The 72,089-nt window shown below is 42.8% G+C and overlaps 1 long non-coding RNA gene across 2 annotated transcripts; it reads left to right on the top strand.

The window, feature by feature from the left end:
* The first annotated feature begins 23,155 nt into the window (after positions 1-23,155).
* Positions 23,156-59,317, top strand: LOC128346510 (uncharacterized). 2 transcript variants are annotated; one of them, XR_008317000.1, is made up of 4 exons: positions 23,156-23,449; positions 50,356-50,438; positions 50,689-50,812; positions 58,544-59,317. It is a non-coding gene; the product is annotated as an uncharacterized LOC128346510 (long non-coding RNA). The 2 variants fall into 2 exon arrangements; XR_008316999.1 differs by lacking the exon at positions 58,544-59,317 and having other exon boundaries at positions 50,689-50,872.
* Positions 59,318-72,089: the final 12,772 nt, after the last annotated feature.

Genomic DNA, 72,089 nt, shown 5'->3' with positions numbered 1-72,089 from the left:
CATGCCAAAAACATTCTTCCATGACTGCAACATTTAGTGTGTGTGTGTGTGTAAAAACAACAACCACCAGGAAACCAGGAATCAATCCCCCTCTGCAGGGAACAGAAGTGGATGAATTATGGGCCAATTCATCAGTAAAGTCAGGCATCACTGAAGAGGAAATAATTAGAAACCAAGGAAGCTATTCCTACCAGGGGAAAGCCTCTAACTATAGTCACATTAGCCCTAAAAAGCACCTTGCTTGGGCACACTGGACTAAGTTGCACAATATACTTGCATTTTAAGTGAAACATTACCACAACATGGACCCGGGAAAAGATGGGGGATCATACATAAACAATGAAATGCAATTGGCAACAACACGGTATGGATTCTCCAGACAGAGTGACTGAATGAAGGATGGCGATTCTTTATGGCTATTATGGTTAAATGGCTAGTGCAGAAGAAGCCTTGGTTTAAATTCATGAGGGGAAGAAGCATGGAAGAAACAAGACTGTTGTATAGGAGATTTTCATAGCTATGAATTAGGTTAAATGTAGTTTTCATTATTCTGTTTTTGTTAGATATTTCAGTGGCTTTTCTATTGCTTTCGGGCACTGCATTGTGCATTGTATTACTCTTACTCTTCCATGAACCCATTTTCTGACACCAGTAGAAATTGTTTTTCAGCATGTCTCTCTTCTGTTACATTAACGAGAGAGGCCATTTCTTTGAATGTTGCTTCTTTGTGCAAAAGTGTCAGACAGTCCAGTTAGCACCCATTTCACCATTTCCAGTCCAAACAATGCAATCTTCAAAAATTTCGTTATTATTTTAAGGAATGGAAATACTTACATTTCCCCTGTTTTCATTTTCTATAGCTGTTCTTCCTCAATTTAAGAATAAAACATATACAAAAAAAGAAATGTAAGGCTGTGAAAAGTAATTGCATTTTCTAAATATGTCTTCAGGGATGTGTATGGCAGTCTGATCTTTTTCTGAAGTTCTTTTTAAGATCTGAAGATGTAAAGACTATTTTTATCTCTTATTTTTAAACTCATAATGAAGTACATTTAGACAAAATTTTCTTTCTGTCTTTCTTTCTTTATTTATTTATTTTAACTGTTTGGCATATATAATAGACATGACTAGTTGCATATGCCCTAATCATACACAGGGCTGGTTCAAATGATATTCTATCCACCTGCCCTGACACATGCAATGAAAATGTGCAAGTGCTATGGGTGTGCGTGTCCTTCCACCCTTACCATGCATAGGGACACTTCACCATAATCACATTTATATGTGCTAGAAACACTAGTTTAAGCTAGGGATGTGCACGGAACTGGCAGAGGGGCAGCGGCTTGAGGGTGGAGGGGTAATACCTTTAAGGACTGGGGAGGGTGCACTTACTCCCCCCCCCCCGCTGCATTTTCCCCACCAATGCTGCAGTTTCAAAAGGTCCGGCGGGGTGGCAGCATACCCCCCTCCTGCCCCGTTGCCTCCTCGGATCAGAAGTTCACAGCGTGCATGTGCACTTCAGGCGTGTGCGTTCACACATCGCGCTTGCTTGTGCGCACACCTGACGTGCATGTGATCAAGTGTAACGTGTGCAAACACATCTGACGTGCGCATGCGGGGGAAATGTGCATGCGGGGGGGGGATAAGCACACCCTTTCCAGTCCTTAAAGATATCCCCCTGCCTTTGAACTGGTTGAACCGCTGGTCTTTTGAACCTATTCGGAGGCCCATAAAAGGGCTTCCAAATAGATTTGTGCACATCCCTAGTTTAAGATAGTATTAAAGTGTTTAAACAAGAGTGTGCACATCCTTATCATGTGTGGTGGGCACCAGCGGATGAAATATAGTCCAAACCAGCCCATTATGTTCAATTCATTTACAGATGTATGTATATTGTATGCACATGCAAAGCTGTACACACGTACAGTTAATCACACATTATGATCCGTGCACATGCAGTAGTACACTATCTATCTGTACCTTGCATTTGAGGGTGCCTGTACCCAGTAAGCCAGGTTCCCTTTTCAAATGAACACATGTACAGTCATTCACACAAAAACATGGACATGTATACAGATACAGTACATACAACATAATGTCTGAATTAAGCTGTCTAAAGCTGACAATCCATCTTGTATTCTTGTGTGAACCTTTTCTCCATTCCAGGGTGCGCACACAAAACTTTTCTGTGTGGCATATCGGGGAGGAGCCATGGCTCAGTGGTAGAGTCCTTGTTTCACAAACAGAAGGTCCAAGGTTCATTCCATAGCACCTCCAGGTAAGGCTGGAAAAGATCCCTGGGGAGCTGCTTCCTGTCAATGTAGACAGTACTGAGCAAGATGGACCAAGAGTCTGACTCAGTATAAGGCAACTCCATATCGTCACATTGAAGGTGCTCTGGTGTCTCTTGACCGCAATTTTGTGCCCGCAATTGGCAACTGCTTCTCACAGGTCTTCTCTCAGATACAAAATACATGCATTATATAATCCTCATGATAAATTTGCACATGGTTTAAGTTCCATGACAATCAGACACAGGCATCAGCATGCAGTGGAAAGCTTCCTAATGACAGTTTCACATCTGTCTAGAAGCCCTCCCAATCCCAGATAAACCAGGGCTGACCATTTTCTAGTTCTAGTCCTGTATCCCAAGTACTCTGTGCTGCTGCTCAGAATCTAAATATCCAGTCTCCCAGTTAGTTTATGCATTCATATTCAGCAATACAGAAAGCAACGGGCAGCATCCTGACTACGTTAGTTGAGACGAAGTCTCACTGAAATCAATGGAATGTGAGCCAGTCATTATTTCAGTCATGGTTGGTCATTACTGACTAGCTGGGATGCTGCCCCATGTTCTTTCCGGAGGTTCATTTCAGACTTCTCATTTTATTCCAGAAAATCACATCCACACACTGCAGATTTGTTCCTTCTTCAGTGTGTTTTTTAAACTGACTCTGTTAGAACAAGTAGATGGAGAGTGTGTGTGTCTTATTTAATCTTAACCACATCTAGGAGGGAAAATGTGTTTGAGCTCATTCTGACGAACACAGTCCACATAGTGTTAAGGGAGGGAATATGTGTTTGAGCCTGTTCAGACGAAGCCCCCTCCCCCATGACAGGCAATTGAGTTGGGAACATGCTGAGAGCATGCCCACCATGTCATTAAAGGACATACCAATGTGTTCTCAGCCCATCCTTTAAACACCTGTGAGGTGTGTTTAAACAGTGTTTTCTAGTGCATATAGAGGGGTGATTCACATGGTCATCCCTCACACACAATTAAAGGACGTGTCAAGAACGCATTGGCATGTCCTTTAATGACATCACGACGAGTGCCTTCTCAGTGCCCCCCCCCCATTGCAGGGGGTGTGGTGTTTGTTTGAACTGACCTTTTGTGTCTTTTGCCTATATGTGTGTTTGTGTGTATGTCTTCTTCAAAGGACAGGAACAGGAGGAACTGGCAAACATTTTTTCCTCACCAATGATGCCACTAAACATTTTTTATTGCCTCTCATCAATGCAAATAGGGAGTTTTGAGAGACTTCCAGCTTTCTATACCTCATAATATTATTCATTATTGTAACTTTTTGTAAACAAATCAGATAGTTTGGTTCCAGAATATGCCAAGGCTCCTCACATTCATACCGAAATCTTTCACCAGGGGCGTTTGATTCCTTACAAAGCTGGATTTGTAGTTGCCTGCATTTCAGATGTGAGTGAACTTTACCACATTATATGTGGCTTTCCAGTTTCCAGTGTGCTGGTTATCCACAAGAGGGCAATATCATTCTGAAATTCAGCATCCATTATAGTCTTAAACACCCCACAAATCTACAGCATGTTTCAAAGTGCTGCACCTTTCTATTTTGTTATTGTTACTTATACTGTTCCTATGATGATGACAATTGTTAAAGTAGAAACAATCATAGTGGTAGTAGCAGTATCATGTTAAAAAAACATTTCCATACAGTGTCATGCCAGGGGAGCATTCCATTTAGCTTAGGAAGTATGAACATCTAGAATACTTTTACCATCTATAACCAGAAGTTGGGTGGCCTCATAAAGGTCTGTTGTCACTATTTAATCTGAATGTAAACTATGGTAGGAGCCAAGACGCCATGAAATTAGTGTGTAGGAAAATCATCTGCCAATCCTGACCACCTCTCATTCTTACCACACCCTATTTCAGTTTTATGAAGCTCAGCGTGTTGCTCTTGCTTCACATGATTTAATGTATACATCTGTGAGCTGATTCTTATTTACTGAAAATGTTTAAAGTTATATACAAGCAGTGGGTGGAGAGGTACTAAAGCCAAATATTGTTTGATTGGGTCCGTACTAGTATAGCCATCGTAGAAAACTAGTTTTATTTTCAAAATAGCCGGAGGCATTTTTAGCTTTACAACTCTTGTTATTTCTCTTGTTCAGCTCTTTCAAGGAAGAGTAGTCTTTCTTTTACACTCACTTACAGAACTGATGTGAAAAAGAAAAGCTACTCTTCCTTGAAGGAGATGAAAGAGGAAAATAGCCTTGAAAAAGAGCTGTGAAGCTCAAAATGCTCCAGGCCACTTTGGAAATACAATAGATTTTCTACTGAACCTTCAGATATTTTCCTCTGGCTTTTGTCATGGATTGGTGCGGTCCTTCCTGGAGTACTCACAAGAATAGTCACTGTTTTATACCACCACAATAGCACAATTGCACTATTTATGTTCAACACATATACAGTCTGTGTACAGCTGTATGCACATTCATATCCGTACGTATTTACAGTTGTTCACACATTATGTTCAGTGCATGTAGAGTAGTACATTTCCTAGCTATATGCTATCTTTGGCCCTATTCAGACATTGAAGCGATTCTCATGACTAGCAGGAAGCAGGCTAAGGGAGCCCAGCCCGGTTTCTGCTGGTTGTGAGAACTGCGGTGAACCGTGCGGCTCCCAGTGGCAAGCCCGCTTACAGAGCAACCCCTCCGTAAAAAAAAAAAGTGAGACCTCTGTTAAGCTCATTTTTTTTATTGTGTGTCTGTCGTGGCTGCTTGCAGCTGCAGCGGACACACTCAGGAGAGGGGAGGAAGCGGGGAGGGGACCCCAGGAATGCACCGCGCACTCATGTGGTGCATCACTGGGGCTCCAGGGGTGCTTTTCTTCACCTGACCCCCAGAGCTGCCAGGCAAGACACGGCGAGGTGCCAGAGCACCAGATTCCAGCTGCCGCTCATTAGGGCGGGTGATCCGCCTGCCTGAGGAGGGGTAAGTGATAGTCTGTGGGGAGAGCAGGTCAAAGCTGAATGCCTTTCGGCTCTTCATACTGATCATGTGAAGAGCTTTAGTATGTTGTACAAGGGTACAGATGTCTGCACACTCAGAGGCGTAACTATAGGGGGGCAGGGGGGGCATGTGCCCCGGGCGCCATCTTTTCTGGTCACGTGGGGGGCGCCGCCATGACAAAAAAAAAGTTTTTAATTTTTTTTAAATTTTTTGTTAATACAAATGTTTCCTGCTCAGTGCAGCAGCACTGCAGCAGTCAAGGGAGCGCGTCGGCGCCCCCTCCCCCACGAGCGGTCCCTTCCGCGCCACCCCCCCCCCCCCCATTGCTTTGCTGGTGCCTGGCGGCCAGTCAGTGGCCTGGCTTGGCGGCAGCGGGCGCTTGTGAGGAAAAACCTAAGTATAATGTAGTATGTTGGGGGGGCGGGGGGGCGCCATTTCAGTGCTTGCCCCGGGCGCCGTTTTCCCTAGTTACGCCTCTGTGCACACTTGTACATGTGTTTGTGTGAATGTCTGTACCTACATGAAGAGTTTGTGGATTTGTTTGTGCAAAATAAAATCATTCATCCTGATCACCTGCAGATGCCAAATTTTGCATGCCTCTCCCCTCTCCTGGCTGATTGCAAGATCTTTTTAAGGTGGGTCTGTTGGTTGGAGAGGAAGGACTACTGCAGCCATTATTGGGTCTTCTGTTGGTGTACTGTTCACCCCACTGCCCAACAGAATCCCTAACTGAGCTGACTGACTTGGTTGCACAGCTGGCATTGGAGTCACCCAGGTTGACAGTGGTTGCGACTTCACTGGTCACTTTGGGACCACTTTGTCAGGAGCAGCTCAGGAATTTGTAGTAGCCATGACAACTGTGGGCCTGTTGCAAGTGGTCTAACCATACAAGAGGAGTTCCTGGACACCTCCCTAATAGGCTCTGCAATAACTGTGGGATCCAGTTCAGCTCAACTCCTAGAAGTTTTATCCGCAAAAAAATCAATAAAGGTGTCACAGCAGGTCACCAGTGGCTCTAAATTCTGATCCATTCTTTGTTTATCTCAACGACCTTAAAACAGTGGTGCATATGTTCTTAACATATGGGTTTGTCTACTACAATGCACTCTACACTGGGCTGCCTTTGTACGTAGTTCGGAAACCACAACTGGTGCAGAATGCGGCATCCTGTTTTGTCTCTGCAGTCATCCATAGAGACTACATTACTCCTATTTTAAATGAACTACAAAGGCTTCCAATTATTTTCTGGGTAAAATACAAAATGCTGGCTATTACCTACAAAGCCCTGAATGGCTTGGGCCCAGGGTATTTAAGTGAGTGCCTTCTTCCTCATGAACCCTGTTGCCTGTTAAGATCATCGGGGGAGGTCCGGTTGCAGTTGCCACTGGGTCACTTGGTGGTGACCCCAAACCCGGCCTTCTCTAGGGTTGCCCCAAAGCTCTAGGACACACTCCAAAATCAAATCAGAATCTTCCCATCTCTATTCAACCTTCGAAAACACACTTGTTTAATCAGTTTATGATATTTTCTGATGATATTTATGATATGATGTTTATGGTGATATTATCATCAGTTTATGATATTTTACAGTTTTATTTATGGCAATTTTAATCTGTTTTATATTATTTTTGTTTTAGTTGCTGCTTGTTTAAATTGTAATCTGCCCTGAGATAGATAGATAGATAGATAGATAGATAGATAGATAGATAGATAGGAAATCCTACACAATTAAAAATTGTTCTTTTAGTTCTCTTTTGCATGCACATTAATAAAAAAATTCTATGACATACATTTCATTTCTTGAACTTATCTGTAAGTGTAATCTATGCAAATTGACTTTGTCCAGTCAATGACAGGCCACACTTCCTAGTAATTTCATAAAAGGGACTTGTGTTTTTAAATATTTCTATAGTTTTTGTTTCTTGTATGTCTAAATTTGCTATATCTTTTGAAGAATTTCTTTGTTCATTTGTGTGAAATAAAGCCATACTTCCCAAATTCCTAGATACCAAATTTTGCATACACAATCCTGCCACTGAAATTAGCTGAATGTACTACCTTTTACACCAGAATGTGCATGGGGGAAATTTACATTTTGTATGTATTTTTTTAGAGTTCTGAAAATAATCATTCTAATCAATAATTCCAAAATAGCATCATGCCCAAGAAAAGCAGAAGATTTTTCTCATATTCAAATGTACTATGGTTTAAATTCACCATATACCGTGTTTCCCCGAAAGTAAGACCTAGCAGTAATTACCGCTGTACCGCTAATATAAGCCCTCCCCCAAAAATAAGACCTACCGCTAATCCACCTTTTTTTAGGGGTGTGCATGGAACCGCGGAGCTGCGGTCCGGCACTGGGGTGGGGGGTTCCATTAAGGGCGGGGGGCCTTACTTACCCCTCCTGCCGCTTTCCACCTTTGGTGCCGTATTTAGTGTAGAAATCCGGCGGCAGGATACCTCCTTGCCGCCCGCTTCAATATTCGAATGACTAATCTGTGGTTAACATTCAGGCGGCAGGATACCTCCCTGCCGCCCCCTTCAAGCCCCCTTCTGCCCCCTTCAAGCCCACTCCGCTTGCTCTTTAGAAATGGGCGGCAGGATACCTCCCTGCCGCCCCTTTCCCTGCTGGGCTGCAAAAGTCTTTAAGAAGCCTTTTACACACGCTCGCACAAAAGGCTTCTTAAAGACTTTTGCAGCCCAGCAGGGAAAGGGGTGGCAGGGAGGCGTTGTAGTTTGTAGAACATGAATACCGTACATGTTGGTTTGATTGCTGAACAGGCGTTAACGTACCAGTAGTTTGTACCGTATAATTGTTGAACAGGAATAAACGTACTTTACTTTTTTGAACTTCAATAAAAATAAGACCTACCCAAAAATAAGCCCTAGTGCATTTTTTGGTCCCAAAATTAATATAAGACAAAATATTATTTTCGGGGAAACACGGTATATGGTCACTATTCACTAAAATGAATAATGTTTGAAGTAGAAATCCTATAAATTTCAAACTGTTCTTTTGCTTCCCTTTTGCAAGCTCATTAATTTTTTAAAAAATCTATTGCATATGTTTAATTTCTTAAACTTTCCTAGAAGTGCAATCTATGCAAAAATGGCATTGCCTGATCAATGATGGACCTCATATAGAGATAGATAGATAGATAGATAGATAGCATGTTGAGTCCCATCCAACCTGCAGGGCCCATCATCCGGCACTACATTGACCCTACCTGGAGTATACCTCCCAGCATACTTTGCTCATTCCTCCCAAGAACACTCCCCACCACCACCGCCACGATGAGGCAGCATAGCAAGACTGAGGGGGATGGTGGCCTTTGGATATCTAGAAGCTGGACTAAAGCCTTTTGGATGTCTAGCAACTGATGTTGTTGTACAGGAAAAGAAAATCTGAAGCTGCAAAGACATAATTACAATGGGAACACGGAATGTAAGAAGCATGAATATGGCAAAGCTCAACACAGTGTAAGATTAAATGAATCGACCACAGATTTATATCTTGGGCATCAGTGAATTAAAATGGATTGGAATGGGACACTTTCAGTTCGAAAACCATACTGTTTACTACTCAGGACACGAAAAACAAAGAAGGAATGGTATTGCTTTCATAGGAAGGAAGGATATAGCAAAAACAGTACTTGGATACAATGCGTTCAGTGACCAACTAATATAAATTCGATTTCATGGAAGACCGTTTAACATGACAGTTCTTCAAGTCTATGCCCCAATGACTGATGCAGAAGAAGAGGAAGTTGATGAGTTTTATGCTCAAATTCAGTCTGAAATTGACAGAACATGCAAGCAAGATGTGATGCTGGTGGTTGGAGACTGGAATGCCAAAGTTGGAAAAGGTAAGGAGGAAAACACAGTCGGCCTATATGGCCTAGGAAACAGAAATGAAGCAGGAGAATGACTTATTAGTTTCTGTCAAGCCAATGATTTCTTCATTGCTAACACATTCTTCAAACAACCAAAGCGGCGCCTATACACAGGGACATCACCAGATGGAGTACATAGAAATCAAATTGATTACATTATTGGTGCAAGGAGGTGGAAGAGCTCCGTTATAACAGAAAAGACATGGCTGTTGGCCGATAGTAGAACAGATCACGAACTGCTCATGTGCAAGTTCCAAGTCAAGCTAAAGTGGAAAAACAAAGATATCCAGTTTCCACAATATGATCTTGAGAATGTACCCACCATTTTCAAGGAGAACATCAGGAACTGCTTTGAAGTTCTGAGCCTCATTGATAGGGAACCAGAGGAACTGTGGAATGAAATCAAAGAAGTTGTTAGGAATGAATGTGAAAAGAGACTGCCAAAGACCAAGACACAGAAGAAAGCAAAATGGATGTCAGAAGAGACGGTAGAAATTGCCAAGAAGAGGAGAGAAGCCAAAATCAAGAAAGATAAAGACCTCACAAAGGAACTTAATAGGGAATTTCATAAAGCTGTTAGAAGAGAGAAGGAACAGTACTACAATGATATCTGTAAAGACCCTGAAGATGGAAATAGACATGGAAAAACAAGGCAAGTTTTCCAAAATATCTCTGAACTCAGAGGGAGGTTCCAACCTTGAATTGGAATGTTAAGGGATGCCAAAGGACAGATAGTAACTGATTCAGAGAAGATCAAACACAAATGAAAGGAGTATACTGAAAATCTGTACAGCAGGGATGTCAACATTCGAGATACTTTAGAAGATATTCCCTATACTTGCAAGAACCTCTAGTACGGGAAGATGAAGTTATATCAGCACTCTGGCCATTACCATTTCAGAAGGCTACAGGAATTGATGGAATAGCTACAGAAGTATGGCAGGCAACAAAAGAAGTATCAGTCAAGGCTCTAAACAAACTATGCCAGCAAATTTGGAAAACAACACAGTGGCCAACAGATTAGAAAAGGTCAGTCTACTGTACACACCCATACCAAAGAAAGGAGACTTAACAGATTGCACAAACCACCACACAATATCCTTAATGTCACATGCTGGCAAAATCATGCTCAGGATCATCCAATGCAGATTAGAACCCTACATGGAAAGGGAAATGCTAGATGTTCAAGCTGGTTTCAGAAAAGGCCGAGGAACAAGAGACATCATTGCTGATGCACACTGGATAACTGAGAAAGCCAAAGAATACCAGAAAGAAGTCAATATGTGCTTTATTTACTACAGAAAAGCCTTCGATTGCGTCAACCATGTCAAGTAGTGGAATGTCTTTAGGAAAATGGGTGTCCCGGAACATCTCATTGTTCTCATGAGAAACCTATACACAGGACAGGAAGCCAGTTCAGACGGAACAAGGTGAAACAGACTGCTTCCAGATCAGCAAAGGAAGAAAACAAAGCTGTCTACTTTCTCCTTATTTATTCAACTTATATGCTGAACATATACTGAGAGAAGCTGGATTGGAAGAAGATGAGCATGGTTTTAAAGTTGGAGGAAGAAACATCAATAACCTGCACTATGCTGGTGACACCACTCTGATAGCTGAGAATGCGGATGATCTGCAAGCTCTAGTAATGAAAGTCAAGGAGTACAGTGAAAAAATGGGCCTACGACTAAATGTAAAGACTAAACTAATGACAATGAGTACCACAACCAGCCCCAGAATTGATAATGAAGACACTGAAGTGGTGGATAGCTTCTGTCCTATAAGTGGCTTGTTTTATGGCAGAATATTACAAAAACTTCTGGAACTGAAGCCCTTCTTGAAGCATCATTCCACCCCCATGTGGAGGAATCTGCCCATTGTCGTCATTAAAAAGGGTAAACATCGCATCCTTTTTACCCCTTTAATATTTCTGGAATGGCTTTTCCTAGAGTTCTGAAATTGGGCTCAGATGTAGGACAGGTCAGCAGGACAATGTGTATTGATTTTGAAGTGGATCAGTCAATCTGTTGATTTGTAATGATTTTTTTTATTTTAAAAAGCTTCAAAACAGTCAAAGTCCTATAAGTGGCTTGTTTCATGGAACTAAAGCCTGCCCTTGCCTTTGGTATATCATTCCACCCCTGTGTGAGGAATCTGCCCCTTGACTTCATAAGAAAGTGCAACACACACACCCCACCTTTTGCCCAGCCATTGACATATTTAGAATGGCTGTGCTTAGAGTTCTGAAATTGGGCACACATGTAGCCCAAGATGGCAGAACTCTGTTTTGTTTTGTTTTAATTATTATATCAAGGAAATTGGTCAATCCTGTGATTTTTAATGATCTCCCCCCACCCCATCTATAGTAAAGCTGCCAGAAAGAGTTATCTCAATCCATAGAGTACTTCACATCCAGTGAAAGAAAACGTATTAGGTTCAATGTCCAAAATTACCTAGTTACATCACTGAACACCCTCCCCAAACTATAATTCCCTGGATTCATTGGGGAGAGCACTGCTCTAGGTAGGCCCATGCTTTGCACTGTTCAGAAGGGGAAGCACGGCACCCCAGTTTGAGAACTCAGAGAACCCATTAAATCTAGGACCAAAAAATGGAAGTACTTTTTCACACAACACATAATCAACTTGTGGAATTCTTTGCCACAAGATGTGGTGACAGCCAACAACCTGGATGGCTTTAAGAGGGGTTTGGATAACTTCATGGAGGAGAGGTCTATCATCAGCTACTAGTTGGAGGGCTATAGACCACCTCCAGCCTCAAAGGCAGGATGCCTCTGAGTACTAGTTGCAGGGGAGTAACAGCTGAAGAAAGGGCATGACCTCATCTCCTGCCTGTGGCTTCTGGCATCTGGTGGGCCACTGTGTGAAACAAGATGCTGGACTAGATGGGCCTTGGCCTGATCCAGCAGGGCTGTTCTTATGTTCTGATGAACCAGAGCTTCTAATATTTTTCTTTTAGTAATTCTGAAACTGGGAAGCAGGATGGTATGTCTGGTCACAGCACTCATCATTGGAAAAGTAACTGTAGTATATATATCCTGTCTCTTTAAGATTAGGTTGTGTTTGGTTGGGTGTGGCTTAGCGTTCTGTTTTCTAAGTACAAGCTGCCCAGAGTTGTTGTGTAGTATTGTCTGAATAAAGATGGCTCCGGTACCTACTTTGTCTTCTGCTCCTTCATGTCCAAGGTCAGGCCAACAAAGTGACTGGTTGTGAGTATGTCTAACAACCTTGTCTATGGGGAAGATACTACATGGTGTCAGAAGTGGGCCTGCACCTTTAATAAGCTTGAAGTATTCTGCATGGGAAGCCTAGACTTGGAGAAACACAATAGTAAGGGAAGTTTTTAAGCTCCCTTCTGAGTTATGTTTGTTTGGCAACGTGGGGTGGGGATTGGAGAAGATGGGAACAAAAGTCTCATCTGTATCTGACTGTGAGTAATTCAGAGGATAAACCGGAAGAGTATAAGATTGCAGTTATTCTGCATGGTACTGGTGATAAGGCATTGGAAATATAGAACAACATGCAGAATGTTTATGTCGATTCTGCCAGGAAGACCCTGGAAGAAGACTTGAAAGCTTTTAGAACTTATTGTGAGCCAAAGAAAAACTCAGTGTTTGAACTTTATCCATTCTGGCAGATCAGATATGTTGAAGCAGAGGGAATTGATAGTTTTGTTTCCCAGTTAAGAAGTAAAGCACAAGATTGTGAGTTTGGAGCCTTAGAAAACCTGATGATAAGAGATAAAGTTGTTTTCAGTATTTCTAATTGCAAACTGAAGGAAAAATTGTTAGGGCATTCCTATCTTACGCTCTCTCAAGCAATAGATATTTGCAGAGCTAAAGCCCTTACTCATGCACAAGCACTTGTGATGGCTGCTGAGACTTCGATGCCCATGCATGTAGTAAGCCAGAAGGAAATGCAAACCCTTTCATTGCAGAAGGCCAGGAAGCCTTCAGTAAAGCAATCAGCTTTAAGAGACAAGTTTTCAATGCTGAATTATTCTTGCAACAGGTGTGGAGGCATGCATAAGCCTAGGACTTGTCCAGCTTTTGTAGCTATGTGCTATGAATGCGATGGGCAAAATCATTTTGCAAAGATATGTACATGGCGACCTCAACAAGAAAAATGTTTAAATTCCCTGTTTGTGCGGATGGTAGCACAACCCCAAACTACAGGGGATTCACCATGGTTTACTGCTGTTGACATAGGAGGTGTGACTGTGTCATGTAAACTTGATACTGGAGCTGAGACAAATACCATGCCTGAAAATATAGTCTCCTCATTACCATCAAGTGTGCAGAGAGTACCGGTGGATGTGATCCTGGTGGCCCTTGGGGAGCCAGGATCAAACCTTGGGCACAATTACATCACATTGCAAGGCTGGTTCTCATGACACTAATGTTTTGTATCACAGGAGATGATGAGCCACCTTTATTAGGCAGGCAAACCTGCATTGCACTTGATCTTGTAAGGAAAGTGCATGAAGTGACTCCTGTAGTGGCCACTAAGGATGACCTCAGAAGACATACTCTAATGTTTTTGAGGGGTTAGGTCAGTTCCCAGGATCTTGTCACATTTATGTAAATCCTCAGGTAGGTACCACTGATGATTCATGGGTTTTGGAAGATACCATATACTATACTGCCCAAATTTAAAGATACTTTAGATCATCTGGATAAGATGGTGTTATTTCTAAGGTTACAAAGCCAACAGCATGGGTCAGTAGCCTTGTCATAACATAAAAAGGGGGCGGGGAGGATGGCTCACTTCACCTTTGTCTTGATCCTAGAGATTTGAACAAGGTTATTAAAAGGCAACATTCTTCTTTCCAACTATAGAAGATATGCAGAGGAATTTGGTGGGAAAGAGGTGTTTTTTAAAAAAAATTAGATGAAAAAGATGGTTATTGGCTGGTCCAGCTTGATAAAGAATCTTCTGAACTGTGTACATTCAATACTCCATGGGGTCGTTAACATTTTAACAGGCTACTCTTTGGAATTAAATCAGCAAATGATCTTTCCAGTAGAAAAACTATGAGGGTTTTGGTGATATATTGGGGGCACACATTATAGCAGATGACATGATGATAGTGGCTTCAACAAAGGCAGAACATGATATAATTCTTAAACAAGTTTTGACAAGAGCATGCCAAAGAGGTATAAAGTTCAATCCAATTAAAGTGAAGTATTTGATAAAGTCAAGTACATGGGACAGGTGTTATCAAAAGATGGTATGCAGCCTAATGTTGACAAACTGCACGCAATAAGACAGATGCCTTCACCAGTAGATAAGGGTGTTCAGAGACTTTTGGGGATGATACAATGAGGCTCTCTACACGAGCAATGTGGAGAGCTGAGAAGGGTTTGGCAGGCAGAGCAGGCTTGGCCAGCTCTCCCTGCACATGAGCTTTTTGGCTGCTCACACGATTACCGACTCTATCATGGAGCCGGTGGGGGAGGTGGGGCTTGGGCACTGCCTGGCCCCTGGAAGTCCCAGGATGCCCTGTGCGAGTCTGTGGGGTATTCTCTGGGGAGACCCCCAATGCCAGGAGGCTTGTTGTTGCCTCTCGGTCAAGAGTCTGTTCATGAGTCATCGCGGTGTGGACCCGTGCCATGGCAACTAGTGATCAGGAAAACAGGGTTAGTGGAGCACTCACTCCTCTAACCTTTAGAGGAGGGAGAATTAAGCGGGCTAGGCATCGGGCTTTCCAGCAGTTGTGAGAATAGCCTCAGTATCTTTCTCAGTATATTCTTAATGTATCGGCTCTGACAGCACCCTTGAGAGCCCTTTTACGAAAGGGTGTTATTTGGCAAAGGGACTCAGTTCATCAACAAGCCTTTGATAATCTGAAGTCTGTGATTGCAATCGCCCCAGTGCTTCCATTTTATGATCATAAGGAACAATTATATGTTCAGGCAGACGCATCCAAAGATGCCTTAGGTGCATGTCTGTTTCAGAAAGACCAGCCCATCTCATATGCCTTGAGGGCCCTGACCATGGCTGAAAAGAATTATGCACAAACTGAGAAGGAGCTCTTGGCTATTGTCTTTGCTTTGAGAAAGTTTCATCAATATGTGTTGGGTGCACCAATTCTTGTTCAGTCAGACCATAAACCCTTGGAAACCATATTTGCTAAACCCATTGGACAAGCTCCAGCTAGACTACAATGGATGCAGCTGCAGCTTCAAAAATATGACATCCATATTGTTTATACTGAGGGCAATAATATGTTTATAGTAGACACATTGTCGAGAGCATCTCCATACAAGTAATTGAATGATAATGATGTAGATCTAGATGAGAAGGTTGTTTATAGGCTTAAAGAGACTGATCCTATGGGTGATCAGTTACTCCATTAGTAGCAAGAGTGTACTAATGTTGACCCAATTCTTCAAGGTCTTGGTTCAGCCTTTCAGCAGCTGGCCACGGAAGCAGAAACAAATTAAACTTCAGCTCAGAGTGTGTTGGCCCTTGAAAGATCAGATTAGGATTGAGAATGACTTAATGATTGGTTCAAAGATTATTATTCCACAAGGTGCACAAGGGAAGACACTGAAATTATTGCACCTTTCACGTCAAGGGAAAAAAGCTAAAGTGAATAGGGTGGGGAGCTAAACAGGGCCAGATTAAGCTAATGCGGGGCCTGTAGCATATGTTATAAAGGGGCCCTAAAATTTAAAAAATGCACATAAATATTAGCAATAGCAATAGCAATAGCAATAGCACTTACATTTATATACCGCTCTATAGCCGGAGCTCTCTAAGCGGTTTACAATGATTTAGCATATTGCCCCCAACATTCTGGGTAATATTAAAACATAAATTATTTACTTGCATAGTAAAGTGATTCAATTTTTTCATTTGCTATATTTTGGAGTATGGGAGACCAAGTCACAAACTCACACTTACTACAACAACAGTGAACATTTATATACAATTTTTCAATCAAAATTCTCAAAGTGGAATACATAGAAAAATAAAGAGTGGATTGATGATTCTCTGTCTCCAAAGGGCTCACACTCGAAAAATTAAAATTGGTAGGCACCAGCAACAGCCACTGGAGAGATGCGGTGCTGGGCCTTCTCTTAAAAGGCACATTTAGCAGAAAAAGGATATTTTATCTAACATGGACCAAATAAAACAGGTAAAGTTTTAACTTTAATTCCCCATTGGAAGCTGGGCGTGTGGGGCCCTCAAAAACGTGGGGCCCGTAGCAAATGCTACATTTGCTACTACGTTAATTCGCCTCTGGCAGCTAAAGTGGAAAAGTGTCTCAGTAAAGAAAAGCTAAAGCCTGCTGCCTCATGTACTAGCCAAAAATGAATGCCTACATAGAACAGTGAAAAAGGAATTGCCCACAGCGTCAGACACTGAAGCTTAATAATCATAAGGAACCTATGATACCTCACGAGATTCCTGATCTTCCTTGGTTTAAGGTAGCAGCAGATATATTTGAGCTAAAGAGCCATTCCTACCTTCTGGTAATAAATTACTACTCTAAATATCCTGAAGTTCTTCATCTCCTTGATAAATCAGCCTCTACAGTTGTGGCATAGACAAAAGCCATATTTGCCTGTCATGGTATCCCAAAGGAGATTATGTGCCTTTTGCAAGTGATGTGATAAGACAGTTTGCTGAGGAGTGGGGCATCATCCTGACTAATTCAAGCCCCAATTATCCTCAATCAAATGGGCTGGCAGAGCATATGGTTCAGACTGTCAAACATATGCTTAGGAAGGCAATGCAAGATGGTACAGATCCTCATTTGGCTTTACTTTTTTAAAGGAATACACCAGTCACGGGCTTTTATTTTGCACCAGATCAGCTGTTGATGGGGTGACTTCTGCACAGCACATTACCAGCTACATCAAAAGTATTGGCCCCTACGCTGACTACTGGAGTATCAGCCTGTTTACGTCAACTTTGACAGCAGCAAAGGTTGTACTATGATAAAGGGACTGCTCCCTTGCCACCATTTTGGGTCAGTGAAAAGGTTTACATGCAGACAAAGACTGTCACAGTTGGGAAGGATGAACTGCAGGCATACATAGTGAAAACCTCTAATGGAACAATATTGAGGAGAAATAGGAGACATTTAAGAAAAGATTGTGCTTTATCTACTACTGGGTCATGTGATGACACATTTGGTGTTTGTGATGACCATCCCTGTGCAAAGAGTTCAGACTTGGCACCCCAGAACTGTATACGATCACCAGTTCGGAATGAAGAGGGCAATTTGGAATCAGCACCACAGAGTGGTGGATATCTATCTGAAGCTTCAGAAGAGTTGGAGGTACCTCCAAGAGACTGTATTACATACTAGAAGGGGCAGAGTTATACATTGTCCAACTAAATATGATGATTTTGTCATGGGGAAGTGGTAAAGACTTGCCCCCAACAGGAGTCATGTGCTTGAACCTCTGGCTCTAAGTATTTACAGTGGAATCGACAAACAGTTATATTAATCTAAAGGCAGGGGAAATGTTGTATACATGTCCTGTCTTGTTAAGATTAGGTTGTCTTTGGCTGGGTGTGGCTTAGCTTTCTGTTTTCAGAGTACAAGCTGCCCAGAGTTGTTGCAGTCTTGTCTGAATAAAGAAGACTTCTATACCTTCTTTAGGTAGAAGAAGGTTTACCTAAATATACCTTGTCTCCTGCTCCTTCAGGTCCAAGATCAGGCCAACAGAGTGACTGGTTGTGAGTCTGCCTAACAACCTTACCTAGAGGAAGATACAACTGTAACAAGGTGGTTTCACAAAGGCAGATAAGAGTGCTGCAAGATAGCATTGGTGAGGAACAGATTGTGTGCAGTAGCTCAAAAGAAATGCAGCTCAGTGCAGGGAAGCAGCCAGGCGCCGCAGATGAGAGAAAGTGGACCCTGGTGTGCTCTGTTCAGACAGAATTAACCCTGAAGTGCAATCCAGCATCCAGACTCCCCCCCTCCCCCAGACTAGGAGAAACCCAGCTAAAGGCCTGTAGTTAGCACCTTGCCTGGGAGCTGTGTGTAACCCTGTTAAGAATCCTGTTAAATTACCAGCACTTATATGGAACCTGAGTCAAGGTTCAACTGACAAGACACTTGCCACACGGAATTAATAGTTTTTGAGGTATGTTTTAGCAAATGACCTGTGCTGTGTAAATTAAAATTAAAGTATTTCCAAAAATGTTGCTGATGACAACAAAAATTCAAATATTAAATGGCAGACTCTGTTCCTGGTTAAACAGATGTAAACCTGGAATGATTTGTGTGTGGTATTATTAAGCCTTGACCAGAAAACCCAGACATTGTTTCTGCACCTTTGAGAAAGCTGTGATTTCTCTTTGCAGACCACTAATGCATTTCAGCACCCTCCAGGCCCCCATTTGCTGTCAGGGCATAATATATGAGCTCATCAGCTGTAAAAATATGGCACATTGGCCAGCTCCCAGCATCATTACATGTTGCATAGGGTAAATGTACACAAACTGTCATCTGCCTTGGAATGTGTATTATAAGAACCAAATGAGATTTAAAGCACTAGGGCTGAGTGTGTGTGTGTGTGTGTGTGTGTGTGTGTGTGAGTGTGACTGTGACTGAGAGCTCAGTCTCTCATATTGCAGGCTGATACTATGAACTAGAATATTCTGGGAAAATATCCAACCTTTTCAACAATATGATTGTGTTTTCACTTGTACAAAAGCACAGTATTGGTCATCCAGGGCCTCAAACTGGGAACCCAAGGAGCCAGGTTCCAGAATGAATAGTGCCTTGGTCAAGTTCTGCCTCTAGTGCCCCCTCCATGGCTAATTTATCAGTGTTGCCAGGTTGTGTTGTGTGTGCAACTTTGCAAAATCTACTAATATAATGGGCTCTGGGGTGCTCAGGCTTTCCCAGCAATGCCCATGGAAAGGACCCAACGCTACCTCTCAAAATCTTGCTGCTTTGCTGTCAGTGCTGTCCTACTCCAGTTCTGGGATCCCACTCAAGTCTCACAGTACAGTAGTCTCAAGTATGTACTGTCTTCACTGCAGACAGTACACTCAACAAAAGGTGAGTCACCAAACCCAGCTTGTCACCCTCTGCAGGTAGGCGCCTGGCGTGATTGCCTGGCTCACCCACCCCTAAGACCAGTTCTGCCTAGCAGGTAAGCCTCACCTCTTCACCCACTATGCCAGCAGGTGGGAAAGGGGAAGTGGAGGCGCTTGAAACCAGCTAGCCAAAACTTCTGCAGCAGATCATGTAAGGATCTACCAGCCTCCCTTCCATCCATTAGCTGCTTCTACTCACCTGAGTAAATGTTTTATATTTTATCAAAAAGATAGGAAGAAACTAGGCTTATGCAATTATTTGACTCCAAAGGATCAAAGTCAAATAAACTGCATTGTGCGCCTGGCCTGGCCTCCTGCCTGCTGACTTCTTCAGAGAGCAGTTTCTGACTGTTAAAGGAATGAGGATCTGAGCACAGCTCCAGTGATGTCATGAATGGTGTGCTGGAAGCCTCACATAGAATGCTGGTACATGTAGTCCTTCTGAGTGATTTCTCCATAGAGCTGCGTGTTCAAGTTAGTGGTGGAAGCAGACTTAAGTAAGTACTAGGTTTTATATTTTTCAAAGGGTGGGGGGAAGCAATTTTCTTCAAGGCTATGGACATGAGCAGCCCTACCCAGGTTAGGGAAGCCCTACCTAATCCCAGCAGTGCCTCCCCTGCAAGCCTAGGTTTTGTACCCAAGCTTTTACCTGGTTTTACCTACTTTACCCCAAGTACGGGGTCATGTGTATGCTCAGGCTGCATGCAAGCCCAAGAATACACAGAGTTGGTTGCCTAGAGTGCCCGACTCCTGGGGGAATCTCCCAATGTATCGTTCTCATCACGCAGTGCATTGTGGAATTCCTGGATGCCGAGACAAGTCCCGGACTCCAGAGATCCCCACTGCTCTGTGCGGCGTAGATCGTTTCGGCACGTGGCAGTGTGCCAAAAAGGACATCAGAGATCATCTGGGGGGAAGTTAGGTTCCACCCTGCCTTCCCGCCCACCCACCTAGTTGTGAGTATAGCCTCTTTGTCCCAGCAGCCTTCAGTGCTAACTGAAATATATCTTGCACCTAAAAACAACAATAATAACTTTGTTAGCCACCCCATAACAAATTGTTCTCTAATAACAGAAGAAGCTTATCAAATTAAATCTGCATGGAACCTCTTTCACTCCATTTTAAGACTGTTTCAAAATGCAGAGCTTGGTGCTCTTCCATCACACCCAAACTTGTATCTCCCTCCTTTTTCATTTTGTTTAATGTCCAGGCAAATGAAGAGTTTTGGAGAATTCAAAACTTGCGGACTACTTTAGTTGGTCTTAATCAAGGGATTATTCTATTTTGGCTTTTGAATCCCCCCACAACCCAGAGTAAAATGGCTGCCTATGGTTTTCCTAAGCCTTGATTCAGGCACAAGTAGATCAGAGTGTTAGACTGCAAAGAATCCTTACACTCAATTAATGAAAAGGGCTAATTCAAAGCAAGTGAAGGATATTGATTAGAAATAAGAAACTATGGGCTTACTTAAAAGCCAAATCTAATGAATGACAGAACATCAAGCTATGCATTTTGAATCCAGCAGGCTAAAAGATGAGTGACTATTGGATAAATATACAACATAAGTGACTTAGCAGAAGCAATGCATCTGTTTGCTATTAACGTTTCGTGAGATATGTGAAGGTCGGGATGGAGGGGGGGTTTCCTGTGGTTTAATCCGAAAAGCAATTTGGATTTCCTGCCCTCAGCTGGAGACATTGTTGGTATGAGACCAAAAAAGACCTCAGCTATTCAATAAAGGCTTATATTACACAAAGAAAATTTTTTTCCTGTGGGCTATCAAAAGAATGAGATATGGGAATTTTTTGAGGGAGGAAATGCTTCTCACTCCTTTTGACTAATTTATAAAAGAATAAAATATTATCATGGATTCATGGATCCACTTCATTTCCCACAAAAGAATCTAAAACTAGAAGAGTGTCTATATTTTTTATAGTGCTTCAAAAAACTTCAAATTTTCTGATATAATTAATGATATTTATTTATTCAGGTGTGGAAGGGTTTAAAAAAAATAGACCTCTTATAAAATGTATTTGTTCACTTTGACCATCAAAATATGCAGATGGGGATGCAGATGCAGGCTCAAAGAATTACCTCATGAGCTTTGGTCCCATTTGCGTAAGAGTCAACCAGATACTCTGATTGCCATCCACTGAATTCCAGACTGGGGTTGGCAATAGAATGTGAAGAAAGTAAGTACTTCTTCACATAATGTGTGTGTGTCTATGTCTATGTCTATCTGTACACTATCTATATCTATATAATGCTGGGAGTACAGCACGGACATGCCTGCCCTGACATGACTCAAAGACATGCTGATGCAATTGCAGCACATCCTTTAAGCATATATGAAGAGTGATCATGCAGATCATCCCTCTACAAGTGCTAGAGGAGTGACTTGGATGTTCACCTCTCACACTCAATTAAAGGATGTGCTGTGATCACACTGGTATGTTCTTGAGTGGCTGACATCCGGGCAGTATTATCACATGTAGTGGCGCTGTGAGCTAAGGTTCATTCTGAACCAGCCCATGACATTGCATAGAAACATTAGACCGTTTATCTTCTTAAAAGATAAAAAGATCTAAGAACATCATCTGAAATGGTGACATCTAAGAAATCCAAGAAGCTCAAATGGTCAGGAGTTCAAGCAATCTCTTGGGAGATATGGCCATGTGTTGCCATCTAGAAAAGCCTTGGGTTAGTAATAAATTGTTGGGAAAGTGACCAACACTAACAAAGCAATCTGACTTCTAGTATAAATTGATAGCTATGGATTTAAAAAATGCTTTACACATGCCCTATGGTACACAACACTCTGCATCATTTCCTGCTTTTCTCTAAGAACTTCCAGTAGTTCCTATTGCTAAATCTTAAGGCTATTCGTGGCTTATGTGCAATAAAAATTGTCAATATTCAATATGTCTTTTTAGAAAAATGATAATTTTAGTCATACTTTTATCTGTTCCCACAGAAGTATGGAAATTCAACAGTTGCTTCATTCAGAAAACAAATGTATCTAATAGGCCTCTGCCCGTCTGCAGATGTCCAACCCAATCTCACAAATGTTGGCTCAGGGTCATTTGAGCTCTTCAGAATGTCAGGAGCAGAGTTGGAATGGTGGGTTTTCCAGCAAAAATCCCCATAGGAGTCTATGGGGAACTTTAAAACAAAACAAAACCCTGCTTAAAGATGAGCTCTGAAAGCTGCCCCACAAATAGGTAAGGATGGCCAAAATCTGTGTATTTAATTACAAGTGATTCTGACAATACTTTGATTTTAAATTAATTTTTAAAAGTAAGCAGGAAATTGTACTCACTGTGAAACGCAGATGAAAAGTAATATAACACTAGACGATCACAGAGGAAGAGATGTAACAAAAGAGAATCTCAGGGGGAAACTCGGAAATTGGCTGCTTTATTTTTTAAAATGTGAGCGTAAAAATGGGCTAAAAACTTTTAAACAAGAAAATAAATGCATGGGCAGGTACAGGACAGGTGGGGCTTTTTCCCTAGCCATAGCCACGACTGCAAAAAGAGAGAGAGAGAGAGCAAACTCCCGCTGCCATTTAGAGCTCCAGAAAGCTCCGATTTCTCCTGACTGGAGAAGACTGAAATGAAATGGGCTTCCCTAGTTCAGATCATGAACTTCTCCAACCTCCTCTCAAATGGCCCATATCGGGCCATTTTCTGACATTCCTGACCTGACATTTCACAGTCGTAGTATCTGACCTAATTCCCTATGTACGGAGATAGCAACTAATAGGCTTTGTCCTAGCACTGACAAGAAGAAACAACGGGCCTTTTGTAGGGCTGGGATCTGACGCTGTCCCTGCTGCACTAAGGGTTCCCCAACCCTTGAAGGTATCACTGTGTGGAGCTAGGATCACTGCATTCCCTGTTGGTGGTTTTTTGGTGGGGATGGGGCCTTTTTTGAGTCATTGGAAGATCTTGCATCACATAGCCCTTGTGATAAATGAGCAATTTATCACACTGTTCCTCCCATTGCTGCCATTGTGACATCACAACAAATCATGACAGCATAACGGAGCTTTGACAGAGGAGACATAACCTCAAAACACCAAGCCTGACTTGGCACATTGAAGAAGGAAGGAAGCTAACAAATGCGAAGAAGAAACAAGCCAGGCCTATCACCACCACACGCACCACCATCACTACATTCAGTAATGCACAGGTGGGAAAGGGAGTTTTTATTGCATTTTAAATTGTTTTAATTAAGTTAATGTTTTAATGCTTTTGTGAACCATCCAGGGACTTTTTTGTATGGGGTGGTATATAAATGTAATATATAAATAAATAAAATAAGCACGCCACCTCTGTCTCTCTCTACAGTGTGTCAGCCATTATTTCCAATGGCTGTAGTATCTCACAACTGCACTGCACAACTTTAGGCATTTGTAGAATGCTCTTGCGCAACTCCACTCATTTTTTTAAAAAGCGCCCACAGCAGTGCGGGTGGTGCAGAAACCAACACCGGACACTGACCATATGTCAGCCTGGATAATTAGCAGTCACCAAATGGGAGTTCTATTAAGAGCCCCACTGACATGTGGAAAAGTTGAAGGGCACACAAGAGATTCCCATTTGCTGCATTGTAGATTAAGCCTAAATCTTGACTTGTGCAGTTAACCAAACCACACTTAGAGAAATGTAGAAGCCGTCTTCAGACATTACATTTAAAATGCTGTATTATTTATTTATTTAACATATTTTTATACTGCCCCAAACTTACGTCTCTGGGCAGTTTACAAGATAAAAACAAAAATAAAGCATTAGTTAAAAACAAAAACAAGAAAATTAAAACACAACAATTTAAAAGTTTTTAAACAGTATTCTGAAAACAGCATTGAAACAATCAAAACAATATCAGTTAAAAACTGTAATCTGTATGTGAGTACAGAGTCTAACACAGGGCTGGAAGTCCCACCCCAGCCCTGGCCCTCACAGGCAACGCTCACAGAAATGCCTGCATTCACAGATACAGTGTTTGTCTCTTCAGATGAGTGGCACCTGCAAGGTGTGAGTGAAGAGACTGAGGTAGGATTTCCAACCCTGTTTTAGGCACTGTACTGGCATACAGCTTTTATTTAATGTCTGAAGAGGGGTTAAGAGAATTCTTAGTCTAGAATTCTCATTTTATATTACATAATCTCACCATAACTACAGGGACAATGGAGATTCTTCAGATTCAGGTGAAAGAAGGTCCAGATTATGACTCCACTAAGGTGGAAAACATGAACTTGTTCAACTTCTTACCCCTTGGCCATGTCAGACTGAACAAATACTTCTGCCTCACTGAATCCCAAGGCAGAGAGGCCGGCACCAAGAACCCATTATTCAAGCTGACATTTCAAACATTCTGTTGATCAGCAGGAGGCCCTGAAATGGATGTGGTGACATTTTAATGTGTGCAGAGCGAAACTGAAGTCCTGGATTTCTGTAAACATAGCGGAGTAATTTACTTGCATGTTCCAAGGGATGAAAATATTTATACTGGACTTAGTGTTGCAGTAAAAAGAGCTCAGAAGAAATGAGTTTTCATAAATAAATGGACTACGTAATTATGGACTGCAACATATATATTTCAGCTTCTTTGGATCGAAACGGAACTCTTCTATATTCCCATGTGAATGTTCTTTCAAGCCAGTATACATTTCAGAAGTTAGAAATTCCCTTGCACACACACAAAAGCCATACTTGGAAGTAACCCCACAATGTCCAAATGATAACTTGGCAGTAAGTGGCTGGACTCACACAATGTTAATATAGCACACATGCTATTTAGATTGTACCGTTGTAGAGGTTCCCACACTTGGTACAGAATCTTAGTAAAAAGCTGGAAGTGTGGCAATCAATTCTCCTACAGAAGTTTCAGACATTTACTGGGCCAGTAAGAGTTCGTGTATTGCAGTGGGAGTACCTGCTCTCCTTCACAGTGCAGTTAATATCACATATGATATAAATGTTGCATATGGATGCAGCATTGTATGGACATCAGTATGCTGTAGTGGCTACAATGTTGAACAGACTGAGGAGACTTGAGTTCAAATCTTCATCAGTCATGAAGTTCGCTTGTGGCCCAGTTACTATCTCTTAGTCTAAATTAGCTCATGGGGTGGTGTTGTGGGGATAAAATTGGGCAACGCTTGTGGATGTTGCTCTGAACACTTCAGAGGAAGAGCAGGAAAGAAGATAGATCACCTGCTCCTCTACTCCGTGAAGGCTGTTGCTGACCCAGTACTGTGTTGGGCCACAGTGTTGAACCAGGCCACAGTGTTGAATGAGATATTTTGCAGTTCCATTTTTGTGTGAACTACTGCACCACACATGATGTCCACAACCCCTCTGTGATTTTTCTAGTGTCTGTATGGAGTTTCAACATGGCAAATCAGATTGTGCATAGGTGTGTGGGAATAATATGCCCTGGAGAAAACCCAGTGGAAACTGGGAAGAGCTGCAGGGAAATGGCACATTTTTACTTATTTAGCCCACCCTTCCTCCCAGGAGTGTTGAGCAGCAAAAAACATCCCCTCTTCTTTTTGTAATCTTTTTAACAACTGTAAGCTACATTGCTGGACAAGGATTAGAATTGGGATCCCCCCATCTATAGTCTATCTGCTATAATGCACATTGGCTGACATCAAGCCCATCAAACATACATCAGTACCGACTGTGTATGTCAAAATACAGTACTCACATGTGCAAATCCATGCCATGGGATACCTATTAGAATCTGGGTTTTGGGAGGGATATATTCTAGATGATTAAAGATCACGATCAATTGATTTTTTAAAAGTTTTAAATGTTTTCTATTGTGTTCAGAGGCACTCTTACCCCGGACTTCGAAGCTGAGGTCCAGGGCCTCCACACTCCCCGGTGGCCCCCCAAATCCTCTTTAGAGGCAGAGCAGGGAATGAGGAAAGAAACATGAGAGATGGGAATATGTTAGGTTGCGTGTTGAAATGTTTCTGCATAAATATACCTGTGTTATGTTCTTACATTCTTGTGAGTTCAGTTGCTGTGAACCCATGTATTAAAAATACTGCATATGTCATGGTTTGTATAGGGAAATGATCCTTAATTTGCGGGGAGGGTGGTGGGGCCTCCAAAGGCTTTTAGGTCCAGGCTCTAAAATTACCTAGGTGCACCTCTGATTGTGTTTTGTATTTCTCTTTTATATTGTAATTTGTTTTGTGTTATGTGTTTTAATTGGGTTTTAACTGTTGTGTTGTTATGAGCTGCCCAGAAAACAATTTGTTATGGGGGTGGCTAACATATGAAGTATTATTATTATTATTTCTTGTTTATACAGTCAGACAGGTGTTATTGAATGGTTTGTTTTATCCAGACATCGAGTCCTTTCCAAGGACCTGGGAAGTCAGAATTTTGTTATCAATATTGTTCTTGTTGTTATAGATATCGTCGCAGAATATAGGCTGTTCCCAGTAAAGTTGCTTTTTGTAATTGGCTGATGGTGATTTCTGTGACCCCTATGGTGTTGAGGTGCTCTTCAAGTTGTTTTGGAATTGCACCTAGGGCGCCAATTACCACTGGGATTATTTTGGTCTTCTTCTGCCACAGCCTTTCAATTTCAGTTTGTAGATCTTTGTATTTTATGATTTTTTCTCTTTCTTTTTCTTCTATTCTGCTATCCCTTGGTATTGCTATGTCGATTATTTTAACTTGTTTTTCTTTCTTCTCGACTACAGTTATATCTGGTGTATTGTGTGGCAGATGTTTGTCTGTTTGTAGTCGGAAGTCCCATAATATTTTTGCATCTTCATTTTCTACCACTTTTTCAATTTTATGGTCCCACGAATCTTTGGCTACAGGTAGCTTGGATTTTTTGCAGATGTTCCAGTGTACCATCCCTGCTACCTTGTCATGCTTTTGTTTATAGTCAGTCTGTGCAATCTTTTTACAACAGCTGATTAGGTGGTCCACTATTTCATCTGCTTCTTTACAAAGGCAGCACTTGCTGTTTGTTGTTGATTTTTCTACTTTTACTCTTATTGCATTTGTTCTTAGTGCCTGTTCTTGTGCAGCCAGTATTAAACCCTCTGTTTCTTTCTTCAAGTTGCCATTCTTAAGCCATTGCCAGGTCTTGGTGATGTCTGATTTTCCACTTATATTGTGCAAATATTGACCGTTGTTGTTGTTGTTGTTGTTTTATCATCATCACCACCACCACCAATTTTGAGATTTTGCCGAGCAAAATGATCTCTTTTTAAGCTAAGATGTGGATGGGCTGGGCATTTTCCAGGGGTCAGAGACTTTTGAGGGGCCACCATATATAAACATATTGGCTCACATCATGTGCAGCATTATGAAGATGTTACAGTGTGCTACAAGGCTGCTGCAGATTCCAAAGCATGCCTCGACACTGCTCTGGACAACCAAGCAGCATGGCCACAGTTTCCATCATTGCAATGAATGGTAGCACTGCTTATGCAAATGCTCGTTGAGAGCAATGTAAGGGCTTGCCTAGGAGTCTGCAGCAGCCCTAGGGCCCAGCGTTACATTTCCATAACACAGTGCATCAGATAAGCCACTGGGTCAGACATCTATCTAGCTCCATATATTGTTTGTTCTGCCTGGCAGTGATTCTCCAAGCTTTCAAAAGAGCAATTCCCCCAGCCCTACCTGGAGATACTAGAGATTGAATCCGGGATCTTCTTCAGGCACCTTACCATTGTGCCATGGCTACCGCCAATTCCAGCTCCTTCCACCTTGAGTGCCACCTTACACAAGTGAGCTATTACCTTCCAGGTTTACAAACTTTAGTTTGTATGTGCAGTCTACAGTCATGCTGCTGGAATGTCTGTGTTTGTTCTGTTGAGTAACTGGGATTTATACCTAAGTAGAGTGGGTCTCACATCTTCCTGGAAGTATCAGCCTTTGCCCTTGAAGGTCCTTCCTGTAATCTCAAGCATTTGAGGACTGGCTGTAATTGTGTAGTGCTATTAGAAAACACATTGGTTGTTCTGAGGGGCATTTACTTCTTTATTCATCTACTTTGGGGGCAAAATGGGTCTAAAAGAGAGCCTGTTGATAGCCTCATGTCTTGCCCAACGGTCTCTCAAAAATTCGGCAGCCAGCTCTAAATGACCAGTTGACTCATCTTATCATTTCAAATCTTCTTTGATTTAAAAGTTTGAGTAAGATTTAAAGGTAGGGTGGATCAAGGTTTGACTAGCAACAGCTAATTCTTGGATTAATTCTTGCTATGTACACAGCACAAAACACACACAATCACCTTCCCGAGGACGTATTTTTGTTACCTAAACTTCAGTGAATGCAAGGGGTTGTGTATATATATATATCTTATAGTGGTTATTCTTCACCTAAAAGTGAAACACCAAACTTTGGAATAGCTTTGCATTATTTGTAGTCTTCATCTGCCTACTCTGTCCCCTGTCCCCACTTCCAAGTACTGTAATTACAAGTGGCTCCATCTTCTCACAAGGCAGCTTTCTCTCTTGTTCCTTCTGTATGTTTTTCTAAGTACTGCATGGTCTTTATACCAGGGTGCCTAATAGAGCTTCTCTAAACATTTCTCCCCTCATTGTAAGGAGGAACAATTGTGTTCCACATGAATTAGGGCAATGCTGCTTCAGGATTCCTGAGGCGTGGATGGCATGCTGTGTCATTCAGCAGCCTTTGATGCCAGGAATGTAGCCTCTGGGACCACTTATTTGCTTCACTCATTGTGTCCTCACAAATGGATATGAAAGAGCCGTGTTGAGCCTTGACTTAGCTTGCCACTTCAGAGCATCACATCTGACATTTTTTTCCCCAGAGAACAAAAAAAGAGGGGGGCAGGGAATAAACTGTCCCAAAACCACCATTTCACAAGTTTCACCATGAATAGACAAAGGACCAATTCTCTATAGGCCAAACAGCTGCCACGAGAGTGTGTGGGAGTGTGTTCTGGGTGAGAAATTTTCTGTTTATTCAGTCCAAATATGACCTCTTTCCTACCTCCAAACTATGGCTCCTTCATTCTACCAACTGAAGCAGTTAAGTCAACAAGAGGTTCTCCTTGCACCCCCCCCGCCCCCGCATCCATACTCATTCATGCTCCAGTGAGCATGATATGTGTTTATGGTACATGGAATTGCTTGTGAAGGATCTTCTTTGTCATATGTTTGGTCTTTATTAATGTAATCATGTAATCACAGATTGACAGGACCTTAAGTAGTCTCTGTGCAAAACTCTTGCATTGAGGAAGGGCCCATAAAAGTTCAAACCACCTCGATGCAGGTCACAATCCAGTGAAAGTTAATTCCAACTAAGGATGAGATCACACATCCATGTTAATCACTTGATGACTGAATATCTATGTGTGTGGATGTTATCACACAGCTATAACACTATGAATAGAATTTATAAATCACTTCATAGCATCTTGGATGTGTTTTTTCAGTTAAATCAATGTGTGAGCACTGAAAGATATTCCCCTTAGGGGATGGAGCTGCTCTGGGAAGAGCAGAAGGTTCCAAGTTCCCTCCCTGGCATCTCTAAGACAGGGCTGAGAGAAATTCCTGCCTGCAACCTTGGAGAAGCCGCAGCCTGTCTGTGTGGACAATACTGAGCTAGATGGACCAATGGATTGACTCTGTATATGGCAGCTGCCTATGTCCATTCACACGTTCAGCTGCCAATAATCGCATGTGTAGTAATCATGTGATATACAGTTGTCCATAGAAAAACATGCACATGTGTGCAAGCACCTGTATGTGCATGCAGTGTAATGCAATGTAATTTCTGAATAGGGCTAGCAGTAACATGATGTATAAGAATGTCCTCAGGCAACCTGATAGTACTGGAAGCAAAGGGAGCATTAGCAAGATGCTAGAGCCATGATAAACCTGACACTAGAGGCTCTACAATGGTTAGTTCCAACACAAGGGTAAAGATCCTGCTGTATCCAGAGCATGCTGTGGAGCTGGTATGTGGTAGTATGACTTGTCCCCTTTGCTAAGCAGGGTCCACCCTGGTTGCATATGAATAGGAGACTTGATGTGTGAGCACTGAAAGATATTCCCCTTGGGGGTGGAGCTGCTCTGGGCAGAGCACCTGCAGGCTTGCATGCAGAAGGTTTCAAGGCATCTCCAAGATAGGGCTGAGAGAGATCCCTGCCTGCAACCTCGGAGAAGCCGCAACCAGTCTGTGTAGACATTACTGAGCTATATGGACCTATGGCATCAGTATATGGCAGCTTCCTATGTTTCCTTTTAGTACTGTGGCTATACTACTACTATGTATATACCGCTTTGCAACAAAGTTTCCAAAGTGGTTTATACAAAAAATAAAGAATAAATAAATAAGATGCAGCAGGGAAATGACTTGACTAGCAAGTCAGAGGTTGCCGGTTCGAATCCCTGCTGGTTTGTTTCCCAAACTATGGGAAACACCTATACCGGGCAGCAGTGATATAGGAAGATGCTGAAAGGCATCATCTCATACTGCGTGGGACAGCAATGGTAAACCCCTCCTGTATTCTACCAAAGAAAACCACAGGGCCTCTCTCTCTTCACATACTTTGTATCTGCCAAGTGTTCTTTACATCTAGTGATTCACTCGCTTCCTGTTTCTCCAGTATAAAACTCCCCACACTCTTTACCATTTGCTCTATACCCTACTCCTTTCAATCCACTCCTCCTCTCCCCCATTTCACATACTGGGCAATATGTCTTGTCACATCTCCTATGGTATAACCTCATTCTCACCAGTTGTTGTTTCAACATCTTAGCTGACTGAACCACCACATTGGCCTTAATGTTATATTTATGCAACCTTCTTTGACATTGCCTAATAAAATTGTCAGATATGAAAGGAATTTTCAAAAATTTTGATTGAAATTACTGCCAGTGTGTGTAATTAAAGCTGTGAACACTGTAAGCAGCTGATCCACCGAAGACGGAGAAACAACACTGAGGCTGGCGTTTGACACCGAAATGTTTGTTTTTAGCATGCTTTTAACATTTTCCACAATGTTTTTATAAGGTATTATCTGTTTTTATGTAATAAATTTGAAGGTCTTAAAGGAGTACTTGGAAGTCACCTTAAATACGCATATTGCATCACCAGCTTATCAATTTATACTAAAAAAAATAGATACGATAAACACCAACAGCCACTGGAGGGATGTTGTGCTGGGGCTGGATAGGGCCAGTTGCTCTCCCCCAGCTAAATATGAGAGAATCACCACTTTGAAAGGTGCACCTTTGCTCAGTTAGCAGGGACAGATTATACTCCATTCTCTGTCATTCCCACAGATGATGAAACACAGTGAAAAATTCACATTGAATCTTCGTCCGCATCAGGCTGCTACTGTTGTATTCCTGAAGAATGCACATCCTTGAGAAGTATGCTACCCATGCTTCTTGTGCTCTGAGCTGCTTAGCAGTTTTGAATTGAAATCTGTGCACACACCACACACACCCATGGTGAGACACATGTGCTCCCCATATTAGGACAAAGGGTCCTGGGCATAGATGAAAGCAGAGGCATTGCAAGGTTGGAGTGGGCCTGGGGATGAGATTTTGGAGTTGGCCCCTCGCTGTGCAGGCAGGCTGCCATGGCTCAGCCGACACCCACGGAATAGAGATTAGGCTGGCTGGCAGAGATCCTGCCTCCAGGTCTTGCCACACTTGCACCTGGTAGTGGGGCAGCTCCTACGGCCCAGCCACACCTCCTGCCCCCTCACCTAGAAGAGAGATCATAGGCTTGTGCCCGAAATGTTTTGGAGGCCATTGTAAAGGCCTCCGAAACGTTTCGGGTGTGGGAGCTGATTCGGCGCCGGCGGGGGTAGAGCTTTAAGGGCGGGGGAGAGTGTACTCATCCCCCCTGCTGCCGCGTTTCCCCCGCCGGCGCTCTCCAAATTTTAAGCCCCTTGGGGTGGCAGCGTTCCTCCCTGCCGCCCCGTTCCCCCCGTCGGCCGGAAGTGGCCGGAAGTCCCAACCACACGCGCTCGGGACTTCCCGCCACTTCCGGCCGACGGGGGGAACGGGGCGGCAGGGAGGAACGCTGCCACCCTGAGGGGCTTAAAATTTGGAGAGTGGCGGCGGGGGAAACACGGCGGCGGGGGGGTGAGTACACTTTCCCCCGCCCTTAAAGCTCTACCCCCGCCGTGCCGAAAATTTATCGTGCACATCCCTAAGAGATCAGGCAGGCCAGCGGGGCCCCACCACAGGTCTTGCCACACTTGGCTGCCTGGCACATTCCCTCCTCCTCACTCTCTGCTCTGCACAGGGTTGTCCCTAGGGCAGGGATGGGGAACCTTGGCACTCCAGCTGTTTTTGGACCACAACTCCCATAATCCCCAGCCACAGAGGCCAATAGCTAGGGATTATGGGAATTGTAGGCCAACATCTGCAGGAGTGCCAAGGTTCCCCATCCCTGCCCTAGGGGGATGTGGCCCTGGGGGCTAATCAGCATGTGCAGGGCCTCCTTCACATTTCATATCATCACAGAATCTTACTGATTGATGGCATACAGTGTAAATAGTGTGAGTGAGGTTTTTGGACATGTCCAACCAGGACTTATAGTTCATTTCTAAATAAATAAAAATGAAAAGCACAACACACGATTCACAGTTCTCACTCAGACCTTCTGGGTTGCAAACCAACTTGAGCATAGTGCATTTATAATTTTATATTATTGTTTATTACATAAGTGTTTGTAATTTTCTGGCATGAAACAAGCCACTTATAGGACTTATTAATTTTTTAAAAGAATATATATATTCAATTGGTTTTAAATTTGGTTTTAAAATTGGTTTTAAAATTAAATATTCAGTCTTCTCAGTCTGCCCTATCTTCCCCCCCATATCAAAGCCTATGGCAAGCCAACCCCTAAATATTCAAGGTGGGTCAGGGGGGATAACCACAAAAAGGAAATCAGATTATATCTCCATTACTAAGCAGGCAAAGCCTGGGCTGGGCTGGGCAGAAGGTCTGCAGAGAGCTCTGGTAGGCAAGGGCAGCCAGCACTGGCCACTCTACCTCCTTCCTTCCTTGCTGCCTGCAGAACAGCTGAGAGGCAGAGAGGGAAGGAGCTGTAGCAGCTTGCCTGGAGGAAGCCTTTCCATCCCAGGCAAGCCTGCGCTGCACAAAAAGATTGGATCTCTGCTGTGCTGGGATTGGACTGGGAGTGCCTGGGACAGGGAAAGAGAGCAAGGCAGGCTGCAGGGGCCTTGGGGGGGGGCAGACCCTGTGGGCTTGGGGACAATTGTCCTCCATTGCTCTATTATCGCTACACCCCTGTTCTAAAGGTCAATAAATGGTGCAATACGCTTGCTGAAGCTAAGCTGGTTTGTGCCTGGTCAATACCTGCATAAGCCTGACAAGAGCTGCTTTGTCAAAGAAGAAAAGTGGGATCATAATAAATAAAAAGGGGAAAGCATCTGCATTTCACAGTAGGAACAGATGTGTAAGTTCTACTTCAGAGATTACAAAGAAGCCTAGATGCCAGGAAATATGAGTTAGCTGTGTTTTCTGATACTTCCACATATTCTAACACTTGAAGTCAGTCACAAAAGTTATGTTAATATAATGTATAATTAGCAATGAATGGGTGTTGGGCCCAACCAAACTATTTTACATATGCACACACAGCGTAATCAATCAAGCTTGTATTGCCTTGGCAGATCACTGTATTTCGGTTCCAATCAGAGCTTGAATGAAAATCTTTGAAAAGAGCTTTTACTATCTGACTGCAGTTAAATCATGAACTAGAAATAACAAGTAGTTGAAAGGAATGCCAAAGTATTAAGTGAAGCCACTGGCATTGGCTGCCATTGTCAAAACACTTTTTTCATAGCAAAACAAAAGTAAGAATGTACCAGTCTAACCATGACTCCTTTTGACTAGCACTGATGCAGCAGACACCGTGCATAATCCAAGCAAGACAAGGACCATGAATTTAGCATTATTTTTAAACTTCCCATGGGATGGTTGCAATTAATAAAAAATAATTCAATTCCCAACATTAAAGATCCTTGTATAATTCAAGGATATTTTTCACAGAATCAAAAAGTTAGAAAAGCCCAAAAGGTCATATTGTCCAATATTCTTGTACAAAGCAGGTGGGCCACTGTGTGAAACAGAATGCTGGACTAGGTGGGCCTTGGGCCTGATCCAGCGAGGCTGTTCTTATGATCATCCATGCACCAATTCCCACTTTCAAGGAACAGCTGGGTAAACATCTATCCAGTTTGGAGGAGCTGCTGAACTTGGGCTGCATCGTCTATCATTGTACTATTTTTCTACTTTTCACTAGAGGCTGTCCAGTGCAGCATCAGCCTGAAGGAGAGCAAAACAACCAAAACACAACACACCATCAGGTCCTTGGAAGTCATGCAAGAGATTTGTGAATCATGCCAGAAAATCCACCCTTGAAGTTAATGTTATACCAGCAATGGGAATGTTCTTTGGCAATCTCTCTCCCTCTCCCCCCACCCTGCCCAATTATCGAGAGAGAGAGAGAGAGAGAGAGAGAGAGAATAAAATGTCCCTTGGCAAGGCGACTTCCTAGGACCCTATGAGTAACATAGGGTACCCGGGAACCACCTCACCCAGACAGACTGATATACAGAGGGTAGAGCCACAAAAACCTGAGCAATGGCAGTGCTAATATTTTATATGACTCACTTGAAATCGGGATCTATAAACTAAAGCTTTCATCTTTTAAGCTCAATAGTTATTTTCTTTCTTTTTTCATCCTTTATGGTTAGAGTTATTCCCTTTTTAAATTTTGCCACATCATCTTTCCCATTTTCAGCTCTTTCGTTTCTTTTTTGAAGAGCCTTTTTAAGAACTGGTTTTGGAATCTCTGGATTTAGAAAAAAGTCTGTAAATGATCTACAATCCTTGCCAATATTAATTTGTTGCATACCCCGAAGTATTCCTGGCTAATCACTATCATAAAATACCACTAGAAATGCCCATGTTATCATATGATCCCTTACTAAAAACTTACCAAACTGACTCATCTGAGAAGTATTCATTTTAACATTCATTAGCAGGCTATGTGATCTCAAATGTCAAATAGCCAAAAGCCAATCACTACTAGTTGAGCCAAGACTAGCAGGACTTACCAGATATTTTCTTATTAGAAAGTGAGACAAATGCCATAATATATCTTGCCATTAAAAAAAAAAACAGCTTGAAGAGCTCTCTCTTAAGTATGCAGACCTCAGTGTAAAACTCACAGGAAGCCCCTGGAAAGATTCCTGTCAATGAGAATTTGTTAGCATCCAGGGTTCCTACACAATCTTTTGCTTTCTTATTTTGTATGTTGTTTTATTGACGTTTTTTACAATGCTTGTTACCATCATTAGGTATGGAAAGGTAAGCTATCCATTATTTATTTAAAATATGTATAGCTTACCTTTCCATCCCTAAAGACCTCCAAGGAGTGTAACCATAATTTTAAAAATTCACACATACTAGGAAATACAGCATGGTAGATGGTTCAGCATTTAAAAAAGCCTTCTTTTTCAGTAACTGTCCAGCAGTGTTGGGCAAAGGGTGGCTCTGGCAGCATCCAGAGAGGTGACTCATGAGAATTATGCTAACCTTGAACTGCTTTTGACAGATAGCCAAAAGCTTCTCTGACCTAGGGGATTCTCGGAAGCTAGGCCACTAGTGGTGCCATTTATTGTAGGAATGAACATTCGTTCGGGAGCTACCTCCTGGGCTTCTCTGAAGTAACTCTCCAGTTATTTGGGCTTGCTTCTCCTTCCCTTCCTGCTAATGCTGCAAAGCCTGATTGGTTGGCTGAATGGGGGGGTATGGATGCACTACCATTTTTAATCTCTCTCTTTTTGGGGGCTCAGGGTTGCTTTTACTTTATCTCCCACTAATTTCTGTCCAGTTTCTTCCCCTGAAAAGCAGCCTCTCATGCTCTTTCCTGTCCTCCAGCAGAATTCTCCTGGAACTCAGGGATTTTGATGTTAAAATCCTTTATTCTGATGATGCAAATTTTTGTGATTGGCTGTGCCTCCTCAATCCGTTATGTTGTGCCGGTAGTTCTCAAGGTTCTGGCAAGAGGGGTGGGGGTGGAGGTCCTGGAAGCCTTAAGTCTGCCCACCCCTGACTTATTGTATCATGCCTTCATATTATTATCTGAAAGACTTTAAACTAAATTATAGAATATTAGGAGTAAATGTAAAGCAAGATTTTTTAAAAAGGAAAATTAAATCAAATATTTATTTCTTAGCTGAAAGCCATAGCAATCAGAACAATGTATGAAGGTGGGGGGGAAAGGAGATAATACAGTATATACATACAGGCTTGCCAAGAGAAGTAATTTACAAAGGCCTTCAAGTTATCATCTTTGCAGTCAATAGCGTAGTTTTAATAAATTTACATCTGATATTTGCTGTTGCCACATCAAACAATGCAATCCTACTGGTGATGAATTTACCAGTACTCTGTAATACAGATAACTTATGCAATACACTCAAAAAATACGCCCCTCATCACTGGCCAGCTCTTGTTCCTGTGGCACCAACTTCGGTGCTGAAAACTTCAAGCATTTAAGCCACACCATGTGCACGGCTGGGGGGGTAGGGGGTAGGGTGAGCCAAGTAGGCTTTCCCCACCCCCATGGTGGCATTGGTGGGGTTGGTGGGCAGAGTGGAAGTGGCCGCTGGGCTCAGCTGTTGAGCTCAACTGTTCGGCCCAGCAGCCCTTGAGAACTGCAAGCCTGCTCATCTCACCCCCACACCCCACACACATGGCGCAGCTAGAATGCTTGTAAGTTTTCAGCACCATGGGGCAGTGGCAGGTGGGGTGGTGGCAGGAGGCCCCCCTGGGTCTTTGGAGGCACGTACAGGTTTAACTCTTTTTACAAATTAACGTCTTAATTTTAACTCGCAGTGGGGGGTGGGGCCTCCGAAGCCCTTCAGGTCTTACCTAAATTACCTAGGTGCATCCCTGATTAAGGGTAAAATGGGAATACAGAGGGTAAAACATTTGGTTAGGCAATACAATCAATCTTGGCTGATATTCTTACTGGAAATAATTTAGCTAAAGTTAAATTAAGAGCAAATCAGATTGACTAAGGTTCCTAGACCAGAGCCTGACTTAAAGCTTGCTGTGGAAGGTGCTCAGGAGGCAGGTAGAGAAGGAAAAGAAGTGGCGAGGAGATTTTACAAGGGCAAGACTTTAGTTTACTTATCCTTCCCAGGGAAGTTGGTGTGTTCATTGCACGTTGGCAGGGAGGCTTCCTCTTGGGGAACAGGCAGGAAAGCAAAGAAGAAGAGGGAGGAACACAGGGCTACAACCTATGTGTATGAAAGTCCATAGGATAATGATCCAAGCAGGTTCCGAGGCCATGTGCTTTGCTTAGAGGTAGATATACCTTGAAACGTGCCCTGAGGCAGTTTCCAAGCCATTCTGCTTGCCCAGAGGGTGGCAGATTTCATGAAAGATTGCCCCTTGAACGTAATCTGAGGGTAGCTTGTCCAACAAAGGCAGGAGGAAGCTACGTAAATGTGATGTATGTGGCGAATAGCACTGTACTAGGTTGGCTATCTTAAGACCAGGTGTGGGAAAATTACACATCTATAGTTTTCATGAGCCCCACCCTGAGTGCTTGCCAGCTAATCTGTTAATTCAGAACAGGTTTGGGAAATGTGCAACTTTATCTGCATTACTCCAAGAATGTTTCGCTGTTATCTCTCTTAGGTGAGGAGATCCCTCCCATCAGTGAGTTGCCTTTGAATCGCTCAGTTCAGTTCAGTTCAGTTTATTGCAATCTTTGATCAAATACAGATCAAATAAATGTACCCTGAGGGTAGATATCAATATAAACACATACATGCATATACATATAAAAAATTAATTACATAGAAGATTGAGATAAAAAATATATAGGATAAAACAAAATTAAAAAGAAAGAGGAGGGACAATTAAAATTGATCATTTCTGACACACCATGAGCGAATTTTAATCGCAGCCATACAGCATTTGGCTACTGAATGCAAGACATAAGTGTGTTTATCAGAAAGAAATAAGTTTATATAAAATTCATCTGAATTGTCAAGGTATCTAAAAATGAGAGGAGCAATATATTTGGAACACAGCTCGCGATAGAAAGAACAGTACAGAAGCACATGGCCAACCGTTTCAATATTCCCACTTACACAAGGGCACAGTCTCTCCAAATAAGGAACTCTCCTATACCTACCCTCTAGTACTGCAGGGGGCAGCACATCCAGCCGACCCAATGTCAGGGCTCTTCTGTGTGCTGGATATATCAGGTCATACAGGTATTTAGCTGTTTTTTGTGAGGGCTTGGTAGCTCCAAGTCTTACAAGGCTTGGTGCCTGGGTTAAATCTGTCTGGTATGATGCGTTCCATATCAATAATGCACCTCTTAAGGATCACCATAGCATTATCATAGCCCAGAGGGAGAAGATATTCCATTGACAGCCCATATGATTTTAGCTTATCAGTAATTAGATGCATCCAATCAGAGGGGTGTTCATCCTTAAAAATTAGGGGAGCTAGGCCAGAAGGGGAATAAATCAATATCAACCAAAAGCCAAGCTTGACAAATGCAACTTAGCATTTGACACACAGCAGGGGATTGAAAAGATGGCCTTAAGGAATTTAGACTGGACCCTCTCAAGTGGATGGAAATCACTGTATATACAGATCTGAGAGCCATAAAGAAGCTGGGGGAATAACCTTGGCCTGAAAAACCTTGATGGCAGCTGGAACATATCTACCCCCAGAAGAGAAAAAGAATCTCAGAATCTCAGTGGTTGATCTCTGAGCATTTGTAACCGTGTAATTTGTTTGTTCTTTCCAGCTACCTGACGTCTGGAAAATGACCCCCAGATATATATATATATTGGGCTGTCTGGGCTACACTAACCCCATTAATTTGCCATTTGTGCAAAATGGGTTTCCTGGCAAACATTATGGCCTTTGTCTTCTGATGGTTGATGCAAAGTAGTTTTCATGACAATAGTCAGCCAAAGTTCTCAACATTTTCCTCATCCCACCAAAGACCATGACAGGAGCACAGCATCATCTGCATAGAGGAGGATAGATAAATGTCTACTGCCCAATTTTGGTGGATGAAATTCCAGATTAGAGAGTCTATCCACCATGTCATTGATATAATAATTAAACAGTAATGGGGCTAATATACAATCCTGCCTGACCCTCAGCACTAATTGGGCTTGTTAAATGGCCCTGTGGGTTGCAATGCACTCTCTCTTTTGTTTAATTTTTGCTTTTATTAGTAATAGAAATAGAACAGGTTACATCTCTGAGATCGACATAGTCATACATGAATAAGAGCAATGACTTATCCACAGCAAAGAAAACAAGAAAAAACCCCACAGTAATAGTATTTAAGTATACGTAAATTAGTAAAGATAATCTGTAAGAAAAAGAGAATATGTCTAAAAAACTAAATCTAATCATCAGAGAAAAAATGAACCCTAAACCTCACACAGAACACTCCCCCTGGACTCAATCAAATGATTCAGAACAAGAATATTCAATGGAGAGGAAAATGAAAATGAAAAAACACTAGTTCTGCCATAAAGAAAAGGAGTATGTATTATAAACACAAAACCACATATCCACCAATATTCTATAATCAAAATTCCCATCTCGACCCATACAGGTGTACAAAACATCATAATAAAGTAAATGACAGAAATCAGTTAAACCTTCAGTAGTCCTCCTCTTCATTTAACACAAAAACAAAAAGCAGAGAGATAAATGGAGAGATATTCTTTCATGAAGAGGTAGACTAACTTCAGCCAGAACTGGTCTCTATAGCACACCACTGGGAGAATAGGCTATCAAGCTATGACACTAAGATCTCTCCCCATACATACATGTAATCCTTCTCAAGGTGGGTTGCAATGCACTCTTAAGTGGGAGCCATTGTGAAGATTTGTAATTAACAAAAACAACCTTTGGTTGATTGAAGAATTTGATAGTTTCATCCGTAATCTATCATGAGAAATGTGATCAGAGGCTGCTTTAAAGTCAACAAAGGTGGCATAGAGTGCACCCCTTGGCTTCTTCTTGTACTTATTAATTAAATGCTTCAGGACCAAGCCTTGGTCAAGAGTAGATTGTCCAGTTCTAAAGCCTGCCTGCCAATCTGCCAGTACACTTTCTTGGTCAAACCAGTCAAGGAGCTTCCTATATAAGTATCTGGAGTAGAGTTTACCAATTATTGAGAGAAGGCTAATTGGTCTATAGCTAGCTGAGTCAGTTTGTTTCCCTTTTTTTAAAAAAAATGGGATAATTATAGTCAAGCCCCAGTCATGAGGTATACATGCAGTTTGGTTAATGGATGTAAAGAGTGACACTAATACTGAAGCCCACCATGCCAATTTAGACTTAATCAGTTCAATACGGACAAAATCAGTTCTGGGCACTTTCTCAGAACTTTGTTGCCCAACCAGTTCTTTAATCTCCCCAGGAGTAACAGGGGGCCATTCAGGGATGGGAGGATGCACCGTATCATCTATCATTTTGGGACCATCTGCAAGAGCCATACAGTGAGCATGAAAGTGGGATTCCCATTTTCCAGGTGGAATCATATAATAATCTCGGGCTCTTTTAGGGCTTATACTCCCTCTGACTAGCAACCAGAATCTAGAGGATTTTTTTAACCTAGAGGCCTGGATCAGAAGGTGCCAGGACTCTTTCATTGCCAGTTTTTTCTTATGGCAAATCAGATATTTGTACTATTTTTTCAGGGCCGTAACTGATTGAGAAGATGTTGAAGGGTTCCTTGCTCTAAATAAATGCAATTCCTTAACCAGCTGCTTCCTGGCTAAAACACAATCTTGGTCAAACCATGGTCTAGATCTATTGTTATAGGATAGGGGGCCCAATTGCCTCTCAATAGTGAGGCAATCAGGTAATGAAGCTCATTAGCAAGGTGTGGGTACATCCTGGTTTCAGTCTGTCTTGATAGACCTGAAGGCACACTGCCAGTATAACCTGTGCCTATCAACCTGCAAGAGTCAAGTTCTTTTGACTAGGCTGAATAAAGTGGGTATTAGAATCATGAGCCCATGATCCAGTGTGACTGAGATATTTGGGTAGGGGGTGCTTATCCTGATCCCAATCTTCTGTGTTATCCCAAAATATGGCTGGCTGGCAACACCGCTGCTAACTATAAGAGAACCACCACCTGAAGAGTGCCTTGCCCAGATAGCAGGGGTAACAAAATACCAGATCTCCCCTTTTAGGATATTGCTGAAGAGAAAACTCAGTGAGTGATGCCAGCAGGTATGAACCCTATGATGCTGACACACATCATCACACAGAGTCAGTGGCTTATATACTGCACAAAACACAGGCAGCTTGAGCACTGTCCATGCACACTCATAATCACTGCAGGGCATCCCCGGTCTGTCATAAGGACCCCGTGCATGCAACTGCATGACGCAATGCTCATTATTTTCAATGGATGTTACATCATGGAAGAGTGTGCATGGAGCTCTTATGGCACACCAGGGCTACCTAGCAGTGCAGCCCCATCGGCGATGATTTACAAACATGCAGGGGCATGGCAGTAATCAAGCCACCCACACTCCCTTGCACAGAAGGCAAACCGTACACTTAGAGCTCCCTGCCCAATCCCAGGTTAAAATAAAATAAAATAAAATCATAAAATACAATAAAAATGGCCTATAATTAGAGTTCTGTTGCTCCAGTCCTAATTCTCAAAAAGTATTCTCTCTATTGGAGTCTGGAGATTTCCATTTCTGTGAGAGCAAATTATCAGATGGTTTCCAAGATAAAAGAAGTGAGGTGGGGGAGAGCGTATCTGCTAATGAAGTGTTAGCACAATAACTTTCCTGCTTAGAGTCCAACTCCAGCTCTATTTATTTAACTTCAAAAATAACTTTGGAAACAATCCAAGTAAACCAATGTGTAGATTTCCAAGAACGAATTTTAACCTATTTTAGATATATTTTCTGCTGTCACATACCATATATAATGAGGAAGAATGCCTGTATAAATCAATAGCAATTTAAAAAACATAAAACTTTGCGGAGGCATTCTTGAAAAAGAAGTCACAATCCTATTTTCACTGTAGTCAGCAGGAAAACTCTCCTATACTTTTTATGGGAGTCAGGTCAAATTATAAAAATGAGGAGGAATACAAAGAACAATTGTAAGATTATTTTTCCTGTGATGTAGAAAACTTTTAATGAGAATGAAATCGGAAACACAGTGGGGCTATTCGGTGAATGAAAAAATACCATTGTTTTTCTTACTCATTTGAGCCACGGGAGTGCTTTTATAGTCCAGACCTGAAGTCTGGCTTGTTTTTACAACATTTTTATTATACAAAAGTCCTACATTCTGTGTGCAGACAGGTGTCTATACACATGTTTTTGTGTGAATGACAGTACACGTGCGTGTTAAAAGTGACCCTGGGTATAGGTCATTAAGTACAGAAAAGCACTATACTAAGTCTGTGCATGGCATCGAACCAATAATCTTGTCCAAGGTAATACAAGCTGTGTTGGAGCATTTTGATCTAGAAAAGATTCTGGAGAAAAATTCCTCCAAAATCTGTAGATGATTCAATACTATAGCAAATTGTATCGGTATAGTATCGAATATGATTGGAGGGTGTGGGTGGGGTTTACCTTTACTGAAGAGCCAGCTTCTTTGAAGAAATTGGCTGCCTTCTGGCAGTCACAGTGGTGCTATTTGAAAATCTCATCTTCCCTTTCCTGGTACCGCCTATAATGTACCAGGAAAGGAAGCAATCTCATGATAACTGCATCCTTTCCCTAGTGCATTACTGCGGGGGTGGGCGGAATGAGCACATTCTATCAGGGGTGCACCTAGGTAATTTTGGAGCTTGCACCTAAAGGCCTTTTCAGCCACTGCCACCCCCACCACACACACACCATGACACACAGTATTTTAACACGTGGGTTCTCGAGGGCACAAACAGCAACTGAACTCACAAGAATGTAAGAAGATAAAAGAGGTATATTTATGCAAATAAGCATTAGTTATTTATTTATGTAGTGTTTCCAGACACAACATATTCCCACCCCACATATTTCTTTCCCCACTCTCCTTCTGTCTCTAAAGCAGAGGTTACTCTCAGCCAACTGGTACAGTGGGCAGGTCAGCACCACCCAGGACAGACTAAGGAGGATTTGGGGGCTCCAGGGGGTGTGGAGGCCATGGACTTTGGTCTGGACATCCAGGGGTAAGAGCGCCTCTGCACCCTGAAACTATAGGACACAGTCATTTCCCCCCATTATGGATCAGGGAAATGATGTAATGTCATGGTATTTCTTTCTTTCCTTGTGCATGATAGGGCAGTGCCAGAAAAGGCAAGACAGCATTTTCAAAAATGCTGAAGGCAGCCATTTTATTTTTTTAAAAGCAACTCTTCAGTAAAGGTAAGCACACACACCCCGCCCCCAGACACACACCCATCATGACACAACAAGCCAATAATGATTGCGCTCAGGGGTGTAGCTATAATGGAGTGGATGGGTTCAAATAACCCAGGCCCCCCAGCTCCCAAGGGCCCCCCAGCTCCACCACTCCCTATTTTCTTCATTACCTCCCTCACTCTGAGGGGCCGCTAGGGAGAGGGGTGAACATGGGCTGCCTCTCCCCTAGCTTTGCCTCTGATTACACTCTCAGTCCACTTGCGAAAGTGTTGTGCTTCTGTAACAAGGATCGCTTTGCACAATTCCCTGCAGCATATATAGACTTAGGAAAAGGTTTCACAGCAAGAGGTGTACCACAGGTTGTGCACCCGGCAGCGTAGGGAGGCTGGCGGAGGCCCCCTGGCCCCACCTCCTGCATCTGACGTCAGACGCAGGGCCTCAGCTAGCCACGTCCCCATGTCAGGTGCGGGGGACGTGGTTTCCCTCCCAAACAGGGCTGCATGGCCCTGTTTGGAAGGGAGATTGGCCCGCGCTGCATTGGGAAGCGTGGGCCGGAGCGACTCTCCCTGCCTTAAAGGCATGGAGAGCCGTTCTGGCCGTGCTGCCCATGCAGTGCAGGCCGATCTCTCTCCTAAACTGGGCCACGTGGTACCATTTGGGCGGGAGATCGATCAGCCCTACTGCATTGGCAGCGAGACCAGGAGCGGCTCTCCCTGCCTTTAAGGCAGGGAGAGTCACTCCAGCCATGCTACCAAGGCAGCGCGGGCCGATTTCAGCTCTAAATGGAGCCACACAGCCCCATTTGGGACTGAAATAAGACCCCACTGTCTGACATCAGACGTGGGGTGTGTGTCTGGGGCAGTGCTTGTGGCCCCTGATTGGTGGCGACCCAGGTTCTTTGAACCCGTTCGCCCAATGATGGCTCCGCCCCGTGTGCACCGATGCAACACTAGTCTTGAATACAATCTCCTGACTTAGCGGAAATAGCTGGCATGACATTGTTGCACTAGTGCGACATGCTTGCACTGGTACTGCATTTCAGCCACTATTTCCAGAATTGCTTCGCTGGCCCAACACAATTCCCACCTCTTCTCTGGGTCAGTCCAAAAATGCATGATTTTCACATTCCAGACAGCACATTAACACAAATCCCAAAATGGTGTTTCTAGATTTTCCTTACACCAATCAAAACAAAGGTCAAAGTGTTTTCAAATTCACCTACAACGTATGTGTATAAAAGCTTGCCAAGTAGCCTGCCTGCATATACAGGTGGGTTCTCTATTCCTAAAAACCATTTTGTTTAAAGGCAATTTCTTTTTGTGGCCAATCTCCTGTTCACCCCATCTGCTTTTCATTAACATACGTGCAGCCTAAAGGCAATTACCTCACTCCAGCTGGGAGAAAGTAAGCCAGGATATTTCTTGAAATATAAAGCATAGGCTTATTAAGCACCAAATTCTTCCCTGATGTATAGGATATAAACAGTGTGATAGATATTTTCTTAACCCTATAGTTAAGGATACAAACTATCAAGAACTTCTCAAACTCATTGAAGTAAATGGAAGTGGTGCTCAGGGGACCCTGAATTATTCCCATTCATTTCAGCGCAGCTTGCATGAAAGCATTTCTTGGTTCTTGCAACATACATGTAGAAAGAGCACATGAAGAGAGGTGGTGGAATTGCACATGCTGGCCCTATCCTGACCTTTGTAGGTTCACCAGGACTTCTGTACAGAGTGTATGGATGTACAACTGGTATATGTATAGGCTGTGTATGTGCAATGTCTACCCTGTAAAAATTCAGGGTATGCATTGTGTGGAGAAAGCCCACACAATTGTAGCCTGGGCATGTGTAGGCTCTATACAGAAGTTCTGATGAACCCATGGAAGTTGGGGTAGAGCGGCAGCACAACCCCCCCCCCCGCCCCCCTGCATTAATTTTATGTAGATACATTGCACGTACAGAGCTAATACATTTCCATAACAATTTACCAGCCAATTGTTTCATAGGTGGAGTGATAGCATACCCAGCCTAGAGCTCAAGCTGCCCTAATATCCATCCATCATATGGCATAAATCAGGGCTGCACTACTTCAGCCCTCCTGCAGATGTTGGCCTACAACTCCCATCATCCCTGACTATTGACCACTGTGGCTGGGGATGATGAGAGCTGTAGTCCATAAACAGCTGGAGGCTGAAGCTATGCAGCCCTGGCATAGCCCATGGCATACTGGCAAAAGCCACCTGAGGAGGAGGGCTCAGGTTCATGTGGAGCAAAGATATTCAGCAAACAGGACATCAGAAGCTGTATCAGGTAGTGCTTTGTTAGCCTGTTATCCAACGTGGTATGACAGAACCAGATCTAGTGCAAAGTAGGCCACAATCTAGCCTTCCCAGATGCCCCCTTAACCCACCATCTTCCCCCTAGACTTGAACAGTAAAGTGGTTTTGCAGCTACTTCTGCATAGTCCCAGCCATGCAAAGAAAAACACATTGCCTCATCTGTCCAATGTCAGTCAAGGTGACTTTCCCATGTTCTGACTTACTTCCCTGGGCATGAGCCCATTTGACTTAATGTCATAACGTTGACTTCTGTGACTGGGTCCTCTGTTAGCTAGGCTTTCCAGAAAAACAAAAACAAGCAGCATTCCTTTTGGCTTTGGCCGGGCCACCTCGTTGTCCAAACCCACTGCCCATGTGTCACAGGCAGCGTGTGCTTTTGCAGCAGGCAGAGTTATGATTATGGTATTTCCTGGGTATATTTGAAGAAAACAAGCCATCAAATATTTTGGCCCATTGCACATATTACCACAACAGTAATTATATGCACGGTAAGGTTGGGAGCAATTACATTTGGGATATACCCAGCTCCTCCAGGACAGGGAGCCCTGGTTTTAAACTAGAGTATAATTTCTTTGCAGAAAAGAGTTTATTTCTCTGTGCTAGTCTACCGCTTTGCTGGAAAGCTCTCAATGTGTACAGTGAACTGTACTTTTACTGGGCTGGCTCAGCTTCTGCTTCAGCAACATCTCTTTTGTGACTGGATAGCCCATCTTGCAGAGGTTTACGATGCAAGATAATGGGAATAAGGATTACTGCCATGTCTTCACTGGCACAAATGAGGAGAATTCACTGCTGTGAAGTGGAGAGAAAATTGCCACTAGTTCTAGAATAATTATTTATGCTTCCCATCAGCTACACGAAGAGGAATATGTTTTCAAACAGAAAACTTTCCCACACTATACTTACCATATAACAATAGTTATTCTTTCATGGACACTAGGATGCTGTTAAGTCTAAACCACAGGCATTTCAAGTGAAGCTGTAATTAAGCTCTACTCTTTTTTCTTTCTTTCTTTTTGCCCCCACAAAAAAGCCATTGTCTTGCTGTTGCAATGCCACAAATAAATCCACTGATCTGGAACATACTGAGGTGACATGCAGATCTGCTCGGGTTCAAAACCTGATGCAGAATCTAATGGCCATAATGACACTTGTATAATTCAACAAGCAAACATTGCTATTTCCATACTGTCCAAGGCCATGAACAGGTCCACAGACAAAAGCCTCAGTTCAGACAGGGCTGTATTACAATGCTATAGATTTCACAAATTCTGAAAATATAGCTTTTTTCCTAATGACTAATTGGGATGTTGACCTCCCCTTTCCTCCCCACATACACACTGTGAGATGTGCAATCTGTTCCCACATCAGGAGCTTGCAAAATCCATGGCAACTGAGAAGATGGGGAAGGGCCACTTTGGACATTACACAGAAGCACAGAGAACAGGAAGTATGAGACACTTGAGCTTCCTGTGCCCAATGTAGTATGTAATGCACAAAGCCACTCTTCTCTTGAGCTCCAACTTGCAACCCCTCATTGGCTGCTCCTGCTAGCCCTGAATACCATATATCCAGATCACTGCTGAGCTCTTTCTAAGAGCTAAGTAATAGATTAAATTTGTGCATGTGCCCCTTGGTTCTGGTAATCACTTCCTGCTGTTCCTCTTCCTTCCTGCTTGCCTACTTGTTCTTATAAACAAGTAGGCCCCAGACCACTGAGAAACTTGTCTTGCCTGAGAGAGAACAAGTTGCAACCACTACTGCCTGCCCTCCTAAAGGCTAAACTACCAACAAGTCCCACAAAATCTGTGGGGTGTGTGTGTGTGTGTGTGTTGGGGGAGTTCCTGCCCAACTGAAGTCCAGCCCAGATCGCTTTCAAAAGAAACATCTTTATTTTTAAAGCAGCACCTGGGAGTTGTGGATTATTATTATTTTTAAAGTAAACTAGTCATATTCTCCATTTTATTCACAATGGCTGAAATAATAAGGAAAATTAGGCACTGCCAAATGTGTCCTTTCAATTCCAAGGATTATCAAAGTGCCAGCCAGTGTACTATTGGGACATTTTATAATTTCTCCTATGGGGAAGGACTTTCCCATAGAAAATGCAAGCAGTCTCTATGGGAAGTTGTGCGTCAGGAGATGGAGGGTGAGCCTATGTTGGATCAGACCCAATGCCACTTGGATCTGGTTTGGAAACTGCTCTGCCACTTATTCCACACATGGATCAATGAAATCAATAGCTTTTAATGTTACAAGTAGCTTTAGAAAAAGCATTGATATAATAATGCACCCTGTTATGCAAGCATTTTATTTCTACTTAAATTCTGTGATTCCATTAGGCATGAATATCCATACTCTAGGCAAAGAATGATTCATCCTTAGTCTAGCTCAGCTATTCAAGATCCCCAAGATGATGTATTTGCTCATAATCTCTGTGAGAACCAGTGTGTGGAGTTAAAAATGAGTCAAGAGTTTGATGAGAAAAGAAGTTGCACAAGGGGGGGGAGCAATTTAACCTGGCCTTCTGGGAGTAGTTTAATAAAATTATATTCTACCAGAGAACTCATTCGGCAACAGCTGTTTCTAGAATTATCAGGAGCCGTAGGTCTGGGTTCAGCCTTGGAAAAGGAAAGGAATTCTCGAAAGAAACAGAGGAATTCATCATGTGTTTTCTTACTTCACATCCAAGCAATGTCTCTGTGAACAGTCATGTTGTTGTTGTGCCTTCGAGTCAGTGTCGACTCCTGGCGACCACAGAGCCCTGTGGTTTTCTTTGGTAGAAAACAGGAGGAGTTTACCATTGCCTCCTCCCATGCAGTATTAGATGAGGCCTTTCAGCATCTTCCTATATCACTGCTGCCCAATATAGGTGTTTCCCATAGTCATACCAGCGGGGATTCAAACCGGCAACCTCTTGCTCCCTAGGCAAGTTACTTCCCCACTGTGCCATTAGGTGGCTCACAACTGCTGTGGTACTGAAATGCAAATATAAGTGTGACTGAGACTTCATCTCTGACCGTGATTTGTCTTAATGCTTAAACTCCACCTACTTGGAAGGGATGCTGCTTTTGATTTTTACTAGAGAATCAGCTATCAAGTGATTGGCAATAATTTGTACAACTGCCACAAATAAAGGGAACTTAAGACCTCACAATTACCTGAGTGAATCTGGAATAGGAAGTCCACTAGGCTCAAAGCAATGCTCGTAACGTCTATTGGGTTTTGTAGCTTCATCTTCTCCTAAATGATAATCTGTCTTTTGTCAAGTCATCATTGGCACTCCCTGATCTCTCCCCTCAGCCTTTTGTCTAATATAGAGATTATGAAGCCCTCTGGGTAGAGACCTTGTCAGTTTTGTGTTCTGTATAGTGCCTAACACTCAAGTGGTACTATAGAAATGTTAGATAGTATTATTGTTTGCCATTCCTGTTGCAACTGTCAGAATATAAAGGCTGATATCCTAATGAAATACCAGTGCAACAAGAGAAGCACTGGTGCTTCTGAAAAGTTCGGCAATCTCAACAACACTACAGGCTCAGTGGTGGGGGCAAATTTTGATGACCCCTTCCCCAGAAAGCACTTTGAAAATACAACCATCCCTCACCAAACATGAGGGTTCCGTTCCGGGAAAAACCTTGCGGTTGGCGAACTTGCGGTTGGCAAGCCATTGAAATCAATGGCAAACAGGGGGCTATGGGAATCGTGGTCATGAAAGGACTGCAAAATCTATTTTTAAAATATATATAGAAAAAAGCCCTCCAAATCCCCACCAAATCACCATTAGTCAGTAGGAGGAGTTAAAGGGAACTGCCGAAAAACAAACCCCTGACCCCAAAAAATCACAAAACCTCCCCCAAAGTATCTCACCAAACTATGGATTCTCGGGTTGCAGTTAGTGAGACCTGCCACAAGTTCCCTGTCGTGGATACTCAAAACTGTGATTGGGTGACCCACGAGGGATGACTATATAACCCTAAGGGTCACAGGGCACTCAGGGATGTATTTTCAGGTGACACAGAAGGCTTCTGGGGGAAGGGAAAGTGATTGAAAATTCCCATACACAACCACATTGTGCAGTGTTAGTCTGAAACTTCTCCTGTTGTACCGGTGTGTCATTAGTCAGGTTGTCAGCCAAAGTGACTTCTAAATCTTGCCATATTAATCTTCAAAATCATCCCATCAGTCAAGTCAGACTGAAAGAAAAGTGATGTGCCCAAAGGAAGCTGAGTATGGCTTCATCATTAGGAGGAAATGCTAAAAAAGACTTTGCAGTTGAATTACACCTCATCCTTTTATATTTCCAGGGTAATGTACAAAAGAGGAACACATGGAGAAATATTTGCGCTTTCCAGATTAGAAGTTTTGTTGTAAACTTTCCAGAGACTACGTAAGTTTTTGGCGGTAGTGTGTGTGTGTGTGTGTGTGTGTGTGTGTGTGTGTGTGTGTGCGCGCAGCATATACATCTCACCATGCAGGAGGTGTATATATTCTCCCTTCAGACAAAGAAGAAAGAAAGAAAGAAAGAAAGAAAGAAAGAAAGAAAGAAAGAAAGAAAGAAAGAAAGAAAGAAAGATCACTCATATTAAAACTGTTCTGATTTTGCTTTCCTTTGAAGCATTTGCACTTTTCTTCTCCAGCATTGGAATGCACAGCTCCCTTTAAAACAAGAGGATGATGCAAAGAGGCTCCCCCGCCACCCTACACAAGTTTATCTCCATTACATTTGACTGAAGAGCACATTACTACTTCTGGATAAGGCAAGTAAGCATTAAGAGCAAAACCAATCAATAAACAAAAACAGTCTAACAGAGGATTGCTTTACCTCCTAGTTGGTTTGATGTCTTTAGAACATGATGGATCAACTCTGTGGAGCAGTACAGCATCTTTTCTCAGTAACAGTATCACAGGAAAAAGTCTACACTAAGATTCTCAGACAGCCACATTCCAGCCCCGAGGAAGTCTTTGCTTTGCATTCTGTACACAAGAACTGAGAAGATGCACAGCCCTGAAAATGACCAATAGTCAGGGACAGTAGCTATAGCCTTCTTCTGTTCCAGTGGACCATGGGCCAAATTCTATGTGACTTTAAATGGGTCATTGGCCCTAGTATAATTCAATTTTGTTTGGGAAATAGTAGCTAGATCAGGCCCTCCCACAGACTACAACTGTAGCAGGCAGGAGAGTAGGGGGGATTTTACTCTCCCCCTGCCACGCCCACCATGGTACCAAGTCAGTCAGGGGCCCTCGTGGCTGCTATGTACCAATGGAAAAAAAAGCTGTCATTGTCCTGGACTGCTTTAACTTGATGTTGGTTAGATACCTTTGAAAATGATGGATCAGTTCTGTGGAGTGTTGTAGCATCTTTTGTCATTGGCACTATTAGGAAAATATATTTAGAATTCAAAGAGCAAAGTCATATTGGAAGGACAGATTCGCATGCATTCATTATTAGGGGGAAAATAATGTGTAGAAAGAGGGACAAATAATTCTTTGTAAGTCACCTATTTTTCCTTTTCTCACGTAGTTTCCCCCAAAGTATACTTCCATCTTCTCCCTCATAGTACTGTATACAGCAGTAAAATGTTTAGCAATCTATGTAAGAAAAAAGAAATCTGTGACCATTTGTGGAATTATCATATGTCCTCTAAAGGCCAAATTACACATTGACCACATTCAGTGGTGGATTAACGGAGAGGCAGAGTAGGCATTTGCCTACGGCGGCAAAATCTGAGGAGCAGCAAATTTTGCCACCCCTCTCTGTGGGCATGGCAGCTGCAGCAAGGGTGGAGTGGGTGAGGAGTAAGTCCCTCCTTTTACCTTGAGGGGGGAAAAGGCAAACCATTTTTGTTTACAGTAAAGGGGCAGCAAAAGCCTTTTTGCCTATGGGTGCCAAAAAGCTTAATCTGCCCCTGACCACATTAAAATTACATATTGGCCACATTAAAATCACACGTTAGCCACATTAAAATTACACATTGGCCGCATGTTCCATCGTGAGCGCAGTTGCCCACATTCGGACGTATGCAAATTGTAACCGGAAGCCCCTTCAGCTCATTTCATGTTACATGTTACTGTGGCCATGATGTTAAAAACAGCCTAACTGGGATCAGGAATGTAACCTAGGGAGGGAGCTTTAGTCTTCTACCCCTACACCCCACCCCACCCCCATGACCCCAATCCAAATTGAACCCTTTACAGCTTAGGTCCAAATATAGATTGGCAGTCCTACTGCTCCTCTTTGCCCTGAGAAGGAAGCTCTCATTGGCACATTGGGAGCTTCCCTTCTGGGGCAAAAAGCAGCTGTGTGGGATTGGCAGGGGAAAATTCTTAAAGTCTTCCACACATATGGTGGTCCTGATCCTATAACATCCCCTGTAGTAGCTATTTAAATTAGGAGAAAAAAATATTCAAGGCCAAATGGTGATTTGACCCTTAGATAAAGCTGCAGAAAAGGAGAACAGACTTGTACCACTACAAATACTTATATACCGCTTTTCAAGAGAGGGAGGGGGAGAGATGGAGGGAGGGAAAAGTTGGCTCCCTATTCTAAAAGGGCTCACAATCTAAAAAGAAACATGATAGATGCCAGCAACAGCCACTTGGAGGAATGATGTGCTGGTGCCAGTTGCTCTCCCCTGTTAAATAAAAGAGAATTATCACTTTAAAAGGTGCCTCTTTGCCTAGTTTTCAGGGAACATATTTCAAATCCACATGCTTACCAGGTAAGGAGGATACTATGCAAAATTCAGTAATGTGTCTGCAGAAAAGTATTCATTGTTTCTATAGCTGATGGCATGAAACAAAGAAACATCTGTTAGTGATAGAAATGGCAATGTATAGAGAAGACCTGGAGTTAAGGCTAAAGGTTAAGAATGCTATATTGTATACGTCATAAAAACGCACCCCTGAAACATAAAGCAGTACTAAGACCTTTTGAAAACACTGCTGGTAGTGAACAGCTTGCCCACAATGAATCCTGATTCTTGAGACAAAAACACAAAGCCTAATTCTAAATGAACCTTATTAATACAATGATTCTCTAGAGGGAGATCCTCATATCTTTAAAGTTACCAGTGTCATGCCTCTTGTCATTTGTGGAAGGGAGATGTTTAATGGAACTTGAAGTACCAAACTACATGTGTCATTAAGTACATCAGTGTGTGGATACAGATTTAAGTTTACTTCTGTGTAGCAGCTATGCAGGGCTGTGATTTGGATCAAAACCACAGCATGGAGGTAGGGGGCATTTAACCCTCTACCTCCAGGCTATTTTCCTGCTGAAAATCATCTCTCAAGCAGTTATTTAACTCTGAGAGTGCCATTTGATGCAATGGCACTTTGGGGCTTCGTTTCAGCTGAGGTAAAAGGTTAAAAAAACAACATTAACCATCCTGTTTCTGTATTACGGGCTCAGTCTAAGCCAGGGCTCTGCACAGCTGTTATTTACAAGTAACTATGCGCTGACATATTCGGTGCCACATGTCATTTGGCCCTCAAACATCTATTCCTAAGGCACTTCCTTCAAGCTCATCACTGAGAATGTAAGCTGATGTGCATTAGAGCAGAGATTCTCACACTTATTTTCGTGGACCACTTGAATATTACTTGGAGTCTTGACAGACCATTGCATACGTTTTTGTTATTGTTACAAAAGTCAAAGCACAAAAGTTTTATAAAAGTCTCTGTGACGTGCGCACGTGCACAAAGGACTCCTGGGAGTCTTTTGAAGCAACGTCGGGGAAGGGGCAGCAGGGAGGTGTCCTGCCGCCCCAATTACTCTAAACTTTACGGCGCAACATCGGGAAAGCGGCAGGAGGGGTAAGTAAACCCTCCCGCCGCTCTTAAGGGGACCCCCCAACCCGAACCGGACCGCCCAGGTCCGGACCGGTCCGGACCGGTCCGGAGGCTATTTTAATGTCCGGGCCCATCCCTAGTTAAATATTCAGACTTCTCAGTCTCCCCACCCGCCCCCCAATCAAAGCCCTATAGCAAGCAGATCCCTTTATACTGGGATCTCTTTATACTGGGATATTAAGTATATCCCTTTATACATAACCACAAAAAGGAATTCACGTCATACCTCCATTAAGCAGGCAAATGCTGGACTGTGCTGGGCAGAGAGAACTGTGGTGGGTAAAAGGCAGCCAGCGATGGCCACTAGGCCTGCCTCCTTCTTCCTTGCTGGCTGCCTGTCGGGGCACTGGAGTTCAGGCTTCAGCAAAGCCTACACGGAGGCCTCTCTGGAAGCCCTGCCCACCTGCCGATCAGCTGAGAGGTGCGGAGAGAAGGAGCTGCTGTGTGCAGTTTGCAGGCTGCTCCGATTGTCTGGAGAGCAAGACAAGCAGGAAAGGTGAACAGGCAAGTGGCTGAGGGGCCTTGGGGCTGGGCAGGTGGGCAATGGGGTGGGGGTGGCAGGCACTGGTGTGGAGCCCCCCCTGTGGTGCCTAGGGCACGTGCCCTGCCCCCCCAGTTATGCCCAAGTTCACAATCTTCTTTGGTGCAAAATGATGAATGAACTTAGAATCCACTCTCATTTCCGACCAAAGAATCTACTCTCAAAACACCTCAAACATTGAAAACAATAAAATCCAGTACCCTATGGGCTTGTGGTTTGGGGGGTTGTTGGTACCATATGTGCACTACACCACAACCCACTCTGGGCCATCCTGGTGCCCCCCAAGTGACACGCCAACTTAAAAAAAAATCAACCCTTTCACCAATTTCTTTGAAATCTGGGTGGTAGCAGGCACCTATTGGGGCACCTCCATCTGCTCTGGAACCCCTTTTCTGCCTCAAATTTGCCACAAAGACACACCAACTTCAAAAAGAGAGAGATTAAAAATCACCCCTTTGCTCAATTTTTTTGAAATCTGGATGGTAGCTTCCCTCCACCCATTGGGCACTACCACCCAACCCACCTTGGTCACAAAACGGAGGTCCAAATCCCCAAATTTTGGGGGGTCGATATCTGGGTGATTTGTTTTGTACCCGAATCTGGGCAAGTGAGCACAGGGGCAATTTGTTTTGTCTACAAATCACCCAAATCAGCTAGATTCAGGTACAAATCATTTTGTACCTGAATTGATTCACACATCCCTAGTAGATAATACTGAGCTAGATGGACCAATGGTCTAACTCAATATAGGGCAGCTTCCTGTGTTTCTAACTAGCTGTACAGTGTTGGACTGGATTTGCTACACTGTGAGCACTGCCACTATCCACTTCTCGACAGCAGTGATGACAGCAAAGTAAAGAGGAACATTTCAGTTCAAACAGTATTTTACAGTGCTCAGAAAAAAAGATCATTAAATACTACTGCCAAACACAATAGGGATTCGAACCTGTTTGCACACTCCTAATCCCTACTGACTCCTGATACTGGCTATAAACTATTTTATTTATATCTCATACTTCCTCCAATGAGCTCCAGGAGGTATGTCTGGGGGTTCCCCTCTTTTACTCTCACAAACAACTACATGAGGTAGGTTAGGCTGAGAGCGGTCTTGTCAAAAGGTACCCAGTAAGCATCCTTGCTGAGCAGAATTTGAACCCAAGCCTCTCCAGTTGACATCCAACATTCTGTCTGCTATACCAGATACCATTCTATACCAAATGTTAGAAAAGACACTTACAAAAATCATACTTTTTAAATACAGGCTGGCAATTACTGAGGCACGTCCATGAAACAGTAGGGTGTATGCATTTGTTTAGGAATGAATGGAAATTAGGGCCATTTAGTCCAAATTTCATGTGTTATGAAACAAATGCCTAGGAGGCCTGAATGAGCCAAACAGTTGCACACCCCTATAAAACACTGTTATTGGTGTTACTTCCATGACTGTCATTCAAAGCCTTCTAGTAGTTTCAGATAAAACCATTCTTACCACTAAATGTTTTAGCATATTCATTAAACAGAGCAGCGAGTTCAGACAAAGGACACATTCCAAATGTACAAGATACCCACCCTGAATTAAAATACATAGTATCAAACTGTGCCCACAGTGTTTGTGATTTACATCTGGAAAAACTAAATGTTCTTGAAGACTCATGCTAGAGTGTGTCAAATTTATGAGGTGCAGCAAGACATGTCTCTTACTCTATGACAAAAATAACTGGCCATAAATATGCAGCAAAACATTCCTGGGTGGATTTAAAACGTTAGAAAAGATGTCCCAATAGACTATAACAGATTTCTGTTTCCCCAGCTCATATAGTATCAGAATTTCCATAGGGGAGTCACTAGCCCTAATCCTGACTCCATTTGGGTCCATGGAAAGCAGTTATAAGATCAATAGCCATTCATTTCAGATTTCCCCCTCCTTGCATTTTAATAAGATGTGTAATTGTTTGAGGCATTTAACATATAGTCAGATTATTTCTTTTCCCCCACTGGAAGCATTTATATTAAAATTTAAGCAACATTGTAAAGTATGCAGTGTATGCGAGAGCAAGTAAAGCCAATCCAGTTGTTCTCAAACTAAATGGTAGTCATTTTTCGTTTTATGTAGTACCATGGACTTCAGCCATACTAAACCAGGAATGTGGAGGGCTTTCTGTCACATCTGGCTGCTTTGTTTTCACTGGAGTACTTTCGACTGAAGGCTGATAACCTTTGTAAAACATCAATAAGAGAATAACGATCTCTGAGATCACAACGACCCAAGCATGTTTAAATTCCAACCTTTGACTCTTTGCTTAGCAAAATCGAGGATGCCTTTTATCTTGCTGCTGATAGAAGATGGTGCCTGCAACTGGGCTGTAAACAACTGGGTATCTTCCAATTTCATAAGCATCCAATGAACAATCTGGCCTTAAGAAATGCATGGTTAAAATAAGCCTTGAAATGTGCTCTATTGCTTTAATACCAGCCTGGTAGGGAAGCCATCCAGTAAACTAGACTCCTTCTATTTATTTATTTATTTTATTATTTATTATTTAGTTAACATATTTTTATATCGCACAAAACTTATGTCTCTGGGCGGTTTACAAGATAAAAAAAACATTGAAACATTAATTAAAAACAAAAACAAAAACAAGAAATTTAAAACTCAACAATTTAAAAATTTTAAAACAATATTCTAAAACAACATTTAAAACAATCAAAACAGTATCAGTTAAAATCCTGGGTGAACAGATGCATCTTTAAAGACTTTTTTAAAACTGTCAGGGATTCTACCCTAGGAACCCACAGATTCAACCTAGGAACAGAGACTTGCATTTTGGGCAGTATACAAATGTGTTACATAATAAAATAAATAAATAAACATAGGAAGATGCCTTATACTGAGTCAGACCATTGGCCATCTAGCTCAGTATTGTCTACACAAACTGGGAGCAGCTTTTCCAAGGTTGCTGGCTGGAGTTTCTCTCAGCCCTATCCTGGAAATGCCAGGGAGGGAACTTGGAAGCTTCTGCATGCAAGCATGCAGGTGCTCTTCTCGGAGCAGCCTCATCCCCTAAGGCAGGCCTGCTCAATTTCGGCCCTTCTGCAGATGTTGGCCTACAACTCCCATAATCCCTGACTATTGGCCACTGTGTCTGAGGATTATGGGAGTTGTAGTCCAAAAACAGTTGGGGGCCCCAAAGTTGAGCAGGCCTGCCCTAAGGGAAGTATCTTACAGTGCTCACATGTAGTATCCCATTCAAATGCAAACCAGGGTGGACCCTGCTTAGCAAAGGGGATAATGCATGGTTGCTACCACAAGACAAGGTCTCCTCCCATAAAGGAAGCTGCCTTATACTGAGTCAGACCATTGGCCCATCTAGCTCAGTATTGCCTACACATAGCGGCTTCTCCAAGGTTGCAGGCAGAAGTCTCTCTCAGCCCTATCTTGGAGATGCCAGGGAGGGCACTTGGAGCCTTCTGCATGCAAGCAGGCAGGTGCTCTTCCCAGAGCTGCCCCATCCCCTAAGGGGAACATCTTACAGTACTCACATGTAGTCTCCCATTCAAATGTAAACCATGGCAAATCCTGCTTATCAAAGGGGACAATTTGTCTTTCTACCACAAGACCAGCTCTCCTTCACCTGACAGAGGACTAGCAGAGGAAGACGTACTTGTTAAATTTATTCCTGTCACGTAGCTATAAATAGAACAGAAACTCTTTATAGTTAGGAGCCGGTTATTTTTAAGTGGACCACTAACAACAAGTTCTGTTACTAGCTGTAAGGAAGAACCTGAATAGCTTCATCTCTTCATAATGAGACTATCTTCCCCACCATTCTTTCTTAGGAAAAAACTCCCATCCACCTCACTCCAGCATGTCTGAGCAGCTGGAGCTCACAGCATGGATGTTTTCTTTGGAATTTTTGACTAGGGCACTACCTGACTCATAGATAATAAATGGAGGACAGGTCTATCCATGGATACTTGTCTTGATGGCTATAGGCTACATCCAGGTTCAGAGGTCAGATGTCTCTGAATCCAGTTGCAGAGGAGCAACAACAAGAGAAGGGGCACACCTTCATCTCCTGTTTGTGGGCTTCCCATAGGTATCTGGTGGGTCACAGTGGAAGATGATGTCTTGGGCATGATCCAGCAAGATTCTTCTTATGATATGAGAACAAATCGCAAGAAGAATGTATAATGAGAAGAACAAACCATAAGAAGAATGTATAATGAGAAAAAGGAAACAAACCCAAACTGTGCATTTTAAAGACTGCCATTTGGCTGGTATCTGATGAAGTGTTTAAATGAGCCTGAAACAAATCATGTTACCCAGATGTGCAAATTCAATTGAAGCCTGCAATTTCAACAAATTCAATTTTACTAAACTGCAATATTACCTTCCTTGACAAGACAGCTGCAAAGTTCCCAGCAGATCAGCCAAAAGCAAAAACATCCTGCTGTTGAATATTCAGATTTATTTGAATATTTAGATCAGCTCTCAAGTCATCCACAGCAGTAGCTGTTGTTGATATTTCATTTGCAAACTGTGCAGGCCATTTGCTGAGGGTCAGTTTTATTTTTATTTGTAACAGGATATGCCATACATATTTGATGTAGCTTTGATTTCCTGTGTGTTAAAATGTTTTGTTTTCTCAGCATGCTAAACATAATAATAATTTTTAAAAAACTATCTGGAATACCTCCAAGAAACCTTCTTTGAAACTCTCACACATTTGAAACTAATTCTGCTGTCAGTTTGGCTTCCTTTATTAAATGTTCTTTAAGGTAAAATTATATGCATCATATTCCAAACAGTTCTGTTGGATCTTTATGCAATCTGTTGGACAGGAACATGAAGATGGCATGACTTTCACTTACCAAATCAGATAAATGTACTGATGTTGTGGTGACTTCTACACTGGGTGAGTGTGTAACTGGCTGTTCTTATGAGTTTCTATTCACAACATGATCACCACATGGAAGTCAGTGAAGACCATTGCTCCATGCAGTGAGCATCGGGGCTGACACCTGGCTAACAATTGCCCCATTTGCACATAATGCCGAACCGATGATCCAATGGTTCCACCCTCCCCTCTGCACACTTATCTAATCGAGATCAGATGAAATGGACAGGAACCAAACTGCAGTCAGGGAGACTGCACAGAGGAGGGGGAACTGCTGTGCAGACTTCCTTCTGGCATGAAAGACAGCCCTGTCAGCCAGTCACAGTCAGAGAGAGGGAGGAGCTTCCTCTCTCAATTCAGGTTACAGCCAATGCAGCCTGCTGTCCAGCATTCAGATGTAAGGCTGGCACCTGCAAACCTCAGGTAGGAGAAGTGTAATTCACACAGCCTGAGGTTTCAAACTGGTGTTTGGGAAGTGAAACCTTAGGTTGCTTTTCTGATGGGACTGAGATTTCATGAGGTTTTAAACATACAAGAAAGTCAACCATGGGCTCCTTTAACTCCAGTTCCCCATTACATGCGAATGGGGCCGCTGTATGCATGCAGTCAAAAGACGTACACGGGCAGCAGATGCATTCCCACTTCTGAAGCACAGGTGCGTGCGTGTGTGTGTGTGTGTGTGTAAGAGAGAGGTGTGTGGGTTTTTTTTTTTTTTTTTTAAATCTCTCCTTCCCCCAGAAGCACAACATGCAAATATGCACATTGCAGGCATGCAGGAATAATACAAATAGTGGAACAATGAAATGCAGCTCCTGGTTGCCTGAATGAAACTGCATTATAAGAAGTGTGTACCTATTATAGTGTGTACCTACCTTTTAAAAATGAAACCTACATCTATCTCTAAGTATGTATTACGGTTATATTAGATGACAAGAATGTAATTTTATAGAAAACGATGATTAAATAGAATTTTTGAGTAGTAATTTAAATTGTGATTTAAATCATTGAGTAGGGATGTGCATGAAGATCGTTGTTGCCGACGGGGGGTAGCGCTTTAAGGGCGGGGGAGGGTGTACTCACCCCTCCCGCTGCATTTCCCCCGCCGGCGCGCTGTCATTTGGAAGCCCCTTGGGGCGGCAGCATTCCTCCCTGCCGCCCCGTTTGCCCCGTCAGCCAGAAGTGGCTGGAAGTCACGAGCGCGCATGCGCCCGTCATGTGTGTGCACGCCTTTCTGCCATGTTCGCTCGCACGCACGACGGGTTCCAAATGACAGCGCGCCGGCGGGGGAAATGCGGCGGGAGGGGTGAGTACACCCTCCCCCGCCCTTAAAGCGCTACCCCCTGTCGGCAACGAAATGCCGAAACACCCCCAGTGCCGAAACGTTTCGGAGGCCTTCATAATGGCCTCCGAAATGTTTCGGGCACATGCCTATCATTGAGTCCTTCTGTGAAGTGATTTAAATTGTGATTTAAATTATGATTTAAATAGATTTGATTTAAATCACATCACCCCTGATGTTGGCTGAAACCCTTGCCTGGTTCCTACTTCTTGACTGCCACTCTTCTTGGTTGTCACCAGTGCCAATTTGGCTGACTTCTTATGTCCAGACAGCAGAGGCCTATCTAGGGACCTGACACTTTTGCTTCAGTTGTAGTTCTGTTCCTTTAAGAACTTCTGCAACCGTTAGAACCGCCTGTTTCCAGCAATATGGCACCCAGAGCCTGCTCCAGATATCAGGGGCCCTCAGAAAACTGCCCTCTATGGGCCCCCTCTTACCTAAGTAGGCTCCAAGACAGGTGTGCCATTAGCACCACATGAAGACTATGGGCATAGATATAGCCTCAGGGATCAGCAGTAGGCCTTAGGCCTTAATCAGCTGCCCAACAATGATGTCTGATGACACCTTCCTACCCTTTCCATCTGAATCTCATCCTTGCCTTCATAAGAACATAAGAACAGCCCTGCTGGATCAAGCCCAAGGCCTACCTAGTCCAGCATCCCCTTTCATATATAATGGCCCACCAGATGCCTCCGAGAAGCCCACGGGAAAGAGGTGAGGGCATGCCCTCTCTCTTGCTATTGCTCGCCTGTAACTGGTATTTAGAGGCATCATGCCTCTGAGACTGGAGGTGGCCTATAGCCACCAGACTAGTAGCCATTGCTAGACCTGTCCTCCATGAATTTCTCTAAGTCCCTTTTAAAGGGGCTTAGACAAACTAGTGGCCATCACCACATCCCATGACAAAGAATTCCATAGCTTAATTATGTACTTTGTGAATAAGTACTTCCTCTTGTCGGTTCTAAATTTTCCAACCTTCAGTTCCATGGGATGACCCCTGGTTCCAGTGTTGTGTGTGAGAGAGAGAACATTCTCTCTGTCTATTCCGGCTTATCTGAAACGTCTGCACGCTTGCACCTTAGGGGATTTTGCTTGCTGAAGCAGATGCCACCCAATTTCTGTTGGCAATCCCCAGGCATCATTTTAAAAGCTGCTCTGCAACCTTTTAGATTTTAAACACCAGCAGTCTGGTTCCATCTTAGTTCAAGTGGAGCCCATCCCTTTTGTACAGGCTTTGCTTGCCCCAAAATGTATCCCAGTGCCTAACAAATCTAAACCCCTCCTCCTGGCACCACGGTCTTTCCTGCTTCCCTTCTCCTGTTGACTCTTCTCTTACATCTTCAGAGCCCTTCTTGAAGACCTCCATTCCCTTGAAGCCTTTTGCCCCTACTGACCATTTGATATTGCCATTTGCCACTGTTGCTCATATGATAGTGGCTAACATCATAGTGTGCAGTAGAATGTTGACATTAGGGACCCACTGGGGCTGCTGCCCCCTTGAAAGGCAGCCCCAATGGTATAGCACAATGGGACAACTGCAGAAGGACTTCAAAGCACTTCCGGGCAGCCTCACAGCACTCCTTCTAATGGATGCCATGCTGCATGACTGCGCAGAACAATTTGAAGTTCAGAACAGTTTGAAGTTGTTCTGCAGATGCCTTGTTGCATTACACTATCAGGTCTGCCTTTTACATACTGCAGCAGCCCTGATAGGTCCCTAATGTCGTTGTGCCACTGTGCAGAATGTTGGCTGCTATAATTAAGCCTCAGAATATGTTCGTGAAATAACTGCATATTCTCCTCTCCTTCTATTCCTCCATTATCTTGCTTGTATCTCTTTTTAGATTGTGAGCCCTTTGGGACAGAGGATAGCTTTCTCATTCTGTGTAAGCCTCATGCACACAGAGGGTACCTTCTCTATTTAAGAAAACAAATAGCAACCTAAAGCAAAGAAAGAAAGAAAGAAAGAAAGAAAGAAAGAAAGAAAGAAAGAAAGAAAGAAAGAAAGAAAGAAAGAAAGAAACCCATCCTCCTATTTCTGGCCCAGAAAGAGTCCCAACCAACTCTAATGGGTCCATCCTGAAAAGGTTTGTCTGATTAAAATGCCATTTCATTACTTTCAGTGGAACTTAGTTATGACTAACAGTTTATGGATTTGTGCAGAGTTCCTAATAGGAGCAAAATTGCTCACTGCTGTGATGTAAACAAAGCAATTCAGTTTCTATAAACTAAATGTAACAACTTCCCTGGCCCTACTGATTCATTCTTAGCCAAGGATTATTTCTGCAAAAGTTATCTTTCTTAATCACAAAGAATCCAGATGAAAGGACAAAGAGAAATGTTGGGAAGTAGGGGTGTGCACAAATAAATATCTTCAGTTCAACTCAAGGTCAAATTGAACTGAAGACACCCACCCACCCATGAATTGATTTGTCAAAAGCAGGCTTGGAAAACCAGGACAGCTGGCCAATCAATTGAGATCGGCAGGTAGACCAACACTCCACTCCAGACTTGGTGCATCAGCCTGCCTAGGTGAGCTGGTCTTCCCACCACAATCCCAAGTTGCAGACCAGCTCTCTGCAGAAAGAAGCACCATTTTGAGGCCCGTTTTCCCAGCAAAATGGGCCTCATAATGGCACCTGAATCACCCGAATTGATTCAGGTCGAATTGGGGGTGAATCCATTCTACCCCGGAACTGGCCCTTTGTTTTCAGAATGATTCGATTCAGGGTAGAATAATTGAATCACCCCTGATTTGACCCCCAATTCACCCACATGATTCATTTGTGGGTGAATCAATTTGCACATTCCTATCGGGAAGCAAACTTCTGGAAATGGTCAAAGGAACATACTGTCATGTGTCATCTCTGTACATAGTAGGGTTGCTGTGTAAGGAGATAAAGTGTGTGTAAGTGTGTGTTTGTATGTGTGTGTGACAAAAAAATTCCATATCCACTTTTGACAGCTACAAGTTGCACAATGTTTTAAACAGGTGCATTATCTTGCAACCTCAGAAATCATTTAGTTCATAAGGGAAATTATCAATATATCATCAATTTCATTACAGCCATTGGCCACAGAAATAGAAACAACAAACATATCCAATACAACAATACTAAAACACAATAAAACAAAATACAGTCATTCATTAAAAAATTAGTTTAAAAAGCATAAACAGCTCCCACAGTTAAGCACTTAATTGAGACCTTAATCTAATGGCAATATAAAAAAAATTTGCTACAGTTTTTGTAATCTCAGAACTTACATCTGCGAAACAGTAATATGTATAAAAACGCTCGCACCTCCCAGGAAATTTGAGTAACAAAGGGGAAATAAGTTCTTCTCTAGCATCCCGATACAAAGAACAATATAGCAGAACATGGGAGACAGTTTCCAGGAGGCCAGCACCACAAGGGCAAAAAACCGTAGCAGATTAGTCTTTAGCAAACCTCCGTTCCAAAAGAGAAGAGGGCAACACATTTAACCGAACCTGAGCAAATGAGACCCCAAATTTAGAAAAGTGCAACGTTGTTAAGTAATTGGCACCTCTATCTCCCCTAGGTGGCAAAATCCCAAAATGCAGAGGGGAACAAGTCCTGTTAGCCAAAGACATTAGTTCCTGACGTTCAGTGTCATGCAACCAGAGAAATAGTATTTCCTTCATCTTATTGCATTCCCGAGTGAGAAGTTCAAAAGGAGAAAGGCCCAGTTGCATTATTTTGTTATTTACATATGTTAGCCAAGAGTTGGGATAGGAATCCACCCATAAGTATTGGAAAAAAGAGAATTCCTGAATCTCTGAGCAGAGTTTACACCATCTGGCAAAGGTAAGCTCCCAGGCTTTACACGCTATGGAGAAAGACCCAGATTCCAAGCATAGAACAGAGTATGACACGCACCTAGGCACTGCGAGGATTGCTCTTAAAAAAATAGACTGTACTCTCTCCAGTTCAGCTGTCACTCCCTGGATCCATAGCGGGACTCCAAAGAGTAATTGGGCCACAATGTTAGCACGGAATACCTGAAGAGCCATGGGAACAAACTGACCCCCATAAGGAAAATAAAGTGTTGACATTCTGTTTATATTAAAGGAACATTAGTTCATTATGGGCCCAAGCAAAGGAAACAGATAAGAAGAAAAAATAATTGTGGATTTCATTTACAGTTAAACAATTAGATATAATAGAATTGTGTGGTAATAGTGTAGTTATAAGCCCTTGGCATTTGATGTTGGAAGTAATCAGTTAGAACAGTAATCAAAACATAGATAGACATACCATTCCAATTATAGCCAATGAAGTAATCATGGTAATAATGTCCCTAGCATCTATGAGCTCACCAGCCAGTGGGATAGCAACTATGATGTAATGAAATGTTCTTGAATGTTCTGACTGCTCAAGATGAATGTATCAGCAATAGACTACTGACAAACAATGCAATATCTTGGAAGGAAGGAAGAGCCAAATAGAGAAAATAAACTTAATCCTTGTGGTGAGCCATGCATTCAACCTGCATGGCTCATTCAACATGGCTCATTTTGTGGCTGATGACAAAGCACGAGAACTAAAAATAACACATGTGTTTGATTTACAGAACATCAACCTATAGATAATAAACAGAAAATACTCATTTAAATATAAGCACACATATCGTTTGCCCAGAAGACATATGAAATGATAACACAAAGTTTACCATGGACCAGTTATTCTGTGGTGCTCTTTTCCATGGTGAATGCTTTTGGAATTGTTCCTCTCTAGGAAAAGGTATATGGAAAGTGTTGCCTGAACAGAAAATCCACAGGAAAGAATCACAAGGAGTATGCAAGAATCCTGCTGCTTTCTGTTCCTATACCTATCTCAGAAAATCAACATGGATTTTCATTTCTGATACATTTCCCCATACATATCCCTCCATACAACTAAAATTCTAAAAACATTCCAATAAATCAACATTTGTCAGTAGAGCTCTCTAGTAACAGAGCACAGATCAAACCTGGATGATATGCCTATTATAGGATTTTGGTCTGCATGTGTTTTTTTTTAAATCTCCCCCCCCCACTTCTTTTAAAAAAATTATTACCTCTAGCCCCTTCGGGGGACTTCCTAAAGGCCATGTGGGGGGGTCCAGGAAGGTTCCTCCTCCCACCTCCGGCCTTGTTTATCACCGCCACGGTTCATAAAACCTTCCTGGCTGCCGTGCATGTGCAAATGACCTCTGTGAGGCCCTGGGCAATGCCAGGCCTTGCAGAGGCCATTTGCGCATGTGCAGCAGAAAGCAAAATGGCCTCCACACCAAATTACATAGGCCCAAATGGGCCAAAAAGGAAGGTTTTATGGGCTGTGACGGTGATAAACGAGGACGGCAGGGGGAGGGGAAACCTTTGCAGACCAAAAAACTCCCTTGTGGTCTATAGGAAGTTCCCCGAAGGGGCTAGATCTAATACTTTTTTTAAAAAGAAAAAATTTTTTAAAGAAAATAATTGCGAACCACCCTGGACCAAACCAAACTGGAAGGGTTTGATGGGCGGCCGGACCAAACTGGTCCGGTCAGGTTCGAGTGCAGTTTGCACTCAAACTGAACCAGGCCAGCCAGTTCCGTGCACATCCCTAGTCCTTTTTGACCTCTCGATGGCTTTTGTTACTATCAACCACAGTATCCTTCTGGAGTGTCTAAGGGGGTTGGGAGTGGGGGCACTGCTTTGCAGTGGGTCCACTCCTACCTTTTGGGCAGGTTGCAGATGGTGTCTGTTGGAGACTGTTCTTCAAAATCTGAGCTTTTGTATGGTGTCCCTCAGGGCTCTGTATTGTCTTCGATGTTGTTTAACATGTACATGAAACCGCTGGGAGAGATCATCAGGAGATTTGGTGCAGGGTGCTATCAGTATGCTGATGACACCCAAATCTATTTCTCCATGTCAGCATCATCAGGAGAGGGCATAACTTCCCTAAATGCCTGCCTGGAGTCGGTGATGGGCTGGATGAAGGATAACAAATTGAGACTGAATCCAGATAAGACGGAAGTCCTCATTGTGCGGGGTCAGAACTCAAGAGACAATTTTGATCTGCCTGTTCTGGATGGGGTCACACTTCCCCAGAAGGAACAGGTGTGCAGTTTGGGGGTGCTTCTGGATCCAAGCCTCTCCCTGGTATCCCAGGCTGAGGCGGTGGCCAGAGGTGCCTTTTATCAGCTTCATCCATTTCTTGAGATTAACGACCTCAGGACAGTAGTACATATGCTGGTAACCTCCAGACTGGATTACTGTAATGCACTCTATGTGGGGCTGCCTTTGTATGTAGTCCAGAAACTACAGCTGGTTCAGAATGCGGCAGCCAAGTTGGTCTCTGGGTCATCTCAGAGAGACCATATTACTCCTGTATTGAAAGAGCTACACTGGCTGCCAATAAGTTTCCAGCCAAAATACAAGGTGCTGGTTATAACCTATAAAGCCCTAAATGACTTGGGCCCTGGGTATTTAATAGAACGTCTTCTTTGTCATGAACCCCACTGCTTGTTGAGATCATCAGGAGAGGTCCATCTTCTGTTGACACCGGCTCGTCTGGTAGCTATTTAGGGACGGGCCTTCTCTGTTGCTGCCCCAATGCTTTGGAACATACTCCCTGCTGAAATAAGAGCCTCCCCATCTCTGACATTTTTTAAAAAAATCTTTAAAGACACATTTGTTAACCCAGGCTTTTAATTGAACATTTTAATAGTTTTAACATTGTTTTAAATCATTGTTTTAAGGTTTTAAATTGTTTTAATGTTTTAACTTTTTGCTGTCATTTATTTTAACCAATGTTTTAATTTCTTTGTTGTCATTTATCTGTTTTAACTAATGTTTTAACTTTTCTATTTTTGTTGTAAACTGCCCAGAGACGTAAGTTTTGGGTGGTATAAAAATATGTTAAATAAACAAACAAACAAATAAATAAATATTATATGATTTTGATTCAAACGCTCTGATTCGTCCTTGTTAACCTGCCATAATTCACCTGCCATAATTCAAAAAGTGTTACATCTGGTGCTTTGGTTGGCAGTCTTTTCTGTAGGTAACTGGCAGTAATGACTGCTTCTCCTCAGAATTTGCTTGCCAGTCCTGTATCTTGCAACATGTGCCACCATATCATCTTTAATAGGGAATGATTCTTTCTTTCTATTACACCATTCTTTTGTGGGGTTTAAGGGACTGTTAGTTCATGTTGAATGCCTTGTTCCCTTAGGTAATTGACCATTTCCTTTGATGTGAACTATCACTTCTTAGTCTCTCAGATTTTCTGCCAAACTTGTTGCACACTACTGCAACAAACTCCTTAAATTTCTCCAGAATTTAACTTTTCTCTTTTAGCATATACGTAAAAATGTATCTTAAATAATCATCAATGAAAGTCAAGAAATATCTGTTTCATTCTGATGAGGAAACTTGGATTGGTCCACAGACATCACTATGAATCAACTCTAGGGGGCGCTGTGACTCTTTCTCTGTTTTCTGGTGAAAGCTTTTAGTTCCTTATTCCTAATGCCCCTAGTGGTCAATAGGGTTGCTGGTGCCTGGCCTGTCATTACCTGGAACCCGTCCTTTGAGTAGATGTTGCAATGCAAGGGACTGACAAATTATACAAAGCAGCAATTTGTGGAAGCAAATTGTGTTGATTGATAGAAAAAACGTGAAGAGACTTAACTATTTACCCAAATAGCATCCTAACATTTTAAATTTGGGGCAAGTAATATTACTTAATGTTTTCACTTCCCTTATAGCAACTTTGTCCTACTTTGAAATTTAAAAAGAGACTCAGCAGCAATTTCTGGAAGACATCAGTATGATGAGTAAATGTTTGGCATTCTCAGAGCCTAGGCTGCATTTGTAGCCCCTCCGAGAAAAGGGAAACAGAGGGCAACACAGAGACAGAAGTCTCAAGGAAGAGAGATGGATCACTGACCTTTACAAGGGTGAATGTTGAGTAAAGTATTGTGAACTTTGTTCCAGAGTAAGCCAGTGTTCCGGGGGGCGGGGGCGGTTATGCTAAAAAAAAATACCATCGCTGTAGCATTTCTGGGAATTGCAGTAAAGAAATGCAAATAAATAAATAAATGTAGTAACACAAAGCAAAGAAAGATAGCTCCTTCTGAGCTATCCTCCTGAGCCTCCTGATGGCTGAGTCATACTGAATGGGTTCACACTGAATTTGAAGCCTAAAATAATGTGTAGGCAGCTTTCAATTGTCTTGCCTATTTTCTGTTCACATACCTTGGAAAATTTCAGTTATCAAGTCATTGCTTCAGCTATCAAGTTTGGCAGACTCCATCCTTGAGTGGATACGAATGGGATAACTTCATCAAGAGTCCTTCTAGAAGGTGGCTTATTCCATCGGGATCAATGAACAAAGAAGCATGCAACAGCCACTAAAGGCAGCTCTGTCCCCTGCCCCACAGGCTACAATCTTCCTTTGCTTCCCTACTGTGTTTGCTACCAAGGAAGGAGCATGGACTTGGATGCAGCTGGTGATCAAAATGTGGTGCACACCTCGGGACTTGCAGCCTGTAAAAGACAAATTCCAAGTGGAAGCCATAGGGAACATTGCCACCACTCCACCACCTTCTACTTGCACACTCCTGAGAGAGGTGACCATTAGCAGGACTAGTGGCTTAGCGAGGGGAAAGTGGGCCCATGTTCACATGGGAGGGGTCCTCTATGCCATGGGGAGCAACCGAGCCTTCCCACAGTGGTGGCCCCTCCTAGTGACTTGCTGCACTCCCCATCCCCATCCCTGGCAGCACTACGCTTCTGCTGCCTGCCGCCACTTACTAGCCACTCGGGTCAAAAACAGCTTCTTATTCTGAGACAACTGAGAATGGAGAATGCCCATGAGTCCTCCATTCCCTGACAGTTCGGGGTCAGAACCTGAGCAGCAGGAGTGTGGCGCATGGGTGGCAGGAGCATGGTGGAGAATGTGGTGGGCAGGAGGCAGCATAGTGAAATGCGGACATAGGCAACAAGGGCGCAGTGGAGGTGGATGGGGGCCCCAGCGACCCCAGGAGCCCATGTTCCTTGGATGCCCTCAAACTCTGCTAGCTCCACCCATGAGCAGGAAAAGAGGGCAGAATGCAGAGAAACTCTCCCCTCTGTTTCCAACTCTGGATGACAGGGAAGACAACCAAGGAAGCCCAGCAGATTTTAGCTGGGATTAGTAAAAGAAATGGCTGTATGTGGGAGGAGCTCTTCTGTGCCTTCTCACTCACATTACAGATGTACTTTGTTGGCAACAAAGCTTGCAATGCTCTTCCCACAATGTTTGCCTTTTTCTCCCCTCTTTCTTGTCTGTCACCCAGTCTTTTCTTCCTCTCTTCCTGCAACTGCCTGTTCCCCTCAAAACCCATTTTAATTTATTTCTTCCTTCCTTCCTTCCTTCCTTCCTTCCTTCCTTCCTTCCTTCCTTCCTTCCTTCCTTCCTTCCTTTCTTTCTTTCTTCATTTTGCAAAAATTGCAATATTGGTGCAAACATCACTTATTCTTACCATTAAGTGCAAGAGCACAAATTAAAGATAAAAGTAAAAACAATTAAAAGGAGCAAGGAAATGGTGCTCTAAAACAACACCATCCATGTATATTTATTTATTCAGCAGTATGGCCCACTATATTAAATGGTTTTACTTCCAAGAAGTGTTCATAGGCTCACAGTCACATCAATTGGTGGAGGAAGTTTTTTCAGGAAGTGGTTAATTAATTAGCAAGAGAGAAGCAGGAGTCACTTTAAACCACAACAAATATTAGATTCTTTTGTTTGAGTCTATTTATAGAGAGATAGGAAAGCATCCTTTCCTCTCTATATATACATCTGTTTTCCCTTCAAATTACAGCAATGGAGGGGTGGCAATCTACTTCTCTGAGGTGCAGGGCAGGGACCAGGGGTGTAACTATAATAGGGCAAGGTGAGACAGTTGTCTGGGGGCCCACTGCCTCCCCCCCCGAGGCAAGTCACATGACTGACTCCCCCAGCCGCACACCCGCCCAGGCTTCCTTCAGTTGTATTCATCCTCCAAAATTGATGTGAGTATTAAGACCTGGAGCTACCAGAACAGCATGTCTTCCTCTAGTACCATTAAATGACTTGCATCGTCCACAATTTACAAAACCTTTAAAAAATAATTTAGAAATGTTATTCTATTGTGGCACGTAGGTTTTATAAATTTTACTATGCTTTTTGTTACCACTATAGTCAGCGTTAAGGGCTAGCTATAGTGCCCAATCTTACCCTTCTGAACTGTCAGAACCAGTCATGCCAAACAGAACAAATCTTTGCTTTGTTGCCACTTATGGCAAGAAGAAGGCTGAGGCCCCTGTCAGTCTCCCCTAAGATGTGCTATCCTGGAGTAAGTGTTTTAACAAACCTGAACACACACACGTCCAGCAGCAACTTGACACGCCACTCCATCCCACGGTTGCCTCTGCTCCCCACTCCCCGCAAACACCTCATGATAAGGCACCTTTCCCTAAACATGGCATAGATCCAAGGAAATGGCCTAAGGGTATATGATAAAGCTAGCTTCCCTACTGAACCTAAGCAGATCTAGGGTTGGTTAGTGTCTGGATGAGTCACTGGCTATGAACCCCCACATGAGCCACTTTGAGCTCTACCATGGAAGAGAGATGAGACTTGGATGTAATAAAAACAAATAAACATTCTGCCTGCAGCTTGCCATCAATCTCTTCCTTATTTGGTCCTGCCATTCTGAAGTCCCATGTTATCACTCACTGAGATTCTTCACCCATGCTTCCCAGTACGGTGAAAGGAAATTGCTGCCAGCCACCCCTCCACTGTTTCTTCTGTCCCCTCCCTACACATTTACCTCTCCCATGGATGCCAGGAGGTTGCCACTGGGATAAAGTCCCATTGTTGGAGAGCTGGGTGTGGAGTGCCTCCTTGGCTGATTCCTTGCACTCCTAGTTACCACACAGGATAAATGTGTTTATATTTAACTGTTAATTCAGAGAATCTGGTGACATATAAATCACAACTAAAAAGCAAGTGTGGATTTCTTCATGTCACGATGACCTTGAAAATAAAATCAAAGCTTGTTTGGCTGAGATCCGCAGAATATGGAGCAACACAAAACACACACATTGCTTTGCCAGAATGTTTGCTGCTCCTAGAACAGATGGTCACAGGGGACCATGAGAACATCACATTACCCTGTATCAACTGATGCTCTTATAAATTGGCATTCCATATAGGACCACACAATAAAGTGGAACTATAAATGAAACCACATGCTGTATGGCCCCTCAGACTTCTCACTCATGCAGGGGTGTACAGTTGTATTTTAAGATGTAGGCATATGGGAAGGAAATCACAGCAATTTTACCTTCTTTTAGCAGTTGATGTTATAGGAGATGGCCACATAACTTGG

Source organism: Hemicordylus capensis, chromosome 2 (genome assembly GCF_027244095.1).
Source record: "Hemicordylus capensis ecotype Gifberg chromosome 2, rHemCap1.1.pri, whole genome shotgun sequence".
Taxonomy (NCBI): domain Eukaryota; kingdom Metazoa; phylum Chordata; class Lepidosauria; order Squamata; family Cordylidae; genus Hemicordylus; species Hemicordylus capensis.
This window is presented reverse-complemented; position numbering and strand designations above follow the sequence as displayed.